The 55091-nt window shown below is 42.2% G+C and overlaps 1 protein-coding gene across 1 annotated transcript; it reads left to right on the top strand.

Annotated features, from left to right (window-relative positions):
• The first annotated feature begins 6461 nt into the window (after positions 1-6461).
• Positions 6462-40016, top strand: Acsm1 (acyl-CoA synthetase medium chain family member 1). The gene is made up of 15 exons (XM_013115758.3): positions 6462-6589; positions 12026-12186; positions 16667-16872; positions 21430-21640; positions 24406-24613; positions 26040-26180; positions 27197-27356; positions 28469-28548; positions 30288-30411; positions 32683-32763; positions 33248-33349; positions 34322-34449; positions 37259-37358; positions 38453-38572; positions 39808-40016. Exons 3-15 carry the CDS (start codon positions 16681-16683, stop codon positions 39922-39924), a joined length of 1764 nt encoding a protein of 587 aa, XP_012971212.1. The 5' UTR covers positions 6462-6589; positions 12026-12186; positions 16667-16680; the 3' UTR covers positions 39925-40016.
• The last annotated feature ends 15075 nt before the right edge of the window (positions 40017-55091 follow it).

The following is a 55091-nucleotide window of genomic DNA, read 5'->3' as shown; positions in this document are numbered from 1 at the left end:
ACACACACACACACACACACACAGAGAGAGAGAGAGAGAGAGAGAGAGAGAGAGAGACAAATAAATAAATATGTAGGCAGAAGTTTCTGTCCTACAAGTTGTTCCCAAGTAACTACACAGAAGTTTGATATTAATTATAAATGCTCATCCAATAGTTCAGCCTTGTTACTAGCTAACTCCTACATTCAAATTAACCCATATTTCTTATCTGTGTTTTGCCACATGGCTTGGTACTTCTCAGCATGGCATGCCCATCTTGCCCCTCTCTGTATCTGCTTAAGACTTCTCTAACTCCACCTTTATTCTTCCCAGGATTCTGTTTGGTTCTTCCACCTAACCTTATCCTGACCAGCTATTGACCAGTCACCTTCTTTATTAAACCAGTCACAGTGACATATATTCACACAGTGTAAAAAAATTCCACATAAATAAATACAGCAAGCTACGTGGTGTTGGTGGTGGTGGTGGTGCACACCTTTAATCCAAGCACTCCGACAGGCAGACACCAGTGAATATCTGTGCGTTTGAAGCTAGCCTGGTCTACAGAGCAAGTTCCAGGACAGGCTCCAAAGCTACAGAGAAACTCTGTCTCAAAAAACCTAAATAAATAAATAAATAAATACTGCAAAATAATAAAAAAATAAAGGATGCCATTAGACAACCTCTAAGGTTAGCTTCCTATTTAGCCACAAATTATCCAGCTCTTGAAAAGTTTGATGTACATTTGGACATTCTTTTTGTTTGTTTGTTTGTTTGTTTGTTTGTTTGTTTTTATGAGACACGGTTTCTCTGTATTGTTTTGGAGGCTATCGGTCCAGCCCGGCCTCGAATTTACAGAGATCCGCCTACCTCTGCATTTGGACATTCTTCAATGTCTCTGTTCTCCCTCTTCTCTCTAATGCCTTTTCTTGATGCATTTGCTCTCTGCTCATTTTTCATATTAAATTGTGATTGAAGGCTTAGATCTTAAATGGTCATACTCAAGACCTCATCTAATGAAAACTCTGGCTAGAGAAAGTCTCTGCCCAGCCACAGCTCTCTCATAGTGGAAGGCACTAAGTGGTTTTAGCTGAGTGACACTATCTGATCTAAATAATAGTTATCTGTGTCCCACACTCCTTTTCTGTTGATCCTGACTGATCCTTATTAACCTGCGGCCTACTATCATTATGCCATAGTGAGAATGATTGTGTGTATGGATACATATTCATGTGTGCTCAGGTACATGTGTGTATGAAAGCGTGCATGCACATGAGTGTTCATGTATGTGAACACCAAAGGAAATTTTTGATTGTCACCTGCAGGAACACTAGCCATTTCCTTTGAGAGGGAACTTCTAACTGGCCTAGTGATCACTAGTTCAGCTAGACTAGCTGGCCAGTGAGTCCTGGAATTTTCCTGTTTAGACTAGCTGGCAGTGAGCCCTAGGGACCCTCCTGTCTAGACTAGCTACACAGTGAGCCCTAAGGATCCACCTGTCCCCACTTCCCTAGACTAGGTAGGGCTACAAGTGCATGGTACTTCTTTACTTCCTGTGCTGTCTCTCCTGTCTTGAGTATGATTTTTGCTACATTCCATTGCAGTGTTCAGTCATGAGCCCTGCCTTGGGTATTGTGCATAGTGGAAGCCTTTTGCTTTGCCCTTAAAAGGAATCTATGCTATTCCTCAGTGCAGACTCTGATTCCCTTCACTCCACTCCATCCTTCCCATGAATGGCTTACATGAAATACCCATAGTAGCCTGTGCCTTTAACAGAGGCTGCTGTACAGTGACTGTGAAAAAGTAACTAGTTTTCTTTATCAGCACATAATGGAGCTCCTCACCCGCTGTTCTTTTTTTGTTGTCTACTTGTAATACCCTGACAGCACCTTTTCAAAATCAGGTGCATCAGTCATCACTCCCTAACATGCACAAGCACACAATGTATCATGATTGCACATCAGGGCATAACAAATTAGCCTCAAATAGTGCAGTTTAAAATGACCTCTTCATTATGCTTACAAATCCTGTGGGCCAGAAATTTGAAAGAAGAATGGGAATCATGATTTTTTTCATGTCAGTGCTCTGATATATCTAGGATCTTTGGTTAAAGGACTTGGGAGTTGAAATAACTTGATGTATGGGATCATGTTGCCTGACAGTTTGTGTGCTGACTATATTCTACTGTACGTTCTTATCCTAGATAAGAGAAGATCATAAAGGTGAATCCCTCATGGTGGGATTAGTGACTTTATAAGAGAAGTGGGGAGAGAAAGAGATCATTGTCTCCCAATTCTATGAGGATGCAGGGAGAAAGCAGACCAGTAGCCCCTTCATCTTGTACTTAGTAGACTCCAGAACTGTAAAAAATAGTGTCTGGTATTCAGGTTGTCCAATATTGTGTTCAGTCACCTGTCATCTAGAGGAACTTGGCTCACATGGAACCTGAGTGGGCTGGAATCACAAAAGGTGTTCCCAGAATTTTCTCATAGCATGGTAGTATCAGAAGTCATGCCAGCCAACCTAACTTACTTGACAAGTTCCTGGCCACCGTGATACTTTGTCTCCCTTTAAAATGGTGGTCAGCACCAAAGGAACAACACTAGAGGTCTTCTTCTGGCCTCCACATGCTTTCTCTCTCTCTCTCTCTCTCTCTCTCTCGCTCTCTCTCTCTCTCTCTCTCTCTCACACACACACACACACACACACACACACACACCTACACAAGATTAAATTCCTTTTTAAGATCTACTTTCAAAGGTCACATAAGCAGCCAGAAGGGACAGAAATTCTACCTCTTCATGGGAGTCAAAGAATTTAAAGACACATTATAAAACTGTAATCCTTCCCCCAAAACAGCTGTGTTCTGAGGCAATGATTTCTAATTTTGTGCTTAGGGGAGCCTAACTCCACTCCTCAACAACACAGTCTCAGGGGATGCACATTCATCCCTTCATTGAGGTAGTGACATCATCTAAGGAAATATTCGAGCACTCAGAAAGCTAGAGTAGACAGAGGGAGTGTCAAGGAGAGAGGGGAGAGATGGGAGAAAAGCTGACCTTAATGTCTTAACTCATTATGGTTTATTATGACTTTGAGTTACAGTCTCTTGATTATGATATCCTTACCTAAGTTATATAAGGAACATCCCTTAATTTTGTCCAGTGATTGATTTATCCCAATTTTTCTCAGGTATGCCATCATTCAGTCTACTTTTAGGTTTGTACTGTAATTTGCTTTCCTATTAGTGATGTATTTAGTAAAATGAGAGTGGAGGCCTGCAAACAGACTGTGAGAACTACAGTTGCAAACAACTGCTAAGAGAAGTCACAGAGTCTATGGGAAAGTAGAACAAGGAGCCTGGTCCCCACCGTTGAATTTCTAGGCTTTGGAGCATGTTATTTTAGCAACCATCTACATATTTCTCTCCTGATGTTACTGCAAGGGACAATACAACCAATAAGCAGACAATTAAACCACCCGTACAAGCAGTCCTGACACTCAGGATGATATATTCCACCCACATACAAAGGATGGGGTTTCTATCTCTGAGTAGAAGAGACAATAAGCTCTATTGTGGGGGAGAGCATGCAATATTCTAACAACTCCACAAGATGCTGGAAAAATTCACATCCATAAAACCTTCCTATGGGGGCTGGAGAGATGACTAGGTAGTTGAGAGTGCTGGTTGCCCTTTCAGAGGATCTGGGTTTGGGTCTCAGCACCCACATGGTGGCTCACAACCAGTAATAACTCTGATTCCTTCATTTGATGCCTTCTTCTGACCTCCTCAAGTATCAATTGTGTATATGGTGCACAGACACTCATGCAGGTAAAACATTCATGCACGTTGAATAAATAAATCTTCTTAAAATTATCGTAAACTATCTTTGTTTTCCCCAGGAATGCCTGGGACCATCAAGTAAAGGTTGGCCAGTCCTGCCTTTGGCACTAGAGGAGCCTCGGATGTAAAGCACCTGAGGGTTTGTTGACGGTGTGAAGTTTCCCAGCCCCACAAGTGTGATTAAAGGTGCATTCAGTTTCTTTACTACAGTAAAGAGTCTGAATTAATCAACTTATAAAGAGAAAAGCTTGGTTGGGACATACAGTTTCAGGGTACTGTAGTGAGGCAGCACTCCACCTCATGGCAAGCATATATTGCAGAGCACAATGTCTGACCTCACAAGCCAGAAGTAAGAAAATAAGGAAGGGTCAGGACCTCATACCCCTATTGTGAGTATGCCCCCAATGACCAAAGATGCCTCAGTAGGCCACCTCTAGGTCCCACATACCCTCAAGAGTGCATGCCTCAAGTTTTCAACATGAGGGACTCATAGGACAGCCAGTAGCTAAGCTCAGTATTTTGTCCACAGACTTGCTCCAAGCACAGGGTGAGAGAACTAACACATAGATTCCCCCAGAGAAAAGAAATCACCCAATTAGAGACTATGTGGTCTAAGAACCATGATCAACTTGTACAGGGACAAAGGAGGTAATTTTATCACATGCTAAGGACTTTGAACTTGTTCTAAAGAGTAATTCCATTGCAGTAGTTAATGCAGAGCAAATAGTCAATTACGCATTTTTAAATGATGACCTTGATGACTGAGTGGGAAATGTGCTCAAGGAAAATGTATAAGAAGAAATAGGAAGTGCTTAGAGGAACCTCTTCTTTGTGGGATTTGGTGAATGACTAAGTAAGGAAGATAGGGCTGGAGGGAGGAGGCACTGAAGGATGACTTCTGGGATTTTAACCTGGCAAACCGGGGTCTGTGGTTTCAGCACTTACTGAGAAGGGCAGATACTCATTCAGGTTAAAGTATTAGTTGTTAAATATTAATGTCTAGTATATTTAATATTAACATGTAACACTGAAAAATTAGTCAGAAAACCAAGTCTGAGCTCAGAGAGAAATCAAGACTTAGAATCCAGGAGGTTGCTGAGATGGGTGAAGAGAGCACAGGAATGAGAGGATCAACAGGCTTCTGAGGGCAGGTTCTTGAAGAGCCGTAATAAGCTTAAAGGTTACAAAGAGGAAGGAGATCCTGTGAAAACAAAGGACAAAGAAAGTCAATGCAGTATCAGAAAGAGGGAAGGGAACAATCCTAAAACAGTCTAACGGCACTGCTGAGAACAGTCCCAGCAAGAATTGCAGAGGGCCCATTACATTTGGAGGCAGAATATTTAGGTGCTTGTCTCCCTCGTCGCACCAATATTCAGTTCAACACATGGATCAGAAGACTGATGGCTGTTGGCTGAGCCACGACACATGAAAGGACAGAGGCAGCTAAGGCTGTCTACACTTTCAATAAATATGAACGAGAAAAAGAGTGAGAGAAAAGTTAAAGACTCAGGGCTGTAACCTGTAAAGGAAGGAGGGGCTTGAGCAATGTGGCAAACTCTCATGTGTTCTACGTTATGCAAGCTTGTTTAAAATTGCTGTGAGTGTGTGGCAGTGGTGGCACACGCCTTTAATCACAGCACTCAGGAAGCAAAGGCAGAAGGATCTCTGAGTGCGAGAGCAGCCTGGTTTGCAGAGTGAGTTCCAGGGGGGAAAAAAAGGAATCCCTGTTGAGCCCAGTACTAGGGCAGGAGTTATGGCTGAACCAAAATCATCTTCCTCCAGTCCCTCAGAAAGCTCCACTTTGCTATCCCTAGGTTTCCTGATCATCTATGATAGTCTATTGTTATTCAGCAACTTTCAGTGCCCCCTCCACCCCAAGGGAAGATTGCAGAATTCTGCTCCCCTGAAGTTGAGCATGGTCCCTATTACTTGTCTCATCCACCAAAATGGAAATAGGTATGATGCCAACCTGTTTCTGCTACCTGCCACACTAGTGAAGAAAGCACACACTAGAGAGCCACTGTCATCAGAACCAAAGCCTTGACAAAGCAGAAGCCCAGAGCTGCCCCCTGCCCAGGACCTGCGGACCCAAGGAAGGAAAATATATGTTGGTTTAACTTCCTGAGATCTGAAAGTTGCCTGTTTGAACAGTGTTACCATAACAGCAAATAACTAGTGAAAATATGAGCTCCCTCTTAGCAAAACTAGTCTCAAATACTTGGCAGCATACTATGACCCAACAGGATTTACCAATGCTAACAATTTGTGTTTTCACAGTATTTAGTTTCATTTGTTTGTGGCGCTTAAAACTTGTTTGAAAGCTGGGGTTGAGATAGAAGATTTCGTGTTGAATTGACATTGTTTTCCTTTTTTAAAATGTTAAGGGTTTTCAGAAATAGTGCTGGAGCACCCACCCACCCACACTCCCCACACGCACACCATGTGACAAGCCCTGCTTCCCATCTATAGCACTGGAGAAGAAAATAAAAGCAATGTAAAACAATTGCACCAAGAAGTAAAACAAAGGTAAGCCATCTGAGCCAAAGGTTAAGAAATATAAAAGTCGAAATGCATCAAGGTGATTGATAGTGGAAAGAGGAAGCCAAAAAGTCTCATGTGGGTAGGGCATGCAGTGTCACCTTACCTAAAAGGAAGCAGCCACTCACTTTCAGAGGTGAAGGTAATGTGTCGCGCTTCCATTTCTTTTACCAAGAAGAATACGCCGCCAGCAATCAGAGCCTCGGTTTCCTCATCTATGAAAAGCAGGTAACACAGTCCTTTGTGGGTTCCAGTAGGTAAGTGGGAGAGAGTAATTGTGTGAAAGATGCATTGTGCAGGAGCAAGGCAAGGAAGAGCATGAGATCCCTCCCCCCTCACCCCAGGGGCAGTCAAGCCTGGCATGGCCAATAGGTGGCATGCACCATGGTCAGAATGACTGCCTGTTTCATTTTGGCTTCCTTAGTTCATCCAGCTACAAGAGACTGTCCGCTGCAAAAGGGGAGCTGGAGAGGAAGACAAGGGAGCTGTGGGCAGGAGAAAGCTTTGCAGACACTAAGATCTGGTCTTTTGTTGGAATCGGTCTTTTTGTTCACATCTTACCAACACTTCCCATGTTCCAGCTCCATTCAGGAGCTGAGTACTGACAAATAGGAGTGTCCTAACGTAAGACAAGTGGAGCCCTCTGGGCTGCAAGCTGGGCAAATAAGGGCCCAACCCACTGTTGACTTGACTGGTCCAGGTCTTCCAGCAAGATGAGCAGTGACACTGATGGAAAGAGTGTGACACCTAAAATCTGTACCTTGAAAAAACTCCCAGAGGGTAATGCACATATATACTATACTGAAGATGCTACCATAGTATTTTAAGCCATTACCAGTTGTCAGCTCCACCCACCTAACACCAATATGTCAACGTTTAGTGCCTCTTTCTGACAGTGTCAACAGGGAGGTGAATCTGGAGGGGTCTGGTTGGTGAGAGGCAGAGTTGGTCTTCTTCTTCTTACCCATGAGCTCCCTGATGCAGCTCCCTCTGGCTCCAAGAGAGTTCATTCTTTCTTTATTCACAGGCAGCCTGGGTGGAGCAGGGTCCCAGGAAACCCCATGCACTGACAAGCTAGTCCTGTGCCACTCCAGGGTCAACCTGGGTTTAGTGACAGTAAATAGCATGAAGGCAGAATTTTCTAGAACGTGTATAGTTTACATGAGCCTGATGATTTCCAAGTTCTCCATTTCTTCCTTCATCAGACAAAGATTTCACTTATCCAGGGCAGGAATGTGTCCAGATTGCCAGCCTTACCATGCAGACCACAGAAAGGGAAGCGGGGCTCAAAGGCGTTGGTTAAAGCTAGTCTGACCACCAGGTGGCGCTCAAGTCCTCTCTTTCATTTATTCAGCTGCCAGCATTGTGTGGGTTTGAGTTCTAGATAACGTCCTGTGCTTTGAGGGTGCCATGTAACAAAAAAGGCTGGAGGTATGGCTCAGCCAGTAAGCCCGATGGCAATCCCCAGAATCCACATTAAAGCTGGCTGGGGTGCACATCTGTAATCCCAGCACTCCTGTTACAAAATGGGAAAGAGAGTCAGGAGGATAGACCTGAAGCTCACCAGCCAGCTAGTCTAGAGTACACTTCTTGGCACAAACAAGAAAGACCGTACCTGAACAAGGTGGAAAGCAAGAGCCCAGCCTGGAGAGATGTCCCCTGATGCCCCCACTCAAAAGCCCATAGTGGCATGCACCTGAACATGGAAGGGGTGCACTAATACTAATCCAAATTTTTATATAAAGTTTATTTTCCTCATGAAATTTAAACTATAGTAGTTAGAGGTGCCAGGAAGAATAGACAATAGGAAATTAAGGAAGAATTGACAAATACTGGCATCTTCCTGTGTTTCAAGAAATGAGAAGGGGAATATTTATAACAGTGGCTCCTAGTTTCCAATCTTAAGCTGGTTTCATGTATTTTGGCAGGTTTCTTGTTTCTGATACTCAAAACAAATTCTGACACCATTCCTTCCCTTGGGGGGTCTCTGAGGAAGTCACTGATGCTATGATGTGTCAATGGGAAACACAGAAATGGGTTCCATTCCTTGTTGTGTTTATATTGGCCAACAGAAAAGAGGGCTTTTTTGTCCAGTATTAATGCTGACTTAACCAAGAAGAGAAATCTGAACACAGATATAGGCAGACACAAGGAAGCATCATGTGGGCATGAAGAGGGCCATCCATCAGCTAATGAGAGGGGCCTGGGACTAAGCCCGGCCTTACAGCCTCAGAAGGAACCACCCATGCCAATACTGATGGATGTGGCTAAACTTCAGAGCTGTGAGACAATACATCTAAGGTCTAAGTCTTATAGCCTGTGTCTTTTTGTGATAGGCCAGCTAGCTCAGCTGGTAGAACATGAGACTCTTAATCTCAGGGTTGTAGGTTCATGACCCACGTTGGGTGCCAAATGTGAATGGAGTTCTTAATTGGTCTAGATAATAAAAAGCTGGAGTCAGATATAGAGGGAAATGCTGAGAGATCAGAGAGAAGGAGCAAGCCACAGCACACCTTACCTCCTAAACATCTCAGCATACAAGAGAGCAATTTCCTCTTTCTTCCTGCTTATATCCTGATTCTGCCCAGCTACCTCACTTCCTATCTGTCTGTGCAGACCTCCAGACCTCTGTGGTTAGCTAGTAGCATGCTCCATTCTCTGACCTTGTTTGTACAAGCAAGATATCACCATAGTTTCTTTGATGAAGGGTAAGAACTACTTATGTTTGGGAGTAAAGATAAGTACTTAGAATGCAGTTTGAAGTTATATTGGTTTAGGAAACTGGCAGAAGAAGGTTCTTCTCTAAAGTCTATGACCTTATCACCCACAGGTAGTTAGCTAGGTTTACAGAACTAGGCATGAATTCACTACCACTGAGTAGCCCTTAAATCCAATTAGACAGCTGTTTGTTGCCCCCCAAGTTATAACTGCCACTATTGCACCCTTGGGAGCATCTGCCTATGCCCGTTATTGTTGTGGTTTGCAGGCTGGATAGGACTATTGAATGCTTTCCTCCTTTGGCCATTTGCAGAGATTCAGATCTGTCACTGTGGGTGGTTTCAAATGCCCATTCCAGGCTCAATCTCTCCCCATTGCCTCTCTCTGCCTCTTCTTTGTGGATAAGATAAAAAGCTTTTAGCTACTTATCCAGGACCATGCCTGTCTACCTGCAGCCACACTCACCACATGGTGATCATAGACTCTACTACCCTCTGGAACCATGAGCCCCAAATCAAATGCTTCCTTTTGTAAGTTGACTTGGACATGGTGTCTTAAATAAATAAGACAGTCAATGAAAGAAAAACACATGTCACGACACTTTACTCTGTTTAAATGAGTCTGTGTTTATAATTTCTTTGAGGCAAAAGGATCTTAATAAGTAATAAGGCTGAAGATGGAGCTCAGTTGTGCAGTGCTTGCCCACTGTATGCGATACTTTGGGTTCAGTCTCCAGTAATGAAAGGAAGGAAAGAAGGAAGGAAGGAAGGAAGGAAGGAAGGAAGGAAGGAAGGAGAAGAAGAGAAGGAGAAGGAGGAAGAGGAGGAGGAGAAGAAGAAGAAGAAGAAGAAGAAGAAGAAGAAGAAGAAGGAGAAGGAGAAGGAGAAGGAGAAGGAGAAGGAGAAGGAGAAGGAGAAGGAGAAGGAGAAGGAGAAGGAGAAGGAGAAGGAGAAGGAGAAGGAAGAAGAAGAAGAAGAAGAAGAAGAAGAAGAAGAAGAAGAAGAAGAAGAAGAAGAAGAAGAAGAAGAAGAAGAAGAAGAAGAAGAAATGTTAAGATCATGCAGAGCCATTAAGATGACTCAGTGGGTAAGGTTGCTTGTTATACAAACTTGATTATCTGAGTTTGATTCCTGGAACACTCATTAAAATTCAAGATCTGGTGCCACACACCCATAATTCCAGCATTCTTAAGGCAAGATAGAAGACAAAGACAAGAGAATTATGAGGAAGCAGGCTCACAGGAAAACAAGAGACTGTCTCAACACAATGAGAGAAGTGACTCCTAATGTCTTGTGGCATGCACACACCCTCATTCACACATTTCATACACACACATACACACATGGGGGGAGAGAAAATCAATTTTGGAATTTAAATAATGAAAATCTTAAAGTTTCTAGGTCCCTAATCCCAAAGGTATTGATGTGAATAATGCTTGTTGAATTTTATGTAGACTGGCTGTGTTACATGAATACACCTAAATTTAAAAAGAACTGATCATTTCTTCTCTCTTCCTGTTCCTCTCCCCTAATAATTAACACATATGACAGGCACTCCTCTAAGTAATGTATATATACTTTTTAATTATCACAACAAGCATATGGAATCAATTCTGTTCTCATCTTCAGATGTGGAAGTAGAAACAGTTGATATAGTAAGTGCAAAGGATCCATATGGAGCACTGACCTCATCTGTGTGCATCTCATCTGAAGTGTCTTTGTAAAAAAAGATCTTCCATCTGAAAAGTGCTTGCTGTGTGCTAGGTGTTAGGAAACGTCTCCCAAACCTTATTCCATACCAAATCTGAATTGAATTAGGAAGCCATTGGTGCCTTTTTATGGGCGCAACAAAGACCAAACTACAGGAAGACTTTATATCATTCCAGAGACAATTTTTTCCAGATATGGTTGATACGATTGACCAGGTAATGGAAAAAAATGGAAGTTCTTTCCACACGACCAAGACCCAGTTCCTTGGGAGAACAGCTTCAGGTCTTCATATATATATTCCCTAGGTGAAAATATAAAATCAGAAATGGAGGCACATCAGCATTTTTATCCCAGATTCAACAAAGATTAGGAGGGTAAGAGCACTGGGAAAGCCAGGCCAGGACCCTGGAGGCCCTCTATTCTCCAACAACACTTCCCACACTGGAGCAATGGAAAAGCACTTCAACAGGCACTGTGTGTGATCACCTTCATCAAACAATCAATGCAGTCAATATCCAGCCTGTATCTCAATCCCTGGGTCAGGTTCTCTACAGATTTAGTTAGATAATCCTGTTAATGATCTCACAGAACTAACCTTACAATAACCGCCCAACATCATTTATTGATAAGATGCCCAATTCAAGGATGCAATGGCTTGCCTAAGGTTTCTTCTTGCAAGTGGCAGATCCAGTATTTAAACCCAAACCTTTAGAACTACAAAGACCCTACCTTCTGCCCATACATAAAATTGTATCTTTTCATTAGAGTCCCAAATGAAACAGCTAACAGAGTCTATCTTTGTGTGTTGAGCCTCTCAAGAATTATCTCCTGTAACACTAGCCTGCAAACAAAAGCCTTAGAGCTTATCATTTTCATTTTACAAATAAAGTGAGGGATGGAGCAAGGGGATCATCCAGGAAGAGACAGGTGTTGTAGGCAGAACTGAGACCCACACCGATGAGACAGATCTCTATGGCTCTAGAGCAAGGGTCTTAGCTATGAAACTATGTGGTCCTTCAGCTGTCATATAGATGAAAATGAAGAGTGCAAACTGGGAAAGGGGTAGCAGGTTAGCTGTGGAAAACTTACGGAGACCCCACCTCTCTTCTCCTGTCCCACCTGGAGTAGCCCACAAACACTGGGAAGGTTCTACACAATCCTTTCTCTAGCTGGCTGCCCCTTCTGGAAGCCTGCATTGCTTTCTGCCCTCTCCACTGAACGTCTCCTCCCCCCACAGCATCATCCAACTCCTGGAGTTATCTGCTCAACATTCTCCCCAGCCAGGGGCCAAGTTCAACTGCTGTGTGCCGAGTACTGGGAAGGACTGTCACAGAGAGCAGACTCTACGTGTCTGTTTTCCTATGTAGACCTAGACAACTGTGTCCTTCATAGTACCAGGTAAGACAAGTCCTCTATGTCTCTCTCTGTCTCTGTCTCTCTGTCTCTGTGTGTGTTTGTGTGTGTGTGTCTCTCTGTCTCTGTGTGTGTGTGTGTCTGTCTCTCTGTCTCTGTGTGTGTGTGTCTGTCTCTCTGTCTCTGTGTGTGTGTGTGTGTCCACCTGTCTGTCTTCATGCATTTATATATTCCACAAAAGGCTTAAACTTGAGAGTCCAGTTTTAAGTTCTGGGAATGCCACCTTCAAATTATGTAACCTTGATCAAATCACTTAACTTCTTTAACATTTCCTTTCTTTAATTACAATATCACGATGGGCATGTTGGTGAGAGGAATACCTGGACACATATATGAGCTGTGGTTAGCACAGCGGCTGGCTCAAAGAAGGGGACTGATGTATTAGGGAAGGAGTAGAGAAGACAGAGACAGGAGGAGTCACTGAAGAAAAAAGGCTTCGCTTTCTTTAAAGCGAATGCCTTTAACCTGGTAAGGCTTGTGCTGAGCAAGCATGAGGACCTGAATCTGATCTCTATTACCAATACAAAAGTCCAGGTAAGGTGTCCTATGCCATGTGCCTTGTGTTTGTAGCTTTTTTTGTCAACTGGACACAGGTTAGGTCATCTATAAAGAAGGAAGGAACTTCAACTGAGAAAATGCCTCCATCAGATTGACTAGAAAACAAGTCTGTAGGGCATTTTCGTGATTAATGATTGATTTAAGAGTAGTGTCAACGCTAGGCATCTTGCCTGGTACTAAAAAAAGTTGGGAAAGCCATGAAGAACAAGCCAACAAGCAGCATTCCTCCATGGTTCCTGGTCCTGTTTGTGTTCCTGCTCTGGCTTCCCTCAGTGAGTAAGCATTATCAGGACATGTAAGCTAAATAAACTATCTCCTCTCCAAGCTACTTTTGGTCGTGGTGTCCATCACAGCAACAGAAAGCAAACTGTAATCTCTATAAACCCAGTGCCAGGAATCAGAGACTGAAGGATCTCAGAGGCTTGGGGACTCAGAGACAGAAGGATCCTTGGGGCTTGCCAACCAACTTATCTAACCAAGTCAGTCAGCACTAGTTTCAGTAAGAGACCTTGTCTCAAAAAATAAAGTGGAGAGGTATTGAGGAAAACACTTGACATTACCCTCTGACCTCCATGTGTGTGAGCATGTTAACACCACACACACACACATACACACACACAGACAGAGAGAGAGACAGAGAGCGAGACAGAGAGAGAGAGGGAGATTCAGAACTGTTGGTAGTTAAAAGATACCTCAACCTCAACATTTTTAAATTCTTAGTATGTTCCAGGCTCTGTGCTGGCAAAGTGTTTATATCACTAATAATCATGGAAATCAGTGTGGTAGGTATCACCTTTATTCTGCAAATTACAGGGACCAAAACCACAGATCCAAAAGTCAAATACTGGCTCTGTGACTGGGTTCCCCTATAACACATTAAATGTGCCAGTCTGTTAAGGAACATTTTGTATCCAAAGATTTATTGAATACATTTGATTCCTGAAACTTCTCAAGGTACTACATCCATGAGTCTAGAATCCTGGGTCCAGACCCCCTCAAGTCCACATGGCCAAATTGCTTCCAGAATACACTGTAAAACATTCCAAAGCATTGGACTTTTTCATTCCATAGTGTCTTCAGAGTATATCCTCTAAGAGGGCTGACAGGATCTAAAACCATATGTGGAACCCTGATAATAAGTGTCCCATAATGAAAGAGAAAGTGTTCTATGGTTCAGACATTCTATAGACACATAGATTTTTCTCTTTCCAGTTTCCATTTCCCAGATTTTTTGAAATGTGACAAGGTAAGAATCTACCATTGCATTGGATATTTAGTGTCTGCCAACAAACACTATGGTGAATAGATAGAAATTCATCTATATATAAAATAGCATTAATGTAATTATTGCTATGTAGATATATAGTCATAGATAGTGATATATAGAGATGCAATTTTAGATATTGATACACAGTTACAGAAATTGACCCAGCTATTATAGAGAGAGAGAGAGAGATCTGCACACCTCAGGAGGATAGACAGAAATACATAGACACGGATGTCCCTTAAAGCTATAACGTGCTCTGTGGTGGGTGCTGTATCTACATATTTCAGTGTAAAAGCTGCTCTGCATCATCTAATTCAGGTGTCAATTCCCACTTAGTCCCTCTAACCCTGTTGCAGAGCTGAAGATGCTATTACTTTAGGTCAGACTTCATTACTCCATTTCCCTGGAGAGAGAATTAGCCAGCAATAGCTCCTACTTCCAGAGTACTTACCTGTGCTGGGCCTTGCCGAATGTCAACTGTTACCACAGTTGCTTAGATCAATAGGTGCTGTTGGTCCATCTGTGTTTGAGAGCAAGGTTAAGTAAATTGCTCTGAGATACATAGATGGTAAGTGGAGAGACTGGAATTTGAACCTGTGCTTTTTGATTGCTAAAGGCTCTCCTCTTGGCTGCGCTTAATTGTCCTCATCTAGGCACTCCTGTGTTTGCAAACCCACATGACAAACATGAAATCAGAACCGCAAACTATTTGTAAGAGAATGTCATTATTTCTTCTCTATTTGAACAAGAATATTGCCATGAAAAATTAACACAGACAGTGACTTGACAAAAATCTGTTATCTCAAAGTTCTGAATATTGAAAGTCTAATATCAATACTTGAGGTCTCTTTTCTTGGCTTATAGATGACTGTTTTCGTGTTCACACTTTGTGTCTGAATGCTAATATCCTTCATTTTTTTGACATTGCCTCCCTCTGTATCCCTGGCTGGCCTCAAACTCACAGAAAGATCTATCTACTTGCCAAGTTCTGGTATTAAAAGTGTGGACTACCAATGCCTGCCTCATTTTTTAAAAAGTAGGCCAACAATAATGTATTCCAATGGCCTCATATTTAACTCAATTACATTTTGAAAGTACCTATCTCCAATTACAGTCACATTATGAAATATTGGGGCTAGTACTCCCACATATACTTCAGGGGAGGGCCCAGAATCAGCCCATGATAAAGTGTTAATATATTTCCTCATTCTAGCTCACCCTTTTGCTTAAGTCAGTACTCACTATTTGTTTATTTGATCATTTCTTTTGCAGTGCTAGAGACTGTACCCACAACCACAGATAAGTGTTCTAACAATGAGCTGTGTGCCTAGCCCTTCTGACTCTTTATTAAGTGACTGTTTGCCCTGCCTTTGGGGAAACATTATTCAAGGAAGACCCTGAAGTCATTCACACATCTATGTAGAGACATAGGCATTGTAGAAAAGAATAGTCACTGTGGAAGGGAGTGTGCTGCACCCAGCATCTGCCCCTGCAGCACACTCCCTTTCACAGTGGAAATAAAGGATGCTGCAGTTCTCAAGAAGCCAATAATTTTTTTTTTGTTGTCATCAGTTAAGACTACTCCACGCGGTCTTTGACATCTGATCTCAAACGCCTATGTTGAGATCTTTCAAACACAGGGTTCAGTTTTGTTTTGTTTTGTTTCTTTTTGGTTTGGAAGGGGTAACCTTGCCTATCCTAAGATTGGTTTTATTATCTAGGCTGTTCTTGAAATCATGATCTCACTGAAATGTCAGTGGTGATGCATGCCCAGGACTTTGTCCCAGGGAGGATCTTGGAGCTACACAGTGTCAGCAGGAAGGAGCTAAGACATTAGCAATGTCTGTTCTGAGGATGGGTGTATGGCTGTAGGAATCCCTAGGGAAGCCCACAATACCCAAGAAAAGCTCAGAATGGCAGAAGGACAGAAGGGAAGGAGGAAATGATGGAACTACCCTCATTTCCATGTCTCTGGGTATAAGCTTCATTTATTTCACATGTGGCAATCCTCAGGAATTTCTCCTAACTTTTCACTTCATGGCTATTACAATAGGAGACAGTCTGAGCTACTCTTTGGTACCAAACACAGACAGACAGACAGACAGACAGACAGACAGACAGACACACACACACACACACACACACACACACACACAATTTTGAGAGGGACTGTGATTGCCCTAGCTTGTGTTTAAAAATCACATCGATGACTATTGAGATTTTGACCCATCGTCAGCTTTTGGGGGTGGCATTTAGATGAAGATATGACAGTTTCCATAGTAACTACAAGATTGGCCTTGACAGGAAGAAAGGCCTCCAGAGTAAAGGTAGCTTGTCCCATGGAACAGGATTTGCAAACAGGATGGCCACATGGATGCCACCCTGGAACCAGGTCAGAGGGAGCTGGAAGAGAACTCCAGGAATGTGTCCCAGCCAAGCATAATGCCAGCTACAGCATTCACTGACATTTTGTCACTCGGCTGGGTAGAGAAATCCCCGTCTGAAACAATCGGCAATTCTAGCAACCAACCAGGACCACACATCAACACTATATGGAGAAGGCTCCTGCGGGGTGATTGGTGTGTAACCCATCTCTTCTCAAAGCAGGCAGCGACTTAAAGGTTCTGTGTTTCATACCAGAGGACCAGCTAAGTATGCAGTGGCTGAAGAAGTTCCAGATCCCGTGGGGCATCTACAAATTCTTCCACAGCTTCTCCCCAAGACTTTCCCATCAGCACAGAATATCTACTTCAGGAGTTGGAGCTCAAAGATGGAATGACTATGACTCACCTGTGGAATTTAACTTTGCAAGCGACGTGCTGGACTACTGGGCTCAAATGGAGGAGGTAAGAGGGCATGGTGATGGAGCATAGGATCAGGAGAGGCATCGTGGCTTTATCTTGCTCTAACTAGGTAAAGAGACATGGAGAGATACATGAATTATCCAGAGATGCAGAGGAGCCCATGGCTTCTTCAAGACAGCTGTGTGGTGGAAGAGGCTTACATCTGCTCAGATTCCTAGTCTGGGTATTTTCTCACTTCTCTGAGCTTCAGTGGACTTTTTTGTTTGCTTGTTTGTTTTTCTGTGAAATTGGGGTAATTTATTTAAAGTTCACCTGTACCATGGGTAAAATTATCTGATGAATGTTTATTCTTCCATAGCTACAATCTACTGCAAAGTTCTAATTGGCAGGTTCATGAAGGTCTGAGTTCTCACCTTTAGTCAGTGAGAGAGTAGAACTATTCAGCTCACCACATTCTGGCTGGTCTGGAAGCCATTCCTAGAGAGGGGACAGGCTTTCAGAATGTGCACAGGAGCAGCTACTAAATTTCTCTAAATCATATCACCTGTCACCCCACGAAGGCGGCAAGTCTCCCTGAGACCCCTCATGTCACCTATGTTCTTGAGAATGGCTTTAGGGTTTTCCAGAGAGGCAGGCTCGATGGCCTGCAGCGGCATCACATCTCCCTACAGAAAACCCCCCTTGGCCTGTATTTTCCTAAGGCACAGATGGGTAGGGAAGTAGGAGTGGGACTGGGACCTGCTGTAGACAGGTGGGAAGTTTTGAGCCACTCAGCCCTAGTTGACAAGCCCTGCAGCACCTGATCTTGGTACAGAGACAATTCACCTGAGATGAAGTTGGGGAGTAGCTATAAATGTTAAGTTCCCCATGAGCATGCACTCATAGGTTACTATTCAAGGTCAACATGCTTCCTCTGCCATCTTCTCTCAGATCTTTCATGGCAGTGCCAAGAAAAATACAGCCCTCTGCCCTGGAGAACGTGCTTCTGTTCTGCCAGCCATTCTCCGTGTGATCTTCTGCTATTCCCGTTTTCCAGATGAGGAAACTGGGGACTTGAGATTTTAAGTGACCCGCTGGAACTCCTTCCTATCTAACAAACAGGGGAGTGGGATCTGGATCTAGGCTGACAGATTCCACAATCCAGCTTTAGTCTAGTCTCACTCTCTGAGAGGCCCGAGCACCTCTGCTTCAGAAATAGATGGGCTTCTTCATTGCTAGAACCATAAGTCTAGCTAAGAACATTGAAAGCATGAGATGGGCTGCGAAAGAAGAAGGTAGTGATGAGGAAACAATGGTATTAGTTTATTCCATGTTTTCTCCATAAAGTTCTGGTTAGTGAGTTCATAACCAGCTTATGGGATTTTAAAAAAACAAGTAAATCTTCCTGTAGAAAAGTCCAGGATGACTGGATTTCATAACACTATAGTCAGCCATTGCCATTTCATCTGTATCTCCAACACCTGCAATCCCATTTACAAGCACCCCATCTTGTTAATATTCTTTTCCAATATCTGGCATCAGTCTGCCTCCATGTTTGCAACTGTCTTACTCATGATTAGTAACTCAGATCCATTCACTTTTCGTAGCCTGTAGTGACATGTGGTGCCTCACTCAGTAAACACTTGTGGGTGGGTTAGCTTTGGGTCCTTCCTGGCTGGTACTCCTGTGAAGGTCTCAGCTTTCTGTGCCACCTCTTATGACTCACCAGCAAGCATCTCTAGGAAACGAGCCCCTGGTTCAATCAGCAGCTCTGAATGCCACTGTTTACTTCACTTCCCAGCACATTTAATTTGTAAGCAATAAGATGGAAATATAATGCACTCATGTGAAATCATCTGGTATTTTGGCAAATAATTCATTTTAAAAAAACAAAAAATTAAGCTGTAGGCTATATTGCTTACAGTGGGACACAGTTACTCACTAAAGCTATCAATGTGTAAGCCTGGTTGTTCTTGGAAATTAAAGTTATATTACTATCGAACCCTCAGGTAATATGTAAATGTTCAGGTTGGCCTCGAACTCACAGAGATCTGTCTGCGTCTTCTGGGATTAAAGGTGTGTGCCACAAATGCTCAGACTCAATGTAACTTTAGTAAGGCAAGTCTGGTGGTGATGAATTCTCTCTAGGTTGAATTGTCTGTGAATATCTTAATTTGTCCCTCACATTTGAAAAGAAATGTTAAGTAATTGGCTGTTGTTCCTGTTGTTTTCTCTCAGTGCTTCAAATACATGATCTCATCTCCTCCCACCCTGCAAAACACCCACTGAGAACTTGACTGGCAGTCTCCTTGAGAGTTTCTTGAACACAATGAGTTGCTTTGCTTTTGGGCACTAAGGATCACTTCTGTGACTCTGGCCTTTTATTTGAATTACAACTCACACAGGTTTCTTTGGGCTTCTCCTGGAGTTGTTGAACTGTTTGTACTAGATGACACTCATCTCTACTCAAACCCAGCAGTTTGGGGCCAATGTCTCTTCAGACAAGCTGAATGGCTGTCCTCCCTCGAAACTCCCAGAATATGTATATGTGTCTGGAAACTACAGTTTTCTTAATTTTTGCTCCTCAATTTCAAATGACCTGTATTTATCTTTATTCATTCCTTCTTCTACCTGTTTGCATCTCCTGTTGAACCCCTAGCACATGCCCATTCAATAACTATGTTTTTGGTTTTAGAATTTAATTTCTCTCTTTCTTTTAGAAGGTTACCCCTCTATTGATACTGGCATTTGATTCTTTTGGAGTGTTTCTGTTCTTTTCATCTTTGAGTTTTTCTTCAGCTGTTTGAGCAAATTTAGCACAGATGTTAAAAATATCTTTGTTAAATAGCTAAAGTCCATACAGCCTAGGGTTCTGTTTCTGGGGATCTATTTTGTCCCTTTGAATAGGCAGCATCACTATTCTTTTGTATGCTGTGTAGTTGGCTAAAAGTTTGGCTTGTTGTGAGGAAGCCCCTTTATTCCAGTCATACACACTAGCTCATGTAAGTGAAGACTGTCACTAACATGGTCAGGTTGGGGCTTAATATCACCTCAAGTCTGACATTTGTCTTCACTGGTCCTATTTGTATGGCCCCTACACTATGCCAATTTTTCACTTTTACATGACCAGTGTTCCTAACCCCACTTTCATTTAGGAGTTCACCTGTGCTTCTTCTTGGGACCTTGACAATTCTGTTGAGTTCCTTTCTCCATAATCTTTTGGCCCTTGGTGCCCACAAGTTTTTACATACCACAGACTGTGCTGGTGGTACAGATATTCAACTGAAGAGTCAAACTATGATGCTGTTCCCCTGTGGCCTTCAGATCAGACAGGAGACAAAGCAGATTTGCCATTGGCTCCTGAACAGGTCAGGACACTGCAAACAAGTCCAGTCTTTTCCATAAGCCAGAATGGGATGGTTTCCCCCTTGATTGTGCCACAGCACACCACAGGCTCAGGAGCAAGGGCAAGAGAGAATACCACAAAATGTCCTGATGGGGGAAGTCCTGTGTATATGTCAATAAAGCACTGTTGGCCAATAGGGAAGCAAGATAGGTGGGACTAGGAGTCAAGCAGGATTCTGGGTAGGAGAAACACAGGGAGTCAAGATGTAACTGCCATAGGGATAAGAAGCCCGGAAAGTTCTCTGGTAAGAGAAATACTTAGATTAGCAATTATGGGATAAATACTTAAGTCAGAGCTAGCCAGTAAGAAACAAGCAAGGCCAACAGCTTCATAATTAATATAGCCTCCTGTGTGTTTATTTGGGACTGATGCAGCTCTGGAACCAGGCTGGCGGGAAGGCTTTCCCATTACAATGTCCCAAATCCTGAGTGTTACTTTAACTGTGGGCAGCTGCTAAACTGTTGCAGACTCTTCACTGGGTTCTAGAGTTCTCAGAAAGCTACTTTTATCAATTTGTTATTATATGTTTGATGTTTCTGTGAGGAAACAAGGACATGTACCCTCCCTAATCCCTATAATACCTTAATTTTAAAAGATTACCTAAACATTTAGCAACTATTTTGTCATCTTCTGTTATGATATTATTTTATTGAGAAACTACTTTGTGCCAAACACAGTTAATGTGGTTTATTTACCTAAAGTTGTTTAGGGAATATTGTCCCAATTTCATAGGTGGGAAAACTGTAATGAAGACAGGAACTCACTGTCTGTATCAGTTCTCAACCTGTGGGTAACAACCATCAGGAAGTTCACATTTCCAATGGTCTTATGAACCCCCAAACATAAATTTATTCTTGTTGCTACTTCACAACTGTAATTTTGCTACTGAGTGCTGTCCCAGTTCCTAAGACCATCAGAAATATCTATTTTCCAATGGTCATGACCCACAGGTTGAGAACCACTGGTCTATATGAACCTAGAACAGACATATGAAAAGGGGGATTTGTTTGTCCTCGGTGGGAAGCTTGAAGGGTATTCATGGTCACAAGTGACTTCAGGATAGTCCCCTGTCTAATTTCTTACTTCTCTGGAGTCTGTTAATGTCTTAAGACAGGATCTCACTGTGCTAGGTTCACACTGGGAAATGACTATGGAAGTGGATTGTTCTTTTCCTTGGAAGCAGGAAGTGACACTTAATATGTAATCTTAACTAGGAGGGCAAGAGAGGCCCAGGTCCAGCCCTATGGTGGGTGAATGGCCAAGGAGATGAAATAAAGTGGAGCTTCCGAGAGCTGAGAGACTTAACCCGCCGTGCTGCCAATGTCTTTGAGCAGACTTGTGGCCTGCAGCAGGGAGATCGCCTGGCCTTGATTCTGCCTCGAGTGCCCGAGTGGTGGCTGGTGTCAGTGGGCTGCTTACGAACAGGTCAGTGATTCACGTGGAACTCATAGGACCTGAGTGCTGGGATGGAACCACAGAGGAAACCTCCGTGCCTCCCTGTGAGGATGGACATCTCAATTGGAGACAAAGCATTTCCTCTTCCATCCATCATCCTTATTCTTCAAGTCTGTCTCTTTCTCCTGCTTGCATATACTCACACACTTCCTTTTTCTTTTCTTTTCTTTTTTCTTTTTGGTTTTCAAGACAGGGTTTCTCTGTGTAACAACCCTGACTGTCCTGGAACTCGCTCTGTAGACCAGGCTAGCCCCAAACTCACAGAGATCCACCTGCCTCTGCCTCCTAAGTGCTGGGGTTAAAGGCGTGCGCCACTAACTCCCGGCTACACACTTTCTTTCTCTTTCCCTGACACACTGCCATTAATATGCTCTAAACTTAATATTATGCACCCCTCCCTTCCTCTCTCAGGAACCTGTTGTGGATATTATGAGACCTGCAAGCAACAGGTAAGTACCCATGAGCACAGGAACATAAAAATCTGCTAAAACCCAAGAACTTCCCTTCACAAACTCAAAGTGAAGTTACAACCCAAAGGCTAACATCAGTGTACTACCGTTACCCATACACATTTGTAGCCAACATTCTTCTCTTATCTAACCAATAATATCCTCTAGAGCCAATTTCTTTTTAAATGCAGTAGACAATCTGCATTATATGTAGTTCTCAGAGCTCCTCCACCCCCTTTAATCTACAGTGTTTCAGACTCTTCTGCATGACAACATTTTTGAAGCATCCAAGTCAGTTGTTTGACAGAATACAGCTCACTTTTTGGAGTAAAGATTCTTTCTTTGTAGTTCTCTTCAGCTCAACTGTATTTAACTGCAATCCTACAAAACAAGGTTAGAGTGGGTGTGAAGTGGGCATCCTCCAGCATCAATGATGAATATCTCATCACTCAAGACAGGCACTATTTCCCTGGCTCCTTCTGCATGATGCTGTGAATCTTTCCCAAATAGGTTTTTATATGGTTTGGCTCTGCATCCATAGCTCTTAACTGTATTGAATACTGCTATAGTAGGCTTATGGGCAGGGTTTTCATTTATATCATATCATCTATACATTATTGATTAAAATTTTCATGCAGGGACTTCCCTTCCTTTTATCCATATTTATGTATAACTTGGAATCCATGTGGGCTTTGTATTTTAAACTTTCATTGCTGTTACCAAGTTAAAGGTAGAAATGTCCTTGTCTCATGATTTCACTCATGGCTGCCTGGTTCCATTGCTGCCTGAGGTGAGATAGATCATTATGGGCTCATGTGCTGGAACCAAGTATCCCACCTCATGTAACCAAGAAGCAAAACACAAGAGTCTGGAAGAGACCAGCAAAAAGATAACCTTCAATGACCTATTCCAACAAAGACCCACCCCCCACCTCCCAACAGTTCATTCTATTATGGTCTAACTATAGATTAATCACTGATTATCTCACAGCCCTTGCCATCTAAACACCTTTTAACACTGGTTCTACAAGCTGGGGATGAATCCTTCAACATATGAGCCTTTAGGCACATATGCAAACTGTGGCAGGACTCACAGATGCTCTTCTTGCAATCACCTTTCTCGTCTCCTCATGTATATTCCTGTAAAATGTTTTCCCTCTCTCCCTTTCTCCCTTTTTCCCTTCCTCTATTTTCTATCCCTTTCACTATCTAGCAGAATGGAATGTGGGATCAATAACTAATAACAAAGACAGAGAGAACATAGAAAAGAATAACTATGCACACATAGAACTAAGAAAGGACTAGTGAGAAGCCCAAGACTATAGCTGTGTCCTCTGATGTGAGAATTAAAATGGCTAGAAGCAAAGAAGGTGGTCCAATAATGGGTTCCCCACATACAAAGACTACTTACTAGTCAGGGCTAGTGTGCTTGTGCAAGTGTACACATGCAGGAAAATGTGCGCGCGCACACACACACACACACGGGTACACACATGCAGACCCCTAACCAACCCCCCATATGAACATACACATACATGCACACACATTCATGCACACACACAGCCATTTTGAAATAGACATATAAAGTGGAAGAAGGGAAGATATAGAATGAACCTCAATGTCAGAATAAGGAGTAAGGTGCTCCCTAGAAACAGAGGGCACAAGTGTTCTTGCAGAGAAGAAATGTGGAGGGAAATGGCATGTGCTTTGTGGATTTGAAGTAGTAGGGAGATGCAGAAGAACATCTAGTAAGGATGTGATATCAGTAGAACAACCAGGCCTGAACTCACTGGTGGTGGCTATGTTGGTATTGATAAAGAGAACATAAGAATGTTCATTGGACAATGTGGCTAAATTTGAGGTAAAAGGAACAAAGGACATTCAAGATGACTTCAAGGGAGTAATGGGGAGGAAGAGAAAATGGGGCAGGGAGTGTTGAGATGCAGCCAGTCCTAAGCATCAACAGTGCTGCCCTCACAGGCACTATTACCTGATCTGTCCTAAGTGTGTGCAAACCAGGATCCATCTACCCTCTGTTTGGACTCCTCTAGAAAAGAGCAAGGAAGAGCCTACAATCTTTATGTTAAGAGAAATTGGTTGGAGATCTTATTAAAGTTCAGATTCTGACTGAGCAAATTTGACACAGAATGTGAGATTCTGTATTCCCCATGGTGTGGAGACTGGTGGTCTGTGGATCATACTTTTCATGGTATTGTGGGAATTCTCAGCCAATGAGCCAGGCCTAAGTCTGTGGATGTGAAAGCAAACCATCCTTTCTCACCCCCAGGGATTGTCTTCATGCCTGGGACTACCCAACTGAAAGCCAAGGATATCCTCTATCGACTACAAGCGTCTCAAGCCAAAGCCATTGTGACCACAGGGAGTCTTGTCTCAGAGGTGGACTCTGTGGCTTCTGAGTGTCCTGCCCTGAAAACCAAGCTGGTGGTGTCTGATCACAGCCATGAAGGGTGGCTCAACTTCCAGTCACTGATTAAGTGAGTTTCTGGTCTGATAAACATGGTTTCTGATTATAGACTAGGGGAGAAGACCATCTACGCCCAAGCACTGGGAAACAAGTAACTAGTACAGGAAGCCCACAAGACTGGGTACTAGAAACTCTCTTCCTAGCCATGCCATCCTCCTGCTGTGAAACCCTGGGCTTCTTACTTCTCTTATCTTAGTTTTCTTGGCCCTTGGTGCTTTGTAAAATCAGGAGGTTGAACTTCCATGTTTTGTCATTAATGTACATGCAGCCATGAGGCAAAGCAAAGGAGGATTATAAAGAGACAAGTGTGTTGCATATTCTGGGTAGATAAGGAGCCCTTATACATACATACATACATACATACATACATACATACATACATATATGTGTATAAACACATATATGAAGGAGTTCTATGAAAATAAATTTCTGAGGTAAAATGTGAAACTTCCAGTACTGAGTGACTTCGAGCATTTTGCAGGCTGGATCTCTGTGAGTTCAAAGTCAGACTGATCTACATAGCAAGTTCTAGGACAGCTAGGGTTACACAGTGAAATTATTTCTCAAAAGCAAACAAAAATGAGAATAAGAAACTGAATTTCTAATTGTAGTGGGACAGTGAGATCGCAGCTTTAGGGGCAAAGACTCTCCCTCTCCTGGGTACCACTAGGGACACCTTACCAAACCTTTAGGTAGAACTACAGAAAGATTCCTTTCATCCCAGGAAAAGGTCTGGGAGCATTCAGATGCATCCCACAATTTGCACAGCACAGCAGGAACCATGGGAAGCTTCTTTCCTTGGAGTAATACTTCCATGTTTAAAGCCATTTGTTTCAACAATAAAAGGAAGTGACCTCTCATAAAACCAGAGACATTACTGAAACCAGTTTAAAATCAAGAAAATGTTTGGGAAATAATTCAGATTGTCCAGAGTCAGTGTGGTGCCCTGTCTTACTTAGCAAAAGCCAGTAACGCTGGTATTTCCTTAACGTTAAGGTTATTTTGTGTATTAAAAAAATGAAATAGACAGCTTGCCTCTCCAATCAGAGAAGGCTCGGGAGCATCCATTAGGAAGATACTCCCAGAACAAACAGATTAAAGGAACACAGTTCCCTTGCTCACCACCCAGACCTTCTGGGAGCATTGAATGAGTTCCCATTCCTGGCTCACTTATAGTGAGCTGCAGTATAGACAGTGCTAGCTAAATGTTCTGTAATGTCTTAATCCGTATATTCTTCCCATTTTCAACTAAAGACATAACAGCCCATTTGTCCAAGTCACCCCACAGCTGGGCTGATGCCTGCCAGCAGTAACACCAGTTTCTCCTCCAGCCTTGCAGATTTCCAGGTTCCCCACTCAATGCTTCATGTTGCTCTAGCAGAAGATGAGAAAACAACAGCATGATTTTTCTTCTTTTGCCTTAACTCTCTTTGCAGATCAGTATCCCCAAACCACACCTGTATTAAGTCAAAGATGAAGGATCCCATGGCCATCTTCTTCACCAGTGGGACCACAGGTTTACCCAAGATGGCAAAGCACAACCAGGGACTTGCCTTCCGTTCCTGTATCCCTTCATGGTAGGGAAAGAGCACCTATTTAAAGGCTGGGGTCCAGCTGTAAGGCAAGGGGTGTGTGCACATGGGCATGTTGAGGAGATGGCAATCTGAATGGAAGTGTCCCCATCTTGTTCTTTGGTTCAACTTCAGAGGGTCTGAGAGGTGAAAGTATGGGATTCTGTATGCTAGCTGACATAGACCCAGGGTGACACAAGGAACTTCTTTGGATTCTGTTGAGTGCTCTCATGGGGGGGGGTATGCTGTAAGCCATGCAAGTAACAAGTCACTGTGTCTCTGACAATGGGTGATAGACACCTGTCCTGAGAGTCCACTCCCTTCTCTCATATGGGAAAAGCAGATGTGGCATTTCTCACTAATGGAACCTAGCTCCAACAGGTCACCAGCTCTGACTTTGAACAAAAATACATGGAGGCTTTGGTGAATCATTTCAATAATCTAAATTGATTGTCTCCACCCATATTCAGAACAGACTGAGCCCGAGCACTGTTCTTTGACTTATTAGCTGGAACAGGAGCAAGAAAAGGCAGACAAGCAAGGACTCCTCCGCTTCAGCTCCTGGTCATTGCCCTTTGACTAATTGCCTCCTCACTGCAAAGGATGGAAAGTCTAAATCAAACACTTTAAGCCAAAGAGTAATAGCTAGAGCAGTCCAGGGTTAGGCTTCAAACATTTCTGTTTACATTAGGTTTTCATTGTGCCATACCACCACTGTTTCTGTCACATAGATGCTTCCATAATCACCAAGTGTTGTATCAGTGCCTGATTCAGACCCAGCAAGACAGCTGAAGACTCTGCCCCAGCTTTTCCAATGAAGGTCTGATAGGTCATTAGCAAGGAATTACATTTCGTGACTTGTGTCCTGGAAGTATGACATGATGGGACACTTGTGGTGCTCTGGAGCCCTAACACAAATCACGTGAAGTGAGGGAAAGTGGTGATTCTTCACCTGAAATGCTCCCCAGCCCCCAACATGTCCCCCTGGTAACATAGCTGAGATCACTGTCTTCTGGAGTTAGCAGGAAAGTGTTCAACTTGAAGACATCTGACATCATGTGGTGTATGTCCGACCCAGGATGGATTTTGGCTACCGTGGGGTGCCTGATAGAACCATGGGTATCAGGAGCTACAATATTCATCCACCACCTTCCTCAGTTCGACCCTAAGGTCATTGTAGAGGTAAGAAGACCAGCTCCCTGGAATCAAAACCCTCTCTGAGGATATGCATGTGTTCCCCAAAGCTGGGCCCAGCGGAGAAAGACTCAGATAAACCCAAGAAGGCTGTGTAATTAAAGCAATCCTGGTCTTGAGCATCTCCCTATATGGGACACTGAATCAGAATCACAGTATCAGGATCACAATGTGAGCTGGAATAAAATACATCTTTCTCAGCTATTCCATGGATCTATAATCAAATGTTGTGGGTAGGAAACCCATAATATGCATGTTGAGAAACTAAAGCAAGAAAGATAAGCCCAAATCTCTGGATCCTGCTCTGCTAGGGACAAGTAGCAGGTGTATGGATGGGGTGGAGATGTTAATTATTACAACAAAGTGTCAAAATTAAGCCCTTGTAATATGACAAGACCAGTTTCTTACTCCACCTTTGATATCAATTAGCATGTTAGTCACCAGTCATAGCCTTAGCCTCCTTTTAAGGAAGCTTAGAAATATACTTTTTTATTGTTTTATATTATCATACATGTATATAATACATTTTGGTCAAATACACACACACACACACACACAGAGAGAGAGAGAGAGAGAGAGAGAGAGAGAGAGAGAGAGAGAGAGAGAAAGAGAGAGAGAGAATTGTTTGTTCAGCTCCTGAAACTTTATCCCTATGAATTCTTTGTCTTCATTTCATGAGCAACCCCACCTCTCTGTAGACATGGTGTTCATTTCATAATGCCCTACTAAATGTCATCTCCTCAATGAGTTCCTTGGAGCACCCATCCAATCTATTGCCCTCCACTATGTACATGGCAGAACTCCACATTTCTCTTATGACATCTACCAAAAACCTTACCATGCCTGTCTTTTTCATCTCCTCTGTTAGTATCTACCCTTTCTACTGTCTAGCATATTACTTCACTCTTTTTGCATTTGCTCCCAAAAGTACCTGACACATGCCATGTATGAAATCTGTGCCTAGTGGGCATGTAGTAAAGGAATTCACACAAAAATAAGTAGGCCTTCCTGGAAGAGAGATCATAACCTAATGACTAATAATTGGCTGGTGTTTTTAACCTTAGCTACAAAAATAAAATTCCTTATCTCTTCATTTCCAGGTACTGTTCAAATACCCCATCACTCAATGCCTTGCAGCACCAGCCGTATATCGAATGATTCTTCAGCAGAAAATTGCCAAGTATGTGGCGTTGACTGGTAATAGAAATCTTTGGTTAGAATTTTAAAGAATCTGATGTGTCATGGTTTGTTTTTCCTTTGGTTTTTTTCGATGGTGTGTGTGTGTGTGTGTGTGTGTGTGTGTGTGTGTGTGTGTGTGTTTCAAGACCTGGCCCTGTATAGGTTTGTTCACTTGTGCATAGGTATGTTATTTGTGACAAAACAAAAACAAAAATACAAACTGCCTATGTTGAAAATGTACAGGTTAATGAACTATTAAAATACCTGTGCAATCACACCCTGAGCCAGAAAAATAGAACTTTGTCAATGCCTCAGAGACATCAATGTGCCTCCTGTTTTCCCTAAATAAAGCCACTGTCTGTTTTCTTGGTGCTCAATCCTCTATTTTCCTTGATAGCAACTAAGGAAATATTCCTGAGGAGATGGGTCTGCTTTTCGTGCTTTTTAACTTTTATTTATACAGTTCAATTCTGTGACCTCTAGCTTCCTTTTCCAAGATAATGTATCTGTGGTATATTCTGTGCATTTTTATGGTTAGTTTATCTTCATTGCTATGTAATACCCTGTTTTACAAAAGTGTCACAATTTCTTTGATCATCCTACCCTAATGAAGATGTGGTTAGCCTTTGCCTGGAACTATTGGTGACAAGTGTTGCACTTAACCGTGGAACCACAACCCACGTTAAGATAAATACGCTCTCTGGTTTTTTTCTAGGGCACAGGTACCTAGGTCACAATAGACAGCTTCAATATTTTCCAAAGAATTAAAACCATATTATTCTCTTTGTCAATACTGAAGAGTTCCCATTATTTCACATCATTTTCACCATCTGCTCCTGTCAATGTGTATGTAGTGTTGTCTTATTGGAGTTTTACTTTTCACTTCCTTGTGTTTGGGGGTTGGTCTTTGGCTAACTTAAAATTTTTCCTTTGAAAACTGTGGGCATGTGCATATATTCTAGAAACTCCGATGCCACTACCTTTCCTAACCCCAGCAGAAGGTTAGGCTCCAAACTGAGCCAGCTGAACCAAACCTTAGTCATTTCCCTCCAATTTTCTTCAGAGAATTCAATTATTATTTTGTGGGGTCCCTCTAAGGACATTCTATGAGAGAAATGGGAAAAAGATTTTATCTCATGATACAACCAATGTAAGTGTTCCCTAAAGTTCCGCTCTGAAATCCCTCCTCTCTGGATTTCTGATCCCTCTCAAATTGTTTCCTGTTACCTTTCTGTATTTTCCTATAAATGGCCCAACCTACCTTGATGTCCTACTCAATTCCAATCCTGACTTTCAACCTCCACACAGAAACAGAAAAGTTCCTCAGATAACACAACCCTTCTCTCATAAAAGACTGTATAGTTTTGCTACACCCTAGTGTCCCTTGGGGGTCTCATCCCTCGCCACTTAATGATCTATAAAGTTGTCCCTCTTAGACCCATAGGAAGATTTTCTAGTGTGAGTTCTTGTGAGTATTCTTGTTTCCTTGATACATCAACATCCAAACATAACCAAAGCATCGTGGATAGGATCCAACATCTTCAGCATCACCCACTCACTCCCTGTCAGAAATATTATCAGGGACTTATGGAAAGCGGGTGGCATCCACCTGGCCGTGGCCATCAGCAAAATGACAGAAGGTGGATTTAAGAGCGATCTGAAATGACAAACCCTTAAGCTCTTGATGTATGATACTTCCATCAGAGCATCCAAAGCCTGACATATTTGTCTTCCCCTAAGTCTCAGGTTCCCCACTGTGGAGCATTGCAGTACTGGTGGAGAGAGTTTACTGCCTGAGGAGTATAAACAATGGAAGCAAAGGACTGGCCTTTTCATTCATGAGCTCTATGGACAGTCAGAAACGGTAGGTAAACAGGCCTTTCTGCACCATCTGGATGGGCTCAGCTACAGAGCACAGCCACTGGGTTGCTCTTGACCCAGTGTGTGCTGAGGTCTTCTGAGTATGGCACTGCTCAAAGTCAGTGAAGGGCTTTGAGGTTCAGGGATAATTTATCCCAAATTTGCAGAGAAATGAATGAACTGAAAGCTGTTGGGCAAAACTTAAAGACACTTTCACACTGTGCCTAGGAGTATTAGGCCTGGGGAGCCACATGGGGGGAGGGTGGAGGGTGGAAAGAATCATCTCTCCTGCAATTTGGAGACCATCAACAAATGCTGCCAATTCCACCAACACATCCTAGAGCAGTGACATGAAGAGGTAACTGGGAACTGACTTTCAAAGTTCATGTCTGGATGGTGAGGAGAACAATACAGGTTAAATTATGAGATTGTGGTGGTAGTAGAGGAGGAAGCAAAGTCTTTCTGTATATGCCACATGTACACATACACACACTCCTGCTCGCATACACAGGCACACATTCAATGATATCCCAGAGTATCACTGAGCTAGCAGATGGTCAGGGCATGGACAGTATCATGCACCTCCTTAACCTCAAGGATTCCCTTAGTCTTTCATTCCATCAGTGTCAAATGGCCTGGATGGATCCACTTCACAGTATCCCTTGAACCAATAAATGAATGTCTGCTATTTCATGCCCTATAATACATTGAATATTTTAGATATTTTTCACACACCTGTCTGCTGTTTTTACCAAGACAAGCCAACAAGCCAGTGAGTTGATTTGCTTCCAATCTGAAAAGTTGTTCTGACTCTGGACCTGTAGTTGACTGGCTCCCAGTTTACGCAGAGACAAGGAGAAGGGTGGGTGAGAACAACATGCCTCACTAGTGGCTCCAGGCTCTCTGCACAGACGGTGCTTCCTTCCTCCAAGCACACCACCTTCTTCATTCACGCATGCCTCCCTCACTCATCTGCAGTGAGAGCAATTGCCTCCCTTACCTCCAGTAAGAGTGATGTCCTCACTGACTTATAGTGAGAGCAATGTCCTTCTTCCCTCCCTCACCGACAGTGACAGCGATGGCCTCCCTGACCTACATTGAGAGCAATGGGACACCAGATATGAAGAACTTCCTCACCCAGGGGCTTCGCCCTGTCCATTATAAACACCAAAACTATACGCCTATGAATCGATCTTTCTCAGTGTTAGCATTCTCCTTTCTGAAACAGATGTTATTATAATGCCACTGTTGATAATTCATCATACATTAAGTTCTGGCCACAATACTAAGCCCATAGTTCACACCAAAGTTACTATAGTCATTGTGTATTTTAGGTAGGCATTGTGCCAGATACTAGATGTACATAAGTGAATGAGCAGTCATTCTTTGGGGATTCTTGCTGTCCACAGAGGGAAACAGGCAACCAAACAATAGTCATAATGCTTGTGAACTTGAACTGCACAAAAGTACTGTGTGGAGAAAATACTACAGGAAAAGAATTTCTATGGTCTCTTCTTGGGTTCTGAATAATAATACTCAGTAACAGTTTTTCATTGGATGTTTGGTATGTGCCACACACTGTGTAAAAAGTTCCCCCATAGAGTCATATGCATTGTGTGTGCCCATAGCCTGTCACTTAAGAGGCTAAACAGAAGATCACGAGTTCAAGGCCAGTTGGAACTCATTATAGGCATAATAAAAAAGACCTTATCTCAAAACACCAAGAAAAGGGGAGGTATATTTGTTCCCATACATGTTCAAGAACAATTAGAAATAATGTCAGGCATATTTAATATAGAGCGCTTAAAATGGAATGACAAAGAACTACATAGAAGAATCAAATTCACTGGGAAGACAGATGGGGTCAATGGGTATTGGCAGAGGGAATGTCATAAAAATCTAAACCATCTCAACCTATTCCTAAATTGCTGAATCAGAATTCCCATTACTACCCAATAACCAGGTAGATTATTGGTCAATACAATATGTGTGGTCACAGCCTTCCTGTGGACAAACTGACACATCCCTCATAGGTATTCCACACTCCACCTGATGTGTCACAGCCTCAGGCTTACCTCCTTTGTTTTTTCCTCAGTCACTAGAGTCTATCAACCCTACGTGTAATACAGATCCAAGCCATGCTAGGAATAACAAGTGTCCACTGAATAGAGTTGAGTCAATGCTTTGAGCCTGAATCCTATTCTCAATAAATGGCCTCTATCAGAGGTCATGCATGTGACCCTGCTTTATCCAACCTTGGTTCTTTTGTAAACAGGGATTAAGCTGTGCTGTTCTCCGGGAAATGAAGATCAAGAAAGGCTCCATGGGAAAGGCCATATTACCCTTCAACATCCAGGTCTGGTCTTAGGGTACTGGGGAACACTTTATAGCTCAGGTAGGCTTGGAGCCATATGTGACAGCAGATAATAGAACCATCCACCCTCTAGTCACCCTGCTCACTGCCTCCTGTTCTCCCCTGGTTTACTGTGGGAGTTTCAGTTGGGAAGGGCATTAATGTGGGTACTGGTGCAGCTCACCTGGCAGACAGATGAATCTCACATGGTGTGTGGGAAAGAAGAATAAATAATACCCACAGATAACACTGTCTTCTTGTTTAAAAACACAGCAATAATATATACATTCCCATGAAACAAAGAGTCACAGGTCTTGTGTTCCATATTTACCAATTTCAAATATTTTTGACAGATTTATTCTCTTTCCTGACAATTTCTCCATGATTGATTTCAATTTATTCTATTAGTGTCTTGTGGTGAGCCAATCAGTAGCACATAGGGCTGAGCAAGTCCCTCAATGTCGGATTCAAAGGTTTCTTGTTCCAGATCATCGATGAAAAGGGCAACATCCTCCCACCCAACACTGAAGGATACCTTGGCATCAAGATCAAGCCCACCAGGCCTCTAGGTCTCTTTGTGGAGTATGAGGTAATGGCATTTCACTCCATCCTGCCTCAAGAATGCATAGAGGTTGCTTTGTACCCCAAGACTTCTTCAAGTCACCTTTTCCTCACTTCAACCTGAAGAAGTCTATTTTAACTACATGCTAAGCTCTCAGATGGACCCAAGAATCACCAGACATACGTCCAGTTATTATGTGTCAGTAAAACACAAAACACAAAAACAAAAAACCTAGAGATGAGTTGTGTCAAGGGGTTAGAGCTGGTGAAGGGAGAAGGGTGGAGCAGAGGGAGGTGAGTGTACTTACAGAAGCCTTGTGAAGGGCCTCCTGGCAATGACACTGCTCTATAGGTTGATTGCTATGGTAGGATGAGGAATCCATGCCTGTGAATAAACTACATAACATACACACACACACACACACACACACACACACACACACACACTTAAACCACAGGAAATCTGAGAGAGATCAGAGGTTGCATCAGAGGTCTGTATCCTGATTAGAATACTGAACATTAGCTTTGCAAGCCATTATCATTGGAGGAAACTAAATAAAGTACATATAGGATTTCTTAGTACTGTTTCATAATCTTACCATTCTTCCTACTGTATGTTGTTCTGTGTTATCATAGGAAAGCTTACGTTATGAAGCACCTGCCTCATGGGATCCACATGAGGATCAGATTAGGTAGCACTTGGCAAAGGGAATCCCCTCACTTGTGGTGCTGATCCTCCTAGGCTGCCCCACACTGCACATGCTGAGCTGAATAAAGCCAGTATTCTCACTAGAGCAGGAACTTTATTCTGGGGGAGAGTTCCACACAAAGTAAGAGGCTGTGCTTTAAATATTAGCCAAATGGTGCTCATGGGTGGAGCTTGTGCCCAGTGTGTGAACCTGTCCAGGTGCCAGGTGCAGAATTCAAACCCAGACATGACCCCCAGCTCATCAACTCTGAGTTCACTACCTTCAACAAAGGCACTTCATTCTCTTTGCAGGATAACCCGAAGATGACAGCTGAAGTGGAATGTGGGGACTTTTACAACAGTGGGGATAAAGCAACTATTGATGATGACGGCTACATCTGGTTCTTGGGCAGGAGTGACGAGATCATCAATGCTTCTGGGTAGGCAGGGCCAGCCCTGGGTTAGCTCTCTACACCCTCAAAACCTCATGGCACCTTGCTTGTCTGACATTCCTCATGCCTTGGTGATGGAACCCTCAGACTGACTCTAAACAGAGCCATGTCTAGGATATCCTAATACCAGGGTGCCTAGACACCTCCACCAACCTTGTAGCCAAAAGATTTTATTACAGTGAAGTTCAAGGGGTAGGGTAAAACATTATATATAGTTATGAGGGGGAGTTAAGAGTGTAGTGACACAGGCCTATAATCCCAAATATTCAGAAGGCTGAGGCAAAAGAATCCTAAATCCAAGACCAGTCTGAGCAACTTACTAAAACCCTATCTCAAAAATTTAAAGGGGGCTGGGATAACCTTTAGTGATAAAAGCCTTGGCTTCCATGTGTGAGGGCCTAGGTTCAATTCCTAGAACCATGACAGAAAGAAACAGAGAGAGAGAGAGGGGGGAGAGAGAGAGAGAGAAAGGAAGGAAGAAAGGAAGGAAGGAAGGAAGGAAGGAAGGAAGGAAGGAAGGAAGGAAGGAAGGAAGGAAGGAGAGAAGGAGAGAAGGAGAGAAGGAAGGGGAGTGGGAGGACATAAAAGATAAAATATCACACTAAGATGAGGGAAGATAACATGGCATTTGTTAGGACATGATTTGAGGATCTTGAGGGCTCTGGTGCTGAGGGAAGCTGCTTAGGCCATGTGGCGCCAGTGCCACAAGCAAGTCCAGGGTATCAGGAAAAGAGAGACCAGACGTCCATTTGTTTGTCCTAAGAGAATGCATGTGCTGCCTTTATTGCCAGGAGAGAGTGTGTGTGTGTGTGTGTGTGTGTGTGTGTGTCTTCATTTACAAGTGCTAAGAGGTCTCTCCCTTGTAGAAGGGAGGAGCTTTTTATACAGGTTTACAGCACAGTGGAAAAAACCCCAGGTAGGAGAGATCGTTGTTTTCCTCCTACTAAATGTTCATGTCAGAGGGTTAAGGCCAGGGCAGTAAGCCAGGACTAGAAAACAGAAAGCACTTGGACTGGAAATCAAGTTGCACTTGTAGGCTGACCAGCAACTCACAGAGACCCCATGGGGCTGGGGTCCAACATCTCCCCCCTTCTTTATATATAAATTAGCACCTATCTCAGGTGACTAGGATGTTAATGTCAATCTTAGTATACAAAAACAAACATTTATAAACAATATTTGGGAATGTGGGCATCGTTCTTTCCAAGCTACTTCCTGCTGTTAAGGGGTGCTGAAATACCATGGGGATCATGACAAAAAAAAAAACAAAACAAAACCCAGAAACCTGTTGAAGTTCTTGTTTTTGTGGTCTGTAAGGCTGCATCATCTCAGCTGTTGGATCACCTGGGCCACTGCTTTAGGTGGTCTTGCTTCATCAAACCATACTAGTCTGGAAGGAACCCACAGCTTTTTATGTTCTGTGGAAACAAAAGCAGAAATTCTTTTCCCAAGTAACCTGTCCTTATATTTAAATTTAGAAGTCAAAGCATTTTTAAAACATGTAAGTTGGATTAATTTAGCAACATTAATAATCAATTGTCTTTTAGTAGTTTTTGTTTCTTTCTCAGCAATTAAACAATTTAAAGACACCACAACTGTACACAGTATCCAGACTCTCTGTGTATTTTTCATTTTATATACTTTTATCTTTTCCTTTTCTTTTACTTAATACCAGTACCTCCTTTATTAACTGTTACCAATTTTCAATTCACCCACTTTTATTCCATCCTCCAACTGAGAGTGATCTCTCAGGGTCCCCTTACTTTCCTGACCTTGGTGTCAGGCGAAGGCCTGGAGATTTAATCCAATCCACCCCCCAACTGAGGGCGATCTCTCAGGGTCCCCTTACTTTCCTGACCTTTGTCAGGCTAAGGCCTGGAGATTTAATCCAATCTACCCTCTAACTTAGGGTGATCTCTCAGGGTCCCCTTTCTTTCCTGACCTTGGTGTCAGGCGAAGGCCTGCAGATTTAATCCAAACCACCCCCCAACTGAGCTCTCAAATAAACCCTGGAGATTTGACCATTTAATTTTACTGTTAGAAGTTGAGGTACCTGTTTAATTTTTTTTTTGAGTCTCTCCTCCCCTGAGTCTTTTTTTTTTTTTTGGCCGATCTTTTCCAGTCTTTTCAAGTCTCTCTGGATCTCGGTGGAACCTCCAATTGTGGCGCCAGTGCCACAAGCAAGTCCAGGGTATCAGGAAAAGAGAGACCAGACGTCCATTTGTTTGTCCTAAGAGAATGCATGTGCTGCCTTTATTGCCAGGAGAGAGAGTGTGTGTGTGTGTCTTCATTACAAGTGCTAAGAGGTCTCTCCCTTGTAGGAGGGAGGAGCTTTTTATACAGGTTTACAGCACAGTGGAAAAAACCCCAGGTAGAAGAGATCGTTGTTTTCCTCCTACTAAATGTTCATGTCAGAGGGTCAAGGCCAGGGTAGTAAGCCAGGACTAGAAAACAGAAAGCACTTGGACTGGAAAACAAGTTGCACTTGTAGGCTGACCAGCAACTCACAGAGACCCCATGGGGCTGGGGCCCAACAAGGCCAAATGCTCAGAGCTCTGCAATGAGTCATCACTCTTCTACCTCCCTCACCAGAAGCGCAAAGTGAGCCATCCCCAGGAACACCTGAGCCAGATGGTTTTAACATTAGATACTTCATTTGGGAGATCCAAAGCACTAGTCTTGAGTCTCTGGCTGTCTATGACCTCCACTCTCGGTGTCAAGTGGCCATGTGACTCTTGAAGTACAAGTTGTAAGCCTTGGTTCTCTGCAGCCCTGCTCAGAATAGTTGCTTCTCCAGGTACCGCATCGGGCCTACAGAGGTGGAAAACGCCTTGGCAGAGCACCCGGCTGTGGCGGAGTCAGCAGTGGTGAGCAGCCCGGACCCAAACAGAGGAGAGGTAAGGAGAACACAGAAGCCTGCATCATGTGCTGCTGAAGAGATTGGGGTGGGGCGACTCCCTTAGCATAAGCTGGGTACCCAGGAGGGAAAGATGGCATGCGTATGCACTTATACAGTATGGTCACCAGGGTACACTTTGTCCTTGGCGACTGAAAAAGGTTTGTCGTGTGCAAGCTGCCCTGTGCCAAATCATTTCACCTTCAGGAAACCCAATAATAGTCTGAAGCTTGAGATGTAGAAAAAAAATTAATGAGTAGATTAAAACCCAGTACCCAAGGACTCATCTCACATTCTCGTTACAGGAAAAAAAGGCACAGGGAGTTTAGGTAGCTTGCCCAAATCCTTCAGTGAATAAAGTAGGTCAGAAAGCAGCCCAGGATAGCTCAATGAGTATTTGCTGTGGTAAAATATCTTGACCAAAAACATCCAAGGGAAGAAAGAGTTTGTTTTGGCTTACAGTAAACTTGTAACAGTCCATCACTGCAGAGAAGTTACAATAACACACACACATAGATCTCCACACACAAATGAAGGCAAGCTCCAGAGCATGTGTTCATTGGCTCAGCAATCTATTGGACCCTTCTGTGTACTAGAACTTGTGCAAGTAAGTGGTGATATAACTAATAGTGTAAAATAAATTATCAAACATTGTTAATAACAATCATTGCTGTTTTGATTTATTATTATAATTATTATTGCCCATTGGGTTCCAGACACAGAAGGGTGTACATAGTAAATACATATTTGATATTGATTATGGTGATGGTAGTAATAACAATTTTATACAGGTCATGTGTTTCACACATACACTGTGTCCTCATGGAATATTTTCAAAAACCCTTTGAGGAATGAACTCCTGTTGTACCCGTTCACAGAGAAGGAAGTTAAGGTGAGGCGAGGCCAGGTTTTTTTTTTCCCAAGGCATGCAGTGGAAACGGGGAGGACACAGATTTGAACCTGGCCCTCTCCATTTCCATGTAACCTAGTCTCAAACACCCACTCAAGCCGACCGTGGATTTGTCCATTCAATAAGCATCGTTTAGCAAGCTCTGTGAGTCAGCACGCATCTGAACGCCCACTCCCATTCTGCAGGTGGTAAAGGCTTTTATTGTCCTGACCCCAGAGTTCCTGTCGCACAATCAGGAACAGCTTACCCAAGAGCTACAGCAGCATGTGAAGTCAGTGACAGCACCGTACAAGTACCCCAGGAAGGTGAGCCCAGCTGGGTGGACCCGGCCAGTGACTTCACCAGGCTCCAGCTGGGGATTCACCTCTCAGAGGGCAGCCACGGTGGGGTGGGGGGGGGGGGGTAGTTCAGTCATCCAACAGGCTTTGTTTCTTGGGGAATCTCTACCCTTTGCCAGTAATGAACTCACTGATGCACATTAACCAAAAGAAAAAGACCAGGAAAGTACCTAAAAATGTATTTTTAATGTTGTTTATTATCCTGTAAATTTTAAGAAGAAATCAAACTTGATTCTTTTCAGGATTTTTAATGTGATACATAGTAAGAAATAAACCCTATTTTTCAACCCCAATAACATATATAAATTACTCTAACAAAGGAAACAAAATATTTATTCTCAGAATATATAATATTATTTTGTTACATTTGTTTCACGTGCCATGTGCAGCATGCAAAAAATATCCAATAATACTGAAATGATTTAGTCACAAAATTGAAAATTGTCCTGTATTTAAGCAGGTGGTAAAGATTTTTTTATTTTGTTTCATTTCACGTTCTGCTACATTATGTTTTTGTCTTTTTAAATTGTTTTTGAGACAGTGTCTCTTTGTGTAACCTAGGCTGGTCTAAAACTCATTATGTAGCCAGACTGGCCTCAAACTCACAACCCTCCTGCCTCAGCCCTTCTGAGTGTCAGGATCACAGGCACGGATCATCGGATCCCATTTCAGATGTTTTTCCTTGTGTTTTAAGATGCCTTGTTGGTATATTAAGAGAAAAGGCAAGCTATGAAGGGAAATGCCATCTTCATTAGTCAAGGCTCTCTTACAGGGGTCAGAAGTCCTTACTTCCTATTACAGAGGGTTACCTGTAACTGTGTAGCACACTGCCCCCAAGCAATGGAGGTTGATAGCACTGAAGGTCTCTTGTTCATGTCTGTCATGGCTCTCCTATAACCTCTGCCCCACATCCCTCATCCTGGAATGGTGATGCCACAGAGGCGCCTGTCTTGTCCTGTAAAAGACAAGAGATATTAGTGGCTGGCTCCAAATTCCTCTGCCTGCAGAGGACGAGCTCTACTTCCACTCACAGTTTGTCGGGCAAAGCAAGTTACATGGCTATGCCCTCCTTCAGGGATCAGTGGAGCCCATGAAGGTCACCTCAGGTGTCAGCCTGTGGAGGGAGGTGGGGGGAAGCAGGGTGTGAGAGCTGGAAGGAAACCACAGAAGCCCTACGTCAGGATGACTTTCTTCTCTACCAGGTCGAGTTTGTTACAGAACTGCCCAAAACCATCACGGGCAAAATCAGAAGGAAGGAACTTCGAATGAAAGAGTTCAGTCAGAGATCAGCAACCAACCCAAGATCATCGTCCCTATGACCTGACACAAGTCCTTGGCCATTGGGGGAGGGAGTGGGGTGGACTGCAGCAAGGGTAAGTTTGGAAGAGTAAAGCTTGTGTTTTCAAATTCACTTTCCACTCTTCCTCGAAGTCATTTGTTCTTTAGATGGTCACAGTGAGATTTTAAACTGGTTTTGCTGGCATTAAAATACTAACCTGAAGAGCACCCTGTATGGTCACTCATTCTATGGATAGATGCCTTCCCTCCATCATCTTCCCTACTTGTCAATTGAAACAACCCAGAGTTAGACTCTCCCTTTTGAAGGCAACTTCTAGAGGAGCCTGAACATGAATTCAACATGGAGATACAGAGAGGAGACCCAGGCCAGAAGGAAGTCCACTGAGTTCAGCTTCAGCTTGGTGGCAACACTTACCAGCCTGTCCCTCCTACTTTGGATAAGTCCAGTATCTTTTTTGTTCCACTCCCAAGCAATGCTGCTACTGCTGCTGTTTCCTAACTTAAATTTACTATGAGTGAGTGAGAGGCCCAGCTTCCAGGAACCCAGGAATCATGTAGGTATCCTCTACCCCTACCCGGGGACTTCAGAGCCTTAATCCCAAGCTTTCCTCCATAGTTGGACCATATGTGTCCCTTCCCCAAGAACAAGAATACGATCCCCTAGGACTCTTCAGTCAAGATCCCTCTAGAGAGAGACCCTCTTTTCTCACTGTAACCTCCTCTAGGAACCCAAAGCCCCTTTCTCCACTGGTCTGGAGTTCTGTAAATTCTCTGTCACTTGAGGTCTGAGGTAGAACCATCTGTTATAACTACAGGTTAAGAAGAGCAGAAGCAGAAATGTCCTTTGTAGGGGAGGTTTCAGGAAAGAACATACTTTCTTCTTTTACCTTAGAGGGGAGTAATTATTGAGAGATTCCCTTCAACATCTGCCTGAATCTTGTGTAGATACACACGCTCAGGGGAATGCACAATTCGGCAAGCACAGAACTGAGCAGAACACACAACAGCCTTGCTTGGGCACACCTCCACAGCCCCATGATTTCTTGTGTAACATGCTGCCTTTAGACTCTTACTGAAGGTGGTGTCATCTGGATTCTAAATACAGTGCTAGACATTGGCCCCTTTGCAAGGTATTCTGTAGGGCTACAGCTGGATCCAAGAGAGTGTCAAATTAGGGCAGCCTTGTGGATAGGGTCACATGGTCAGGGTAGGAATACAGTGAGATTTTGGTTCAGATTTATAAGCCAAGATGAAAGTGTGCCCCCAGGACCCTACACATAGGGTCCTGTCAGAACTATTAGATGATATAATTGTCATTATAGTGATGACTAACCACATAAGTGATAAACCAAGGGACTGGACTGCAAACAAGGACACTGGCTTAGCCTCACCTCCAGGTAGGTCAGTGTCTAGTCATTGAATCTGGGCCGTAAGCAGAGTGTCTTTCTTAGTCCTCTTCCTTGCAAGATTCCCCCACGCCTTAGACATAAGCCTCTCTGAGCCATTTTCTGCATAGCTACAACTCCTGTCCCTGAGCCTGCTTCTTCTTCTAGGCATGGGAATGGAGATGATACTAAGCCAGGAAATGGTGCTTGCAAATGAGTTTTTTAAAAAAAGCAATTTCTGCATACATTTTAAATTTACAATTATAATATGCTAAAGTGTGTCCCCAGCAATAATTATTCCCAAGAAAATGAACAGGATAGAAATTTTCAGCAGGGCAGCAATGACAGACTTCTTAGGAACATGAACAAAATCAGATCCAGGTTGAAAAAGTTATAGGAAACATAGATACTAGTGATGAAATTATTCTAAATAATAATAAGCCTTAAGATACTTAGAACACATCAGCTACAAAAAAAAACCCTCTGAGAAGATGTCACCCCTTGGCCAGCTACAATGAAGGTCAGTGCTCCAAGAAAGAGACACCTCCAGCCTCTTGCTTCTCACACGTCTAGGGCATTATTAGCCTTGGGTGTGGAGGTGCCTGAGTGAAGTGCAATTCCAAGCTCACCATGTCCCAACCTGCTCTTGGATCCAACACTTGTGTAACAATTGCTCTGAGTCACATGTTTTCTTCTAGACTTGGTGATTTTAATCATTTTAAATATCAGTAAGCATTCAAAATACACACAGGGGTTTGCCTTGTTCCACAATCATCACATCCTCACATCTTAGCCTTTAAAGAAAGCTAAAAGAGAGATAAAGAGGTGAATAGTGTGTGTTTTCTAAACTTTATGGTGTCAATTCTTTGAGACTCTGAAGTGATAAATGAAGACAATTCTCCTGCGTTAAGTTCCCAGTGACTCTGACAAAGCTCTTCACTGGTTGTTCTTGACTTGTCTGTATGTGGCCCCAAACTCAGCACATTGATTCTAAATGACTTTCAAGATTGCAAACTCAGAAGGGATACACATTCACTGGGCAAGACTTAGAGTCAAAAGTGGAAAAGAGCGATCACTGTTCCGCTGGGAAATGTGACTGCACAACCACAGAGCAGAGCAAAATAAGGTAGACTTGAGGGCACATGCCATGCAGGTCATAATGAGAAACACCAGCCCATGATGACAGGAAGAGGGCATGCCCTCTTGTGCGGTACTGTATTAGGGTAGATGTTGAAGATATTGAGTTACATCTGTAATATGAGTTTCTCATTTACAGGTGTAAATTTTGTTCTGTGTGATTTTTATAGAAAAAAAGAGACCTGTAAAAAATGAATTAAAGATAATGACAGTCATCATTAACTATTTAAGAAGACGTGTACTTGGGATTCAATTTGAGATATTCCTAAAATATGATACTTAATGCATGGAGGGTGGAAGCTCTGGTGGTCCTGACACCAAGCCACTCTTGCCTATGGTTATTGTGTCTTCCTCACCACAATGAACAATAAAGTTATTATCATCAGAATATTTGTCACAGCAATAGGAAAGTAAACAATGTCATTGCATAAAGCCCAAATGAGTCAATGATGTCAGCCACAAATAGAAGATCATGAAAAGTAACCAAAATGTCTCATGCAGTGACCTTTCTCTTTAACAAGAATCCTAATAATAACTATTAATTTCCTAACCTTTGAGTACACATAGCTGCACTTCAATTGGATGTTTTTTCCAAGTCAATTCATATACAGAGATCTGCTGGGATATTTTGCAGGGGTATTGGTGTACCAGTTTTTATTTTGCAAGTAAAGAGTGAAGAGGGAAAACACCCCCCCAATCTCTTTATAAGATGGAGGAGAAAGTGTGTAGTATTCAAACAGGTGGCTCTATCTGCAATAAGAAAGATCTATTGGTACACAAACAATACAGATCAATCTCAAAATTATGATACTGACTTCTGAGGTACAGAATGACACAAGATTTAGAGATGTGTAAGAGGTAGTATATAAACTGGCCACATGACCACTCATAGGATAGTGAAGGGGAAGATTTTTTATTGTACATACAAGAGAGAGAGAACAATCAGAGGCATAGGGAATAGTTCAGAGCATAGAGAGACAGCAGTAGACTGAACATGACCAGCAGACTGGACCTACCCATGAAAGAAGCAGGAGAGAGAGAGATAGAGAGAAGGTTGGAAACTATGGGAGAGCAGAAAGAAACAGAAATAGAGAGAGAGTGAGACAGAAAGAAAGAGAGGGGGGGTCACCACAACAAATGCAATCATCATTTTACAAAATTGATATTTATGACTATTACAAGAGAAAATGAAATAAAATGTAATTCCAACTAACACAAACACCTAGCCTTAATTTTGTGCAAAACAAACCAACAAAACAAAGTACCCTTTCCAAAGAGCAATCTCTGAATTCTGGAATGTTTCCCCTTGACCCTCAACACAGGAGCAAGTACAGTGTGGTTTTTGGAAGCACCATTATCTAAGAGGGAGTGGTAACCCCAACTGTAAGGGTCAAAGACACAGGTCAAATATGCATGGAAACAAAATACGTCTTGACACTGACTGGTAAAATATCCTGAGTCACAGGCACTCCTGTTCCACTTGGTAACTGGTAGGACATCAACAGTGGTTATGTAGTCAGATGAAACCCGATGTGGGATGCCCTTCTGTATGCTGTGAATATGTCTTATTACCATTGGTCAATAAAGAAACTGATTTGACCAATAGCCAGGCAAAATAGAGCCAGACAGGAAATCCAAGCAAAGATACAGGAGAAAAGAAGGCAGAATCTGGGAGATGCCAGCAGCCACAGGGAAAGTAAGATGTGAAGTAACAAGCCATGAGCCTCATGGTAAAATATAGACTAATAGAAACGGGTTAGTTTAGTTATAAGCACTAGTTAATAATAAGCCTGAGCTAACAGACCAAACAGTCTATAATTAATATTAAGCTTTGGAGTGGTTATTTGGTAACTGGTAAGCAGAACAGAAACCTCCAGTTACATATGGCACCAACTCGGGCATATAAAGCCTGAGAAAGTTAAAAAAAAAAAAAAAGGATTCTAGACACACAAAAACAGAGTCAGAAACGACCCCTCGCTTTTTTTTTCTCAGATAGGTTCTATTTGCTGGTGGAGCAGATGCATGGCTCCTTTAAGAGATAGCTTCCTGGTTCGTGCTGGTGGCTGCAAAGATGGCTCTTTAGGGGTGCCCTGCTATAGAACAATTAAATGGGGTTTGTAGGCAGTGAGCTCAAGTTACTTGGTGGCTGTGTGGACCTGCTGCTTCCCAGTGTTGGGGAGGTGAGCACGGCTCCCAGACCTGGCGGTGAAAGTAACCTCAGCCAATATATTGGAAAGCCGGCATGACAGAGTCAGCAGCCAAAGCTGCTGCCTTAGTCCTAGCCATGTCTGCTTGACATTTTAAAAAACCCTCCTGGTCAAAAAAGGATTACAGACAAACAATAAGGACAGACCCAGACCAAAAAAAAGGCCTCTAAATGGGTCACAGTGTGTTTCATAAATATGCACCGGCTTGGGAGAAAAAGGATAGAGGATAGAGAGAGCCATAGATAAAGAGAATAATGAAAGGATAATAAAACTGAGGTACTTAAAGGAGAAATAGAGTCAAAAATTATAATGTGCCATATAAAGATGGAAAATACACAGAGTCTGGCTTATGCATACTATGTTTTTTCTTTGAAATTTTTGACTGTTAATGGACTAACTATAGAGAGATATTTGGTTATGGGAACTGCTAAACTAAGCCAACATATATATTTTAAAGGTATCTTGACTTCAAACTTTGGGTCTAAGAATATGTTGCTTTGGGAAAAAAGGGTTCTTCTTTTGTCTCCTCAGAAGATGAGAAACTGTGGGTTCTTTCCAGGCTAATAAGGTTTGATCAAGTAAGACCCCCTGAGAGGTTTCCAATGAAAGAGATGGACCAGGTGATGCAACGTCCAAAACAGCTTCAAGGGAACTGGCTGAGATGAGGTAGCCTCACAGAATCCCCATAAGATTACCAGCACTCCCAATCAGCAGGAAGTAGTACAGAAAACTATACCAAAATTCCCAAAATATTGTTATAAATGTTTGTTTTCATTTAAAGAGGGTTGGTTATAAATGGTTATTGGTCATAGTCAATCTCTTTCTAAAGGAAAAGGGGGATATGATTTATAAATAATGGAGAAAGGGCAAATTATTATGATTATAAAAAGGGGTAGGTTATTGAATCTACTTTCATCCAAAAAACAACGTTTAATCTTAGAGATTTTTCATTGGCATCGATTTTGGTATAGTGATAGAAATTTAAAGTTAATATTATTACATGTTTATTCTTGTTTAAAGGATTTTTGTATATTGATACAAATTTAAGGTCAATTTTGTTATACTATATAGTTCTACTGTTGTTTAAGGTATTATGTTTATGCAGCTCATTTAAAATGAAATGAATAGTTAAGAAATACATAGTCATCTACAGTAGACAAACTTACAGTCATGTTAGGTTTTCTAGACAGTCAGAGATATATTTCAGATCAATAGGTAATCTTCAAACACTTCAAAGACCTACAGAATATGGCACTTTACTTATACTTTTCTCAACAGTGAGAGACATCTGCTCCTGGCAGCACCAATTACAAAGGATGATAGGCATCAAAGAAGCATCTTATGGGGTTTCCTCTCAAAGTGGCAAGACTAGACATTTGGGCAAGAAACTGCTCTTACCTGGACTGCTTGACTGTCTGTTGTATAAACTGGACATGCAGAACCCACAGGAAAGTGACTGCTGAACTTTCCAAAACAAGATGGGATGGTCCTTCAGGATTCTTGCTTCATAAAAGAGTCTACCAGGTATTCTGAAGGACACAGAGGAAAATGACTGATGAATTTTGCCAAAATACGGGGGGGGGGGGGAGGGTCAGTCCTTCAAAGTCCCTGCTTCACTGAGAAATCTGTCAGATACTCTAGGCCTAGAGGCTGAAGATGGATGCCCCAACAATACAGAAGAGCTTTGGGTGACTGTCCAGGCACCTAGATGTCATTTCTAGAGTTTTGGAAGTTGCTTACAATGCACTTCCTTGGGTATTACTTGGGTAATGCATTTACTTGGGTATTATTATATCCTTATGGGGAACTTTATGGGGAAAATAGTTATAATTATAGTTTTCCTTAGTTATGATAAATTAGATAAAAATCTTTAGACTCACAAAGATAAGATAAATGATAGGGTATTTTCTTTAATTTTGTCAAATATAAATAGACTAAATATTGTAACTAAAATTCTTACTTGAAACCTGTTTTGTTAAATGTAACTTTACAATGTTAAAGTTAAAACTTTCCTTTTTTAATTAGACAGAGGTGATGTTGGATGCCCTTCTGTATGCTGTGAATATGTTTTATTACCATTGATCAACAAAGAAGCTGATTTGTCCAATAGCCAGACAGAATAGAGCCAGACAGGAAATCCAACAAAGACACTGGGAAGAATAAGTCAAACAGGGAGATGCCAGCAGCCACAGGGGAAGCAAGATGTGAGGTAATAAGTCATGAATCTCATGGTAGAATACAGACTAATAGAAATGGGTTAATTTAGTTGTAAGAGCTAGTTAATAATAAGCCTGAGCTAATAGACCAAACAGTTTGTAATTAATATTAAGATGCAGAGTGGTTATTTGGGAACTGGTGGGCAGGAGAGAAACATCTAGCTGCAGAAGCCCAAAAAAAACCTCTCCCTGAAAGCCAAGCTTTGAGAGTGGATGACTAGAACAAACAAGGCAGATAGAACACTTAATTGCTCAGAAGTGAGAAAGTTTGACTGACGTACATAAATTTAGCCAGACAAAGTAGGGAAAAATGTTCCAACAAGGTTCATCATGACATCCCTCCTTGTGGGTGTTAGATAAACAGAAAAGATTTTATTTGATTGAAAGTGTTTAAGGGGGGTGATGTTACCAGACAAAGTAGGGAAAAATGTTCCGACAAGGTTCATCATGACATCCACCTTGTGGGTGTTAGATAAACAGAATAGATTTTATTTGATTGAAAGTGTTTAAGGGGGATGATGTTGCCCTCATGCAAGGGTTCATCCTGACCATGGACCTTTCTGGAGCCCTTGTTCAATAATCTAGTAGAGGTCAGTCAAAATAAACATAACTATCTCCGTGGTCTCCTCTCTCTTCATTCTCTCCTGCCCTCTCTCTTTTTTCTCTTCCCCTCTCTCCCTCTCTTAGCTTCTCTAGAAACAATACCATAATACATATGTACATACATACATACATATGTGCACACATGCATATATTCACACCTGTGTGTCTCTATACTGGAGGATGTGTGTAACGTTTCAGTAGTAAAGTAAAGCTCACAGTAAGAAATAAACTTCTGCTTTTCCCCACATCCCTATAGCCGTTTCTGCTTTGGCTATATCAACACTCTACACAAGACAGATTTTACAAGACAAAGAACAAAAACTCACTTTCTGATCAAGTCACTCCTAGCACAGCCCCTACAGAAACCTGCTATGGAACAATAATTGTACACTGTAAATATGTATTGCTTTCATTGTTAATAAAAATCTGATTGGCTGATAACTGGGTAGGAAGAGATTGGGAAAGACAGCCTGACATAGAAAGAATGCTGGGAGGAGTTGCAAGAAAATGCAGGGAGAAGCAAGATAAACATGCTGTATGGAGAAAAGGTTCCAAGCCATGTGGTAATGCATAGATAAGAAATATGGGTTAATTTAAATGTAAGAGGTAGCTAGTAACAAGCCTGAGCTATCAACTGAGCATTTACAATTAATAACAAGACTCTCTTGTGGTTATATAGGAAGCAGCAGCTGAGATAAGAAAACTCTTCCTACAGAAACCTTCACTTCTTGAATTCGAGGAGCTTCTCCAGGCTCTTGTCAAACCTGCAGGAGCAGAGTCCCTAAGGGTAGCACTCATAGCCGAAGAAATGACTTACAAGCTGCTAAAGTCAGCAAAGTGGAAAGCACAGAATGAAGTGATCATATTCAACTGGCCAGAATTTGCAGCAAGGGTCATTTACACATTACAAACATTTCACCTTTCTAAATGGCACAACAAACAATGGTTCATCGGGTACAACACAAACTTGCAGCAATTGGGAGAGTGTTACGAGGTGCTTCCAACCTGAGTGTATTCCCTGAGATTTCTTTTAAATAAGAACAATGTATGTATTTTTAACTTTACCTGAAATACGACCACTTGCCATACAATCTTCACTGCTGAAGGGTACAAATCTTTGGTATGAGTGTAAATCCACCTCCTTCTGGTGTTCTACAATTATTATTTTCAGGTTTGAATTCTGCCACCTTAGGTATATTGAACAAGGAAATATTAAACAAAATGTAGCCAGAGCCCTAGCAGGCTGCTCAAAATGTGTTTTCTAAGTTGTCATCTGCAGGGAGGACTTAGTACCCATCAAAGATCCCCTGAAAGTCTCCATTGTGTGACACTCCAATGTGACACAGCTGAACTAAAGGGAAGCCATCATTAGTTGTGTTCAGTGTTTATTCATACTGACAGCTAAACAGCCTATAGACCACAGCATCAGGAACCAGAGTCCCAGCCTCCTCCACAGCTCCCTCTCCTGAACTATCTCAAGATACCCTAAAGCATCAGACGGAGGTGAAGCTGGGGCTTGAGTGGGAGATATTTGTGAACTGATACAAGGATGTGACTGGAAATAGGGACAGAGATGAGTTGGGGAAGAACAAGAAGAGGCAATGGTAAGTCAGCTAGACTTCTGGGAAGAGTGGAGAAATCTTGAGTGGTCAGGGACACATCTTGTGTGAGCCAGGAGTGAGATGGCCAATGGATCAGCAAGGACAGGCACTGGGAATCAGCAGAAAGTAAGCATCTCTGTTTTCCTCCTGCTGTTTCTACTTTCTCTTGTTGCCTTAGCAACTTGGATGCCTTGTGTTATCTCTGCACCAGTTCCTGCCCTTGTGAATGATATACAACACTAGGTACCTAGGCACCACAGGAGAAAGTTTGTCTTACTGTGAAAGAAACAAAGAAAATGATGGTTGAACTGCAAGAAGGATCCGATATACAAATGTGGATTCATGATATACAAATGTGGATTCACATGGATCCCAGCAATGGATATTCAAAGCAGATAAAACATCAGTGAAGTGTACACTGTAAAAGAAAACTGTGTAGGCCAGGCGTTGGTGGCGCACGCCTTTAATCCCACCACTCGGGAGGTAGAGGCAGGCGGATAACTGTGAGTTCGAGACCAGTTCCAGGACAGCCTCCAAAGCCACAGGGAAACCCTGTCTCGAAAAAACCAAAAAGAAAAAAAAAGAAAACTGTGTGATATCCATCTTTTATGTCTCTATCTATATAACAACTGTAAAAGACATGGAGTTCTAAACACACGGTACACACTCACGCATGTAGCCCACAGTCACTCTCCATAGCACACTTCTGATCTATATCATCACTTTTGAGTAAAGTTTCCTTGCAATTTTACAGAATGCTTAAAATAGAAAATGAATCCCACATGCTTTGTTTGGACACAAAGCAAATGTCAACACATTTCAGAGGAATGAAGTTACTAAACACGCTTCAAAGAAAGTAATTGTGCTGAAGATCAGTGATAAATAACTAAGTAAAGATTATTCTGTGGTTAGGGATTCAGAAATTACCCTTCTGTGTAAAACAGGAAGGTGAGGAGAAACACAAAAGGAGATTACATCATGAATTGGATGACAGGATCATAAATATGACACAGTAAACCATTTCCCTCTGTCCTACTGCTACAGGAATTAGATGTTCTCAACCATAGCAGGAGTGGGTAGCATGACCTCCAGGAGCCCTGTATGGTTGACTCAGGCAGTTTTCCTCAACAGTTGAGATCTTTGAAGCTCCCAACTTAGTCATAAGCATTCATACACATTCATACACACTCCATATTCTATCACCTAGTTTATCACGACATTTTAAAGCAAAAGAAAAACCAACTTTCTAGTCAAATAGGGAAACTTGGTGCCATAAGACAATGTCACATTAAGAAATATCATTTTCCTTTCAGCAACTCCATAATTACTTGTTTAACAAATGCCATTAACTCACTACCATGTGACCTGGTGAATGTCTTGAGTAGGGTGGCTCACCTTACTAAAGGTGACCTTGCCACATAGATACTGCCGTGCTTTGTCACATAGAATCCCTCCTTGAAGTTGAAAATCAGATGAGTCTACATGCTAATGACGCCGTGGGGCGTGCCTTTCCCCTCTTACAACTATTGCTTTTGTAAATCCAGTTGATTTAGGATGAACTAGGCAATGGGGGCGGGGCTCATGCAAAAGAGAACTCGAAAGCCTGGGCGGGGTCAAGACCTTCAAAGTGACTCCATTCTTTTGATTTAGTCTGTATCCTGCCATCACAGTAAAAACCTCCTAACAGTATAAGCCCATGTTCATGACATGTAACTGGCGTAACTCACGGTATTTTATAGGGTTTGGTGACTCTCGGGATGGAATCTCAGGGTCCCATTACAAGAGCGGCAAGATGCAGCCAGAGCGGCAGCTCCACAGTGAGTCACAAGAGGGCAGTGGGAAGCTTCTGGAACCCAGACATGCTCCTGTGCCTAAAACCCAAGCTAGCAGTGACATACTGAGGGGACAATGTACAGCTGTTTAAGACATTATCAATGTATGATCTGAAAACTACAACTTTTCAACCCAAGGTGGAATCTCCAAGCCAGAAGGAGGTGCATTCTGTTAGCTTTTCATTTAAAAGGGCATCACAACAATTCCTAACTCAGGAAAATTCTGTTTATAACTCCTTCATTGGTTTCTGGCCATAGAGTCTGCTGTTCATTTTCTGAATTGTCCTCAGCAGCAGAGGACTGAAAGAAAGTGTCCTTCCCTAGAAAACTGACAAGGAGTCACTAAGAAAAAAAAACTGTAAGTTGGAAAAGGACAAGTAAAATTTTCTCTGGTTCCAGATATGATGGTGAGTATTCCTAGAAAAAACACACACCAATTTTAGAGCCAATAAGGAAGTTCACCAACGATACAGTAATAATGAAATGCATAAAATCAATTATATTTCTGTACATCATCAATAAAGAATCAACAAAGTAAACTTTAAAATTTTCCATCATGCTAGAATTAATTTTTAAAATATGATTAAAATGCCTCCTCAAGATAACCTACTCAGTTTGTTAGATTTGGTAATGCTTGTCTGTTTTCTTATGAAAAATGTTTATATTTACATTTTCACCACCACTAAATATCATAGGTTTGGCCGTGCCTCTATAGTAGGTACAAAGCAATCACCCAGAACAATAAACTTTAAATGGGTATGCCCCAGGCTTTCAGAAGGTGATACAGTCCTGTAACTTTCTAGAGCTCAGTATATCATTTCATGGTCCTGACTTGATTGTGTAGGAATTATAAAATTTCTCAATGACTCGGTATTTTTAATGATTTAGTTTATATGTATGGGTGTTTTCCTGCATGTGTGCCTGTGCACCATGAATGCCTGGAATACACAGAAGCCAGAAGATGCTGTTGGATGCCCTGGAACTGGGGTTACAGACAGTTGTAGCTGCCATATAGGAAATTGAACTCAGGATCTCTGGAAGAGCAGCCAATGATCTTAACCGCTGAGCCATTTCTGCAGCTCACATTCAATATTTTAACCCACATTTCATTTATTTAGATCTTGCCTCTATTCCTTAACAGAAAAAAATTCCACCTCCCACACTGTTATAAAACCACAGGGTCTCTGCTGTTTTGGACTTTCCTGTTCTAGTTTTCCTAAGCATTAGATGAACAGTTCAGTGTTCTGGCTCCAAAGGCTTTTCCCAGGGGATAGTTTCTCACTGCTTTGTTCTAACTAGGCCCTGGGGCCTTACACATGTTACCTTATTTCATCCTTATGAAAAGCTTTGCAATAGGTATACTTTCAAACAAATGACCGATGAAACAAAGAATTGGTTCTCTAAAAAGATACACAGGGGAGAGTAAGAGACTCTGTGGGTAAAGGCACTTGCCACCAAGCCTGAAACCTGAGTTCAATGCCCAGGACCCACATGGTGGAAAGAGAAACCCAACCCCCACAAGTTGTCCTTTGACCTCCCATTCACACAGTAGCATATATGTGCAGACACACAAATACATATTAAAATGTATATTTGGAAAAATTTAAAGAAAAGATAAACAAACTTGATAAGAAGCCAAATTAGCCAATATAAATAATGATGAGGAAGCTTATATGCAATTTTGGGAAATATTGAAGAAACAGGCATTTCTGTACACACATTACCTACCCAAATTTCTGTGAGTGGTAGAAGAGGCTAGTATAATTTGTGATTTCCCCTCTATCTTTCACAGGGATAAGAAGCAGCTCCTAACTCCAAATAAGTTCTGAACAAGTGTAAGAAGGATTTTGGTTGAAGGGTAAGCAGAGGGACTCGGTATTTCAGCTTCATCCTGGCTGTAGGGAGGGGGAAGGAAGAGAACTGAAAGACAGCAGACAGCACAGTGTCCACAGGACTCATGTCCATCCTCTCGCTCTCCCTCCTCCCTCTCCAATAAAAAGAAGATGAGAGTCAGATACAGTCTTCTTTTAAATTTCTTGTTATTTATTCTTTGTGTCTTGCATCTCATGCCTCCCAATCCTACCCATCTCCCTCCTTCCTCCAGATATGTACTCTTAGTTTAATTTTTCCTTTCTCTTTCTTATAAAAAATGATAGAAGTCCACTATCTCTTCTCCATAGTTTCAAAATCTGAAAGCCGATTGTTTTTCACAATTCTTTTGGCAGAAACCCTAATGTGATAGGATATGAAACTACAGTCTTAGTGAGGACATTCGCATATTTCATTACAAAATCCCTTGTGAGTCTGATTTCAGGACGCTCCCTTGCCAGAGGAGTAACTTAGTTCTGTATTCTGGATGCATCTGACCTCTGAAACATTCTAGCCGTACAGATTCTAGATCTTAAATAGTAATGAGCTTTGAAGCCATGCCAAAGCTGCAAGCAGGAAAAGGCTCACAAAGCATCCTGACACCCGGTGATCTGTCTTCTTTACCCCACGCACGTCTTTTCACCGAGGTGAACAAGGAGACCTCTCTTAGAGAGGTGAGCTGAAGCCAGATATTGTGAATGAAAGACTGGCTAAGAAGCGTTTGCAATTTACACAACAAAGTGAAAGCCAATAGCCTGGTTATGTAATTTCTTAAAGGAGGAATGGATAAACTGGGGGAAAGTGGGCAAAATAAATAGCTGGGGGGAGCCATGCAGAATGTTAAAGAAATACTCTAATCATGAAGAATGACAAAAATGTTGATTGGAAAATACCTGCATGATTCAAAGTCTCAAAAACAGATGTCTTTCCTAGCTCTGAATTCTGTATCCAACCCTTTAACTACAGGTTTAAATACCATTAGAAGCAGCAATGACTTCTAGTGGAAGTGACTCTATCCAGATTATAGAATTTGATTTCTAAGCATCATTCTCTATGAAAAGGTTCTCTGATCAATGTGTTCAAATTATGGCTCACAAAAAATGCCAGGTTAGCCTGAGTTGCTTGTGTCAAACTGAGGACAGGTCAAAGGCTGGCAGAGAACATAGAGATTGACTTGAAAGGGCTCCCAGTGGGTGAACCTGAAGTCAGCTACATATCAAAAGAAAATATGGATTTAAACACTCTGATTTTACAATTCCATGGACATATAGTGGTACTCAGGGTGGAGTCAGGGAAAGAGAAAGAAAAAAGTCGATTTTCAGTGGTGAACTTATAGGAATGATACACTACGGAAATTGACATTATAAAGCATTGTGTGACATTATTGTTGGGGAGACATGAACAAACACCTCCTCATGCCAGACAGAAAACTTATGACAGACAAAAATAATGACAAAAGTCCAACATAGGGAACCAATGAGTTTATGGGGTCACTTACATGAAGCTAGATATCCAAAGACAGCTGTGTCACCTAATGTCACCCCAAGGTGGTTGACACTCATGAGAGCTGGAGCCCTGGAACACTCTGACGTGCAGGCAGCTCCACAGGTCACAGTCTCCCCTTAGCAGCCCCCAGGTAGAAAGGGACCTTGAGAATATTGTTTACTTACTGAGTCCTGATGAGGATGGAATACATTGTTTCAAAGGAAGCTGGTACACAATGGGACGCTACAATTCCTAAAAAAAAAAAATGTAACCAAAAAATATGTCTGGAATCATTGTCACCAAGTAAGAAAATGTAACAATCTCTCTAGCCCTTACAGCAGCCTTCTTAGATGGGTCATATTATTATCCTCATACATAAATAGAGAAAATGAGGATGTAAATGGGGGGAATTATAGAGGCTTGAAAATGTTAGTGAGAATGTAGAGGATGGAATTTACTGTAAAGACGGGTGAATACAGGCAACATAGGACCCCGACAGGTATGTATATGAAAAAATAAAAAGGTGAGCTGGGCGTTGGTGACGCATGCCTTTAATCCCAGCACTAGGGAGACAGAGGCAGGTAGATCTCTGTGAGTTCAAGACCAGCCTGGTCTACAAAGCGAGTTCCAGGACAAGCTCCAAAACAATACAGAGAAACCCTGTCTCTAAAAAAAACAAAAATAAAAAATATAGAAAGGTGATATGAAACCCTGGTTGATGTGAATGAGAACACCCATTCACTAAAGGTTGGTGAGGGAAGCCTGAAAATGTTGTAGACTTTGGAGACACAACAATAAACTATAGCAGCAAGAATCCCTCTCCTGTGGGAAGGGATATATGGGAGAGTTTGT

Source organism: Mesocricetus auratus, unplaced genomic scaffold, assembly GCF_017639785.1.
Source record: "Mesocricetus auratus isolate SY011 unplaced genomic scaffold, BCM_Maur_2.0 Super-Scaffold_4256, whole genome shotgun sequence".
Classification (NCBI taxonomy): Eukaryota; Metazoa; Chordata; class Mammalia; order Rodentia; family Cricetidae; genus Mesocricetus; species Mesocricetus auratus.
The sequence above is the reverse complement of the archived record's forward strand: the minus strand, read 5'-3'. Positions and strand labels throughout refer to the sequence as shown.

Coding starts and splice junctions, on each gene's coding strand:
- Acsm1 (XM_013115758.3), top strand. CDS start 16,681: ATGCAGTGGCTGAAGAAGTTCCAGATCCCGTGGGGCATCTACAAATTC. Junction 21,641..24,405: donor AGTGGGCTGCTTACGAACAG/GTCAGTGATTCA, acceptor TCTCACCCCCAG/GGATTGTCTTCATGCCTGGG. Junction 34,450..37,258: donor GAGATCATCAATGCTTCTGG/GTAGGCAGGGCC, acceptor TTGCTTCTCCAG/GTACCGCATCGGGCCTACAG.